The sequence below is a fragment of the Argopecten irradians genome, chromosome 13, assembly GCF_041381155.1.
Source record: "Argopecten irradians isolate NY chromosome 13, Ai_NY, whole genome shotgun sequence".
Taxonomy (NCBI): domain Eukaryota; kingdom Metazoa; phylum Mollusca; class Bivalvia; order Pectinida; family Pectinidae; genus Argopecten; species Argopecten irradians.
The window spans coordinates 38,152,831-38,224,919 of NC_091146.1; the positions used below are offsets into that span (position 1 = coordinate 38,152,831).

At 37.1% G+C, this 72,089-nt stretch overlaps 1 protein-coding gene across 1 annotated transcript; it reads left to right on the plus strand.

Moving 5' to 3' along the window:
- The first annotated feature begins 345 nt into the window (after nt 1-345).
- On the plus strand, nt 346-47,440 carry LOC138305671 (ras-related protein Rab-11A). The gene is made up of 6 exons (XM_069245963.1): nt 346-636; nt 18,684-18,795; nt 19,199-19,282; nt 27,410-27,603; nt 30,774-30,854; nt 44,087-47,440. Exons 1-6 carry the CDS (start codon nt 597-599, stop codon nt 44,224-44,226), a joined length of 651 nt encoding a protein of 216 aa, XP_069102064.1. The 5' UTR covers nt 346-596; the 3' UTR covers nt 44,227-47,440.
- Nucleotides 47,441-72,089: the final 24,649 nt, after the last annotated feature.

The following is a 72,089-nucleotide window of genomic DNA, read 5'->3' on the forward strand; positions in this document are numbered from 1 at the left end:
GTAATTTTGTGAGGACCAGTAACTTTCGCCAGTTTCGGCCAGGACCAGTAACTTTTAGGGTCAGCCGGTCCTTATAGGACCACCAGGAAAAAATCCGGAAAGCCGGAGAACACTGTGTGAACGTGTTTATAAGAGCCTGTATATGGCCTATGTCGATTTGTTTACCTAAAATTAACATGATGACTCCGAAGATCCATGTGGTTATTATACGTAATATTTAGTATATGTTTCTGGTTATATCAGATATTTAAATAGCTAAATATCTATATCCATATATTAGTCATTCGATCTTCGTTAGTGACTTGGCCGGGTACATGTCAACTTCCGGCTGCGCTAAGTTGACGTCATTATCTGCGCAGAACGTAAGGGGCGTCAAATCCGCCATATTGAATACTGTGACGGAAGAGGAGACGAAAGGGAGGTTTAATTCCAACAAAGATCAGCGCCATCATCCATATCTCCCTTTCACTGATACATCGGGTGATTTTTGACTTTGATTTAGAACAGCCAAAGGGCTGATTTGGTATATATATTCAGCCAAGGCGCTCAAACATTTCCAATATATATCGCTGCCGTCAACTTCCGGCAGAACAAAAATGGGTACCAAGGATGACGAATATGATTATCTTTTCAAAGGTAGGTAGTTTATTAGGGTTTGTGATTATTTTTTTCATATGCGCATATATTGTGCTATTATCACTCTTATTATCTTACGTGACAATATCCTTACAATGTCAAAAACATTTTATATTCAATGGTTTCGTGAAACGTCAAACGAGGAAGCTGTGTGACATTTTGACAGCTGAATATTTTTGGGTATTATAAGCATACATATACAGTTAACTTAATTTAAATAACGTTTTTAAATGTAATGCTGTTGCCTGTTTTAACTCAAGATGGTGATATTGATACAGTTAGTTTTACACGGTCATAAATTGAAGGTACTACAATAAATGCTCGTAACGGGAACTTTTCTGTATTATATTTTAGACCGATGTAGAAGATCGTTTCTGTTTCAAAGCATGGGGACAGTGTTGAACATGTCGTTATTTAGTTGTATGATCTACAGGAATAAACAGTAGTAACTAGTATACTTCGTAATCCATGAAATATATACTGAGTCACTGACACACCCCTTTGCAAGTAATATCAATATGATTTACACAGGTTTGTTACCACAATCTTAAGTTTATTTGTATAATTTCTTTAAATAATATGCAAAATTGTTTTGTGGAAACCTGCATACTAGTGTTTTCTGGTTAAGCCAACTTATTTCAATCAGATCAGGTTATGGAAACCGTAACTGGTAAAACTGATCTGGTTAACCAAACTGTAACCGATTCAAAGGATCAAAGAAAAAACATTTAAAGTGTCCTGCGCCTCTCTAAGCTTAAGACTTTCCATATTAACTGACATTTGGAAAGTTTGTATGCCAAAAGTTATTAAATAATTATAAATTTTACTATTAATTTTTCCTGTATACACGTTTAAACTTTTAAATAGCTCGGACGTCACCAATTGCAAGCTGTTCCAATCTGTACAGGTATTGCAGAAGCCGGTCACATGATACAACTGGGTTTCTTTTTTTACCCGAAAGTTTTTAAATATGACGTTGATCTGGCATCAGCATTAGGGAGTAGGACAACTGGTTTGCTGGTTAATTGTCAGTATGTGACCGGGTGGGTGTGTTGTCAACTTGTCAGTATAATGTGACTGGGTGGGTGTGTTGTCAGTATAATGTGACCGGGTGGGGTGTGTTGCTTGGTATATTTGGCGGCATGCTTCTGTGATATAGCACTATAAAAAGGACAAGAGTTCCACTATACAAGAAGACACAACATGAATATACCGCAGTCTTCCAAAACATGCACCTCATACTTCACACACGCAACACACCACACATGCTATGATCCATATTGGAGTCCGTCCTTACATGACCCTGCAGTGATTCAGATTGGGGCTAAATTTAGCAGACATAGCGAAAGTTGGGAAAAAATGGCCGGACATTCGGACCGGCAAGGACTGTGAGTATGCTGGGCCAAACAAGATTTTGTCGGACCGAACATTAATGTGAATTTTTGAAGTAAACATAACTTCCTGCTATTGGTATCCATGCTGCTGTTTTCATGATTATCTTATGCAGTTTACGTTTTTGCCAAGTTCAGCACCTGCTTGATACTTCAGAGACGCCATTTCTACCGACTTCTGTTACTAAATAATTGCCGGACGGTAGGTCCGGACCGGATTTTGGCAAATTTCGCAATATCTGACTTAGGCCATTTTGCTTCCAAAAAGTTTTTTTTAAATCCTTAATCATTCCAATAGAGATTGTCCTAACAAATTTTTGTAAAAATCACAAAATGTGAAGATTTTGAAACCAATCTGTAGCACTGTCTTGGGTGTTCATAGGACGTTAATTTAATCAAACAAACAATCAAACAAAGTTATAACTACCATCAAGTTTCTTAGATGGTTCATGATCATAACAAAGTTATAATTGCCATCAAGTTTCTCAGATGGTTCATAAAAAGGTTACAGTGATATTTAAGTAAACATCTGATGTTAAAACCACTGTACGACGTGCATGCATCCTGTTGGGTTGTACATGTCCTTCATGTATTTCCTGTATCCTTTATAGTTTACTAATGTACACACAAATCCACGAAGCTCTAATTTACACTGAGCTCTATAAATAATCAAACTTTTAAACTTCATAGGGCACAGAAATGAGAAAATATAATTTTTCAATGACAAATATTCATGATCCGTACATATGACTTTCCAATGACAAATATTTAGTAAGGGGTCAACATCAACGCTTGTCTGCTTGCCGTCTGCTTACCCAGACATACGTACCAGACTAAGTTGCTGACGGACAAGTGTAAATATAACACTTGTCGGATGGGGCAAGTAACAATTTGTCTCTTGTGTTATTATTTAAAATGTATAATAGTCAACATTAATTCAATACTCATGGAAATACAATACATTTGATACGATAAGTATTAGGATACAATAAACCTCGGAAAAGGAAAAGCGGACTGTGATGAAATGAAAACAGAAGAGAAAAAACCATTAGCGAAAGAAAGTATGAATGAAAATGTGAACGGAAATTTCAATTTGTATTTCAATGACAATAGTCGTTTAATTCCTGGACGACGGTTCTAGTTCAGTAGTTGAACACCTCGTTACAGCGCCGTTACAATAAGTGTTCCCGTTTACATTCATTCACTTGATAGACACGTTGGCTGGTAGCTGATCTAGTAGGCTGGTAACTGATTCAGTAGATTAGATTTTAGATGGCATGTAACGAAAGCACTGATTGGCTGAGGCATGGGCAGCCCGACTGATTGCCCCCCTAGGCCTACTGACAAGATCGCCGACAACATTACCCCTGCTCGATTCGTCAAGAGCGGGCGCCCGCCGGCGAGGCGGCTAAGTCACTCGATTCAAAGAAAAAGTGCGCCGGTTGTGCGACCGGCCGAATCAGCCGGTTTTGATTCACCGACTAACACCGGCGCAAGATGGCAGATTACTCATTCCGTTCAGACATAAAATCTCCAAATATTATGATTTTCTTGTTGTATTCATTAATGGACAGGAATTGAAACCTCTTTTGATACACACAGGTATGTAGATTTTAATTTATGAAGCGAATAAAATCGAAAAGAGAGGTGAAGTATAGACTAAGATATATGTACCCCAGGCATTTGGCTCTTATATATTTTTCTCTTTATAATGTGATATGCACAGTGTCACAGCATTTTATAGAACCAAATGCCTGCACATGTACATTCTGTTAGTCTGATTACAATAAAATTTGTTAAAGTCATACATATAAAAATTGAATGTTTTATTCCAAATATATGAAATTTTAATGACTTCTCTTGGACAGTTTATCAATAACAATAAAAAGATATTTTAAGGTTAATTCTGTGGTTTTACACTTTCGAAAGCAACACATTTAAAGTTTTAATGAATCGTTTTCGTCAAACAAAATGACATGTTATTCAGTGTAACATAAGGAAATAGATTTATATGTAGAGTATTTCACCTACATGTACATTGTAAATACATAATTCAGAAATAATGCTCAAACGTGAATATGATTGTACGGGCATTCTGTTAATTCCTACAATTAGAGCTGTTATTATATATCGTCATCGCGATATATCACGATTGTAGAGAAGAGACGACAATATCGTTAAAAAAACTTATATCTACGATATCGTCGTCAGCCGTAACCCACCATGTGTTAGTTGGAAAGGAAACAAAAACATAGCACTGTTGGACACGGACAGAATCTGATTGACTTGTAAACAAACATCTAATTAAAAGTATAACAAATAAATGTTTGTTTTGATGAATGTTTCACTTTATTTATTTACAAATTACACTCTATATTGTACTTTCATGATTGGTCCCCCAAACATGACTTATATTTCCATAAATTCCTTTTATATTTTACTTGGCAAAAATCGTGATATTATCGTGAATTTGACGATATCGCGATGCACATTTTCTCTACGATACCAGCTCTACCTACAATTATATGTCAAGACATGCGAAAAAGGAATTCTACTTGTGACATGTAGTAAGAAATAAATTACTAAAATAGTTTACATAAAGTTGCAACATTGCCACACCAGGGTAGCGACAAAAATACCCTGCCGAACTCACGTGACTGTGCGATAAAACAAACATATCGCTCTGTCGCATAAACGAGAAAATAAAATTTGTCGCACCGACAGTGTATTTTTGTTGCAGTGTCACTCCGCGCATTATCTCACTGTTGCTTCGCGTATTGTCTTGTGATGTGTAATTAAATTCCAAGCTATAATGCTAGAAAATTATCTCATATTATATGTATATAATCCTACAATACAAATTACAATGCACCACACATGGGAGGCTGAAGTTGGTTCCGAGTTCCGTTTAAGAACTTTGTTTTTTTTTCAGTTTAAAATTCAGTTTATGTAATTTGAACATATCGTATTTTTGCGCGTATAGTGCGCACTTTTTTTGATAAATTATCAAGTGAAAAGTTAGGGTGCGCATTATACGCAAGTACAGGCCCCGAGTCATGATCATCGACCGGCAGGTCCAAACTAAAGTGTGCAGTAGCCTAACATTTTGTACATGTTGAGAGTTATGATTAAATACTTGGATCTTTAAGTCAATATTCAATGCATATATTCAATATAAAATGAAAAGCTCACTTGAAATTTATATCTTTAATTTCTTGAAAGTCCGTTTTGGGAGCACATGTGTTCATGACCGGACACATGTTACGATCGTGAATCTTCAGTAAGGTATATATCTCCAAATCTAAATGGCTTAATAAATGTAGTCTGGAGCTTGAAACGATGTATAAGTATGTAATTGTTTCGTCACATTAAACTGATTACCTTATAAATATATTTCGCCAGCATGTGAAAACTTTTGAACTCGCAAATGTTTACGGAAGTGAGTGTAATGGCTTCATGCAGAGTCAGCAAATTAAATACGAAACTAAAACCTTCTTACATTTAAACTGACCAATCGGCACTATAAATGATGGTATGGCTGTCAAATACACTCATATTACCATCTTGTGAAATGGTTCTGTAAAATCTTATCTTGATTTCAATACTGATTGAAATAATTGAGAATACGGAAGTGTGCAGTCAGTACTCAAATATGGCGGCCAGCTGTGGTTGATTAGCCTAGCTCGGTTGGCTTTCCAGCTAATATCTTGGACATAATTAAATCTAAATGCCCATCAGATATACAATAGACTTGATTGATACCACTTGGAATTACACAAGGTATGATTAATTATTTTATTGTAAAAACATCGTTGTTGAGACCTCATTATAGTGTCACCGGGAATTTACAAGCTAACTAGGCCTGTCGCTAGTGCTGTGTAAACAAAATGTCCATCATCTTGTTGAACTCCTCTCGCCAGTTAATTTTAATAAACAGAAGGTTGTTTTAGGCACTGATAAACAATAGGAAGAGTTTGATTTTGTTCTATAAGAGTGTTTGGAGCCTATGCAAAACGTTTTGAATGAAGATGCAAAAATAAGATTTTTTTGTAGGCCTAGATTTTTTTTTTCAAAATAAAACTCAAAAACGTACCTGCGCACTATACGCGGGTGCGCACTATACACGCAAAAATACGGTATTACAAATGTTCTCTCTTGTGTTTTGTCATTTTTTTCTTCATTTTTTTGTAATTCCAAAGAACATCTATTTCCGTTTATGTAAAACGGAACTCGGAACCAGTTCCGAGTTCCGTTTAAGGAAATTATCTATCATTTTAGATAAAAGTTGTCAATGTGCTTTGTACATATTAGAAATATTGCCTGCTCACTTTTCTGTTTGATTAGTATTGGTAAATCTACTTTAATTTGGTTTTCGATCAACTCCCAGTTCCGAGTTCCGTTTAAGGAAATTTTCTATCATTTTAGATTAAATCATTCTATATGCCTAAGACATATGAGAAATGTTGCCTGTTGTCTTTTATCATGGGTTACTAGTGATTAATCCATTTTAACCCTTAGGCTGCTGCAATGGTTTGTATAGTAATGGCTCTCAGTGCTGTATTAATTTTGTTAAATCCAGGGAAATGATAACTTATTATGAATGAGTATATCTTGAAAACTATTTGCAATCTGTGAATAAAAGTTATATGAAAGTTGTTTGTTATTGCCTGTAGTTTGTATTGGTGCTGTTTATTCCCTAAATATACTTCTTGTTAAGCATACAGGTAACAATACAGGTGACTAAAGGTAAATATTTTCGGTTGTATCAAATAATAACAAGAAAACTCAATAAAAATAATGAAATAAAACCAATTTAATTGTGTAACCTTAGTATTAAGAAGCATATGACTTCATTTGGTTATTAAGTCTCTGAAAAAATCCAGGTAAAAACTTCTAAAACTAATTAACATTCACAAACAAAATCTTGATAATTGTTCAACATGCCGGTCATTAACGGTAAACTTCGGGTAGATAACACATATAAATTTGTTTGAACAACTTTATTTTCTATACTGTAATCATCCAAAAATGCTTTTTAAAAGCAACTAGCTTTCATCTATTCATGTTATGCATTAATTTCAACTCGCCTGTGAACGGAGCATTGTCAAAGTCAATCTCGTCGTCTGTCAACGCGGCAGCTGGCCGCGTGGGGGGCTGCCTCATGTTCTGTGTTGGTATCGGGCACAAACTTATTTATAGGAGAAATTAAAATAATGTTTCCTTCTATTGAATACCAATCTAAAGTATCTGACCCTTCAAATTTACTTTTAACTTCTGACACATCCCTAGCAAAGAACTGTTGTACATGTTCTTCATCACTTCGATCTACTGGAGTGGCCATTTTGATGAGTCAGTAAACCATTCGATTTCCTTCCACACCTGTGGTTATTTTTAGGGTAAAATCCCGAGAATATCGAATGTAATGACATTAGAACCAATGGGAAGTATTCTACTTTCGTTATCAGTCATAATTTTAGCAACAGGAGGGAGATTTGACGATCGGACCGCCGGTTGAAAACTCGGAGTCAAAAAACGTCTTTTTACGCGTGTAGCAGTGAGGGCCATTTAAACCATCGCGTAAATAGTCGCGTGTAGCAGTCTAAGGGTTAATTTAGTTTCCGATCAACTCCTATTTCCGAGTTCCGTTTAAGTAAAACGGAACTCAGTTCCGTTTAAGGAAATTCTCTATCATTTTAGATAAAATCTTTCTATATGCCTAAGACATATTAGAAATGTTGCCTGTTGGCTTTTTTTAATGGATTACTATTGGTAAATCGACTTTAATTTAGTTTTCGGTCAAGTCCCATTTCCGAGTTCCGTTTAAGTAAAACGGAACTCGGAACCTTCCGTTTAAGGAAATTCTCTATCATTTTTAGGGAAAATCATTCTATATGCCTAAGACATATTAGAAATGTTGCCTGTTGGCTTTTCTAATGGATTGATATTGGTAAATTCACTTCAATTTAGTTTTCGGTCAACTCCAATGTCCGAGTTCCGTTTACTTAAACGGAACTGGGAAATGGGAGTTGATCGGAAACTAAATTAAAGTGGATTAATCACTAGTAACCCATGATAAAAGAAAACAGGCAACATTTCTCATATGTCTTCGGCATATAGAATGATTTTATCTAAAATGATAGAAAATTTCCTTAAACGGAACTCGGAACTGGGAGTTGATCGAAAACCAAATTAAAGTAGATTTACCAATACTAATCCAATAGAAAAAATCAGCAGGCAACATTTCTAATATGTACAAAGCACATTGACAACTTTTATCTAAAATGATAGATAATTTCCTTAAACGGAACTCCAGTTCCGTTTTACATAAACGGAAATAGATGTTCTTTAGAATTACAAAAAAAAAATGAAAAAAAATGACAAAACACAAGAGAGAACATTTGTAATATGTTCAAATTACATCAACTGAATTTAAAAAAAAAAAAATTCTTAAACGGAACTCAGAACTCAGAACTCGGAATTCGGAACCAACTTCAGCCTCCCACCACACATTACATCAAATGTGAATTACAACAGGAACGCGCGGAGCGATTTTGTGAGGAGCGACAATGCGACATGGCTGAAATAGGCCACCACATATGTTTTCTATTTCATATGAAACTTCAACACAATAGATTAATGACGTATGATGCAATTTCTTATATTTGTTCTTTTAGAATAAAACAGCATACACGTGTATCAATTTAGTTTTCGGTCAACTCCAATGTCCGAGTTCCGTTTACTTAAACGGAACTGGGAAATGGGAGTTGATCGGAAACTAAATTAAAGTGGATTAATCACTAGTAACCCATGATAAAAGAAAACAGGCAACATTTCTCATATGTCTTCGGCATATAGAATGATTTTATCTAAAATGATAGAAAATTTCCTTAAACGGAACTCGGAACTGGGAGTTGATCGAAAACCAAATTAAAGTAGATTTACCAATACTAATCCAATAGAAAAAATCAGCAGGCAACATTTCTAATATGTACAAAGCACATTGACAACTTTTATCTAAAATGATAGATAATTTCCTTAAACGGAACTCCAGTTCCGTTTTACATAAACGGAAATAGATGTTCTTTAGAATTACAAAAAAAAAAATGAAAAAAAATGACAAAACACAAGAGAGAACATTTGTAATATGTTCAAATTACATCAACTGAATTTAAAAAAAAAAAAATTCTTAAACGGAACTCAGAACTCAGAACTCGGAATTCGGAACCAACTTCAGCCTCCCACCACACATTACATCAAATGTGAATTACAACAGGAACGCGCGGAGCGATTTTGTGAGGAGCGACAATGCGACATGGCTGAAATAGGCCACCACATATGTTTTCTATTTCATATGAAACTTCAACACAATAGATTAATGACGTATGATGCAATTTCTTATATTTGTTCTTTTAGAATAAAACAGCATACACGTGTATTTCATACAGAGTAGCATACACGATGAAAACAAAATGAAATTGGGAGGGGGGGGCAATATCGCTTTTTTCCAAATACACATTATATTATTATAACTTTACCATTACTATCTGAATGAAAATCACTCATTCATTACCAAACAGAGACAATTTAATCGCTTTTAATTTGTCAAATATAAAAGTTGTAAACGTACACGTAGAAGTATTTTCCTTACTCGTGCTAACGATTAGTTTAGCGTAATTAATGTTTACCATAACTTAATATTAACCAAATTAAAATATCATGCTATTTATTAGATCAACTAAAATTCAGTCTTTGATTGTGTTTGATGCAAAAATCAAAACGTTACTAAAGCTCTGAAGATTGATGGAATACGCCGGTTATGCTTGCTTTGCCAGATCGCCCGGTCACGTGACCGGCGTACGCTGGTAGCCGCTTTTGAGAACGAATCGAGCAGGGGTACTGATCATGAGAAGTAGGCAGAGCCAGCGGATCTTTGATGTTCATACCCAACTCTGTTGTACAATGTGTTTGATCATGTTGTGTACTATTTAATTTTTTACAATGTATACATTCAATCACTGTATTAAAAATTCGTTATTGTTTTGTTTCACTTATTAAGCGAATGTTTTGAGGATGTTTTGTTCATAGATTATTGGCCATTTCTCTCAACTTCAGGGAGTATTCATACTGCAGCTTATCTACCAACGTTCCAATGGATCAGCTTTTTCATCGTGTTTGTTATGGTGTTGGGTTTAGATCTATTATTATCCCCCGCCCAACGAAGTTGGCGGGGGATATACAAATGGGTTCCGTCCGTCCGTCTGTCCGTCCGTACGAATGGTTTCCAGAGCATAACTCTAAAACCAGCAGAGATATTTCCACGAAACTTCATACACACATTGGTCTTATGGTCTAGTAGTGCCTTTTGTTATTTTTAGGTTTTCATTTTTTGCAATTTTTCCGTAACCATGGAAACATTGCTGGAAATATCATATTTTTGTACCAGGTTCGTTTCCAGAGCATAACTCTAAAACCAGAAGACATATTTCCATGAAACTTAATAGACACATTGTTCTTATGGTCTAGTAGTGCCTTTTGCTATTTTTAGGTTTTCATTTTTTGCACTTTTTCCGTAACCATGGAAACTTTGCTGAAAATATCATATTTTTGTACCAGGTTCGTTTCCGCAGCGTAACTGGAAAACCGGTTGAGATATATGCACGGAACTCCATAGGCACATTAGTCTTATGGTCTAGTAGTGCCTTTTACTATTTTAAGGTTTTCACTTTTTGTACTTTTTTCTGTAACCATGGAAACATTGCTGAAAATGGCAGATTTTTGTGTAAGAATCGTTTCCGGAGCACAACTCTAAAACCAGCAGAGATATTTCCATAAAACTTCATTGACACATTGTTCTTATGGTCTAGTAGTGCCTTTTACTATTTTAAGTTTATCACTTTTTGTACTTTTTTCTGTAACCATGGAAACATTGCTGAAAATGGCAGATTTTTGTGTAAGAATCGTTTCCGGAGCACAACTCTAAAACCAGCAGAGATATTTCCATGAAACTTCATTGTTTTTTAGGTTTTCATTTTTTGCACTTTTTCCGTTACCATGGAAACATTGCTGAAAATATCATGGTAAATGGTAAATGTTACTTTGCAAAACTCCACCCATCTTTGTGTATATAGTCTAATATAAATGTCAAGGCTGTATACCTGATTCAACAATTGCAGCCCCGCTCTACTTGAATTATACTCCATCTTTCTTTAGCTCAACTTTTTCCTGTTTTTTTTTCATACACATAAGTCTCCACAATCAAACTTACTTCAGCTTTGATATCTCCATTGGCGGGGGATCTGAATGACTATGTCCTTGTATCCATTGTAATGTTACATGTAATGTCACAGCCGAATCTAGCTACTGTTGTACCTTCTGACTGACTTTTCCGCTGCAAGGTCTGTTTGGTGTGGAAAACAAATCGGGTACGGCTGACAAGAGATTACAGTATGTCTTATCAGAATATATTCCGATCAAACACGGTTTTGATATATACCTGGATGTAAGTAGGGGATGTTATTCTAGTTGTAGACGTCAAGTTTGAATTCATTGCCTTAATACTTATAATTTAATTTGATTCATATTTGTGCGACCCTCACAGGTACAAAATGTCGGTTGATTTTAGCCGAGAAATTGTCAACACTAGATTCAAATGCATCTATCTGACTAAATACTGGTGACAGAGTTAAAAAAAATTACGCTTACAGCTGGAATAGCATGGATCCCTACTAACATCCAGATATGTGCCAAAGCCGTGTTTTATCGGAATATATTTTGACAAAACACGATGGTTGGTCGTACATTGTACCCGATTTGGTTTCCCACACCTTGCGGTAAAGTTCTTTTCAGTACAATTTCTGACAGACTTTTCCCCTACAACAGTAGCTATTTCCATACGTACTTCACTGATTAGCGCTGATTCAGAGTCTATACATGAGGTAATTAAAATGTATTTGTGTAATCTTTTTACATTTTGAAGCGTATGCCGATCATTTTATGTATATATATATATACTGCCTACTGGTACAGTACACGTTTCTGATCTTGGTATTCGACGACAGACATTTCCGACTGTTTAGCTCCGCCCCTACATTGAAGCGGCATCCACTGAGAGCCGTGCTTACACAGGTTATTGATTGTCGTTGGCAAACTGACTATCTACCATGCAAACTGACTAGCTACCAATCAACAGGACCACCTACTAGACTGGCCGTCACACGTACGCTTATTGTAACGGCGCTGTAAGTTCAGTAGTTGGAACACCTCATTAAGTTCAGTAGTTGAACACCTCAAGCTCGTTAAGTTCAGTAGTTGGAACACCTCGTTAAGTTCAGTAGTTGAACACCTCAAGCTCGTTAAGTTCAGTAGTTGGAACACCTCGTTAAGTTCAGTAGTTGAACACCTCAAGCTCGTTAAGTTCAGTAGTTGAACACCTCAAGCTCGTTAAGTTCAGTAGTTGAACACCTCAAGCTCGTTAAGTTCAGTAGTTGAACACCTCAAGCTCGTTAAGTTCAGTAGTTGAACACCTCAAGCTCGTTAAGTTCAGTAGTTGGAACACCTTGTTAAGTTCAGTAGTTGGAACACCTCGTTAAGTTCAGTAGTTGGAACACCTCGTTAAGTTCAGTAGTTGGAACACCTCGTTAAGTTCAGTACAGTGACACCTGTCATATGTGACCTTCCAAGGGAGGCAGTAAAAAAGGTCACATATGACAGGTGGTCTCTTAATCCAGGTTCAATAAAAATGACACGTAAATGGAAGTTAAAATTTATTTATTGATATAAAATGCAAAACGGTACATAATCCACAGCACATCTTAAATTAAAAAATATACATGTATATATATAACTACATATAGAATTATGAATTTAAAAGCATTCAAATAAATTAAGACAATAAATACATTTAATAAGAAAACTGAAGCAAGTTATTAAAATGGAACTAAATATCCATTATGCATCATAGAGTTTGGTAATAAAATTTTAATCGGTTATTAAATGAATTAAGACACTGTTCAATAAATGATGTTACAAAATCTGAATAAAATATTTATTAGATATCAAATAAAAAGCAAAGTCTCAAAAATCTCCATAAAACACTGAAAACCTACACTGCACCTACACATCATTTCGAACAATAAAAAAGACACTTGCAACCACTCGACATGATGGTTGACACTATTTCCTCCTGTTTCACAACAGTATCTAGCATTGCTCTTAAATTCTGTATTTGCATCTTCCCCACTCCAAATGCCTCCAAGATTTTGTAAGCAGGCTTCCCTTCGTCTAATAACTTAACCCTTTAAGCGCTATATACTCTTACAAGGGGCCTCACTGTTGAATTAATTTGAAGAAATACAGAAATTATGAATACCTTTATTTAATGTTCAATAATATTTTTTCCATGCCATTTTCAATAATAGACATATATACAAATTTTGTTCAGTAGATGTTTAGGTTTACATAGATGGTAAATTTGTCTCTAAAAATTTGTCAGGTAAGGATTTACAGGTAAAAATTACAGGTAAACAAATACATTTTCTTCAAAATTCCATAAAGTAGGAGTATTTATAATGTAAATCACCTAACTATCATTCTTTACTCCTGTTCTTCAGCAAGGAATAGAATTAATTAGTGTTGGTGATTAATTGATTCATATTTCAGGTGTGAACAGGTAAATCATAGCTCTAGTTGACAGGTAAACATTGTCGTTGAATTATGAAATAAAACTAAGTATGTTGTAAATTCTGACTTTGTGATTATTATTTCACACATTTCTTGTGAGTTTACCTGTTCTGAAGGACTGATTCAGGAGGTAGATATTTCATCAGAGTCCTTGTCATTAGCAGGTAATAATACCTGGCGATAATATACAAAGGTATGAAGGTGTCGTTGTCACACAGGTGCAAGTTTGAGAGAATATTTTGGAAACGATCTTTAGACATTTTGTCTCCGAATAATGGAGTAAAAATAACGTTCTCAGTTGCCCAGTAAAAATCGGTTTTATGGACAATCCCATCGCTATAACAAGACCAAAAAATACTTTCATCTCCTCGAGTGACACCTGTTTCCACTCGAAGTTACGCGAGTGATTTCCTTGACGACCTTGATATTTTGCGGTCGGCATATAAATCTGTTGGACAACAATATTCAAAAAATCGTCATTTAGAAATAAGTGAAAAAAATCTATAGGTTCCTGATTTTCCATATTAATAATAAGTTTTGATTCCCTTGTAAACGGGACACAAAAAGGTGGCCCCGATGATTTCATCCAACCCTCCGCTTTGTCCGAGTTGTCTTCGTCGTCATTCTCGGGCGAGAAATCATCCATATCAATGTGAGCAATTACTGCTCCATTCCTAACAATATACTCGGGCCCAAAACCTTTAAATTCAGTTTAACTGTCACTATTTTCATTGAAGATATTTTCAATATTATCGTCTTCGTCACTGTCCCAGTCTGAGTCAAAAGCGGCCGCCATGATGGAATTTACGAATTGTTTACGTTCGCTGTCGGGGCCTGTTCAACATAGCATATCGTAGTACTCCCGCCGAGAGTATCAGTACACACACGCTGTTATGCTAGTTTGGGGCCTAAACAACCAATCAGAATCATTTTTGATGCTGTGAAACAGCAATCATAGGTACGCTAAGCAAGCCTGAGCACATCAAAACAACAATAATAATCCGCGATGAAAATTAAATGCTGTTTTGTTACTTTCACACCCTAATTGAAGGTATAAAATAATAAAACACACACATATAATAATTGTCACAACGATAATCGATGTGTACAATTACGCAATCGGTGATGTTTTCCAATGTTTACTTAGAACTATTTCGTTTTGATCTTGGTTCAGATCTTGTGTATTCCCGAAAATCACACACAACGCCTTCTTAATTTATTCATCCGCAGTAGATTTTCTTTATTTATCTGTCTAGGTGAATGGTACAAAATTGATGCTATAAATGATGATAAATTATGTTTGCTTTAATGATTTATACAAAAAATAAGATTTAAATGTGTTTGCAAAAGTCTTTTGTTTAGTTGACGTTGCGAACTATATCTTTAAATTACTACGCTCTCTTCCATCTAGAGATGTGAAATCTCGAGTTGCCTCACTTTAAACGTCATTGCTATTAGGCCTTTCATTGCAGGAATTAATTATTTATAGCTACCTTTTAAATATTTAACTAAGATCAATTCAAACAAATACATATAGAAATTATACATGTGGTGTCAATTGAAATTACTACGCTCTCTTCCATCTAGAGATGTGAAAGCTCGAGTTGCCTCCCTTTAAACCTCAATACTATATTATCGTAGTGAAAGTGCACTGCATAACACTTGCTGTTCTATTTGTTCAAGCCGTGTTTAAACAAAGATACACAACATATTTGCAACAATGTTCCATAACATCAAAGGATTGTTGTAAAAGGTAACCAAATTATGACTTTTTATTTGACAAAAGTATCTGGCCATGATTTATAAGTCAAAAGTCGGCAAAGCAAAGTGGTACACATGCAAGCAGCCATGTTAGTCTTTCTAACAAGGAAATCGCAATATATTTCTGTTGTTATTAAATGGATATTAATTAACTCATTTTCTTTTCTTTTAAAGAGACATTGATGAAATTGATAATTTCAGTAATTAGTATGTGTACTAGTATATAGATTACTTACATGTATTAAACGAAAATGGCACTCAGATTTTTACCAGATTTATTGGTTTAATAAATCTACTTATTTCAGAAATAAGAAATTTTAATATATAAAATAGATTTCAGTCATTTCAGGAAAAAAAAACCTATTTAACTTGTGGTGGTTGAATCAACTTTGTTTAACTCAAAAATTCAACATTGTACATTATATAAATACAATGTTCTACAACATGTTAACTAAATTTAATATAAATGATAAACCAATTCTTTTATTCCTTTTTGAGTCCTTCAGTCACAGCATCTATGAGTGGCCTTGGCACTTTGATTATTTATAAACACGTGGATGGGAAATACCTAAGAGCCGTGTGAAAAAGGTTGTCAACAGAACGACATTTGCGGTGACCAACATTACGAGACCGATACTAGCGGAACGACATTTGCAGTGACAAGCGCTTAAAGGGTTAATCGCTTCCACCTTTTGATGTAGCTCTAAAACCATCCAAGGCTTTGTGTTCTTAGTCATGTCTGTTCTGACCGGCAGTGTATGGTTTCCTTGCCAATGTAAACAGAGCCTAACTCGATTTGCGGTTTTCTTCCAGAATATAACTTCCGTTCACTCGATTGTAGCTCTTCTACTTCTGGAAGCTCTTCCGTATATAAACTGGAAGATCTTCTGAGAAGACTTCTCTTCTTAGAAGAGCGCAAATCGAGTTGAGCTCAGTACTCACCGAAATCACATTCTCGTGATACGATCAATGTTTTTAGCTCACCTGGCCCGAAGGGCCGGTGAGCGTCATGACGCGGCATCCATCGTCCGTCCGTCCGTCAACATTTCCTTTAAATCGCTACTAGTCATAGAGTTCTGCATGGATTGTAACCAAATTTGGCCACAAACATCCTTGGGGCAAGGGGAACAGAACTTATATAAATTTTGGTTCTGACCCCCCCCGGGGGCAGGAGGGGCGGGGCCCAATAGGGAAAATAAAGGTAAATCCTATAAAACGCTACTTGTCCTAGAGTTCTGCATGGATTGCAACCAAATTTGGCCACAAACATCCTTGGGGGAAGGGGGAAAGAACTGTATAAATTTTGGCTCTGACCCCCTGGGGGCAGGAGGGGCGGGGCCCAATAGGGGAAATAGAGGTTATCCTATAAATCGCTACTTGTCCTTGAGTTCTGCATGGATTGTAACCAAATTTGGCCACAAACATCCTTTGCGGAAGGGGAACAGAACTTGTATAAATTTAGGCTCTGGCCCCCTGGGGGCAGGAGGGGTGGGGCCCAATAGGGGAAATAGAGGTAAATTCTATAAATCACCACTTGTCCTAGAGTTCTGCATGGATTGTAACCAAATTTGGCCAAAAACATCCTTGGGGGAAGGGGAACAGAACTTGTATAAATTTAGGCTCTGGCCCCCTGGGGGCAGGAGGGGTGGGGCACAATAGGGGAAATAGAGGTAAATCCTATAAATCACCACTTGTCCTAGAGTTCTGCATGGATTGTAACCAAATTTGGCCAAAAACATCCTTGGGGGAAGGGGAACAGAATTTGTATAAATTTTGGTTCTGACCTCCTGGGGGCAGGAGGGGCGGGGCCCAATAGGGGAAATTGAGGTAAATCCTATAAATCGCTACTTGACCTAGAGTTCTGCATGGAATGTAACCAAATTTGGCCACAAACATCCTTGGCGGAAGGGGAGCAGAACTTGTATAAATTTTGGTTCTGACCCCCCGGGGGCAGGAGGGGCGGGGCCCAATAGGGGAAATAGAGGTTATCTTATAAATCGCTACTTATCCTAGAGTTCTGAATGGAATGTAACCAAATTTGACCAGAAACATCCTTCAGGGACGGGGAACAGAACTTGTATAAATTTAGGCTCTGATCCCCTGGGGGCAAGAGGGGTGGGGCCCAATAGGGGAAATAGAGGTAAATCCTATAAATCGCTTCTTGTCCTAGAGTTCTGCATGGATTGTAACCAAATTTGGCCAGAAATGCATCCTTGGGGGAAGGAGAACAGAAAATTGTATAAATTTTGGCTCTGACCCCCCGGGAGCAGGAGAGGCGGGGCCCAATAGGGGAAATAGAGGTAAATCCTATAAATCGCTAATAGTCATATAGTTCTGCTTGGATTTTAACCAAATTTGGCACAGAAACATCCTTGGGGTTAACAGAATTTGTATAAATTTTGGCTTGGACCCCCTGGAGCAGAAAGAGTGGGGCCCAATAGAGGAATTAGAGGTAAATATTCAAATTCCTTCAGAAAAGAAACAATGAACTTGTATTCAGAACATTCCTAGGCATTACAAACCAGGTGAGCGATCCAGGCCCTCTGGGCCTCTTGTTTTTAACTTCCTGTTTCGTTTTTTTATAACTTCCGCTTTCGTTTTAAACCTTGGAAGGTCGCTGAAAAAAGTCGCTTTCAATATTTCTGACACAGAAATGATGGTCATTAGTCGCGTCTGACAGGTAGTCGCTTAATTCAGGAAACTATCATAGTAAAAGACGTCGGGAGGGAAATATACGGTCACATGTGACAGGGGGCAGGTTTAACTGTAGTTGGAACATCTCGATAAGTTCGTCAGCCAGATTGACCAGGTTTACTTGATAATCATATAAAACATTGCATGTTTACAGTGTTTTTATTTGGCCGAATCTACAGCCGAACTTCGGCTGTTTCCCCAGCCAAAAAATGCCTTATTTTCCCATTTTGAAGTCAAATTTCCCAATGAAAACTGATCAAATTCAATGACATTTGTGTTGATAAATCATTCCTAAAATGTGTAAAGATAGACTAGTCTACATTACTTAAAACAAAACATTTGGGATCAGAAACAATTTTTATTTCACAAAATGAAAACAAAATCGAAATTAGCATAACTAGATCGCTAGGTGCACCTTCAGTTCAGAGACGTTTTACAGACATTCAAGCTAATAAAAACAATAGTTAACTGCTTTTAAGTAATACAACAATGTTTCCAGAGTTTTTGTCTTTGTCTTTTCAGTGGTACTTATTGGAGACTCTGGGGTAGGAAAAAGTAACCTGTTGTCCAGATTCACGAGGAATGAGTTCAACTTAGAAAGTAAAAGTACTATTGGTGTGGAGTTTGCTACAAGGTAAGGGAAGCTTGGGTTAAGTGGTACAGATTAAGAATTTCTAAGCACAATTTTTGTTTCTTAGTTTTAGCATGAAGGGTGCAGTGTCTGTCGTTCGTCGGCTAATATTGCACCAGAAACCTGTTAACAGTGAACCAGAGCTGAATGTTGTTGCAGCACGTGTTAAGTTGAAGGGCTTCCAAGTTTGTTCAAATAAATGACATTGACCTTCATTTAAGATCAATAGAGGTCAGATATTAAACACTTTCTTGTTGATGTACCTAAGAGGCCTAGAGATCTAATATTGGAGTAGTGGGCTCAAATCTTTTAACGACTTGTTGTCAGCTCTAAGCAGCTGATACTAATATAAGAGATGTTCAATAGTGATGTATTGGCAGTAAATTTTACTATTGGTGTCTTACAGGAGTATACAAGTGGACGGGAAAACTATCAAGGCACAGATCTGGGACACAGCTGGTCAGGAGAGATATCGAGCTATTACTAGTGCGTAAGTATATATCTGTATCTGGTCAGGAGAGATATCAAGCTATTACTAGTGCGTAAGTATCTGTTTCTGGTCAGGAGAGATATCGAGCTATTACTAGTGCGTAAGTATATATCTGTATCTGGTCAGGAGAGATATCAAGCTATTACTAGTGCGTAAGTATCTGTATCTGGTCAGGAGATATCAAGCTATAACTAGTGTGTAAGTATCTGTTTCTGGTCAGGAGAGATATCGAGCTATTACTAGTGCGTAAGTATATATCTGTATCTGGTCAGGAGAGATATTGAGCTATTACTAGTGCGTAAGTATCTGTATCTGGTCAGGAGGGATATCGAGCTATTACTAGTGCGTAAGTATCTGTATCTGGTCAGGAGATATCAAGCTATAACTAGTGCGTAAGTATCTGTTTCTGGTCAGGAGAGATATCAAGCTATTATTAGTGCGTAAGTATCTGTATCTGGTCAGGAGATATCAAGCTATAACTAGTGCATAAGTATCTGTATCTGGTCAGGAGATATCGAGCTATTACTAGTGCGTAAGTATCTGTATCTGGTCAGGAGAGATATCAAGCTATAACTAGTGCATAAGTATCAGTTTCTGGTCAGGAGATATCAAGCTATAACTAGTGCATAAGTATCTGTATCTGGTCAGGAGAGATATCGAGCTATTACTAGTGCGTAAGTATCTGTATCTGTTCAGGAGATATCAAGCTATAACTAGTGCGTAAGTATCTGTTTCTGGTCAGGAGAGATATCGAGCTATTACTAGTGCGTAAGTATCTGTATCTAGTCAGGAGAGATATCAAGCTATAACTAGTGCGTAAGTATCTGTTTCTGGTCAGGAGAGATATCGAGCTATTACTAGTGAGTAACTATCTGTTTCTGGTCAGGAGAGATATCGAGCTATTACTAAGTATCTCTGTAAAAACTGAGATATTACTCAGTCACAATTAAATTAATCAGAAACTGACAACCCATTTGATTCTTTTAGGCCAGCCCTAATAAATTGTTAATATTCCCTTTACCGGCCCGTACCTGACAGGTAGGTAGGTATGTATTTAAAATGATTAGTTTTCTTTTCAAAACTGAAGTTAAAAAGTATCAAATGTATTATAAGTATCAAATGTATTATAAGTATCAAATGTATGATAAGTATCAAATGTATTATAAGTATCAAATGTATGATAATTATCAAATGTATTATAAGTATCAAATGTATGATAAGTATCAAATGTATGATAAGTATCAAATGTATGATAAGTATCAAATGTATTATAAGTATCAAATGTATTATAAGTATCAAATGTATGATAAGTATCAAATGTATTATAAGAACAGAAACAAAACAGAACATACTACAGTAAAACTTTCTTAAGACAAATCTGCTTGATATAAATTTCTGCTTATTATGAAGTAAATTAAAATCCTGGGTTTGGCTCCTCTTTGAATATACTAATTCTTTGAGAAACGTATAACAAATTTGCTTAAATAACAAATTATCATTCGATACGGAGGGATTTTCGTGATTCCAACAAGCAAATTTTTGCTCTACAACAAATTTTTCAATAATTTTGTTCTAAAAATGCTGGATGTAGCCTTGTTTTATTGAGAAACATGGGGCCAAAAAGGGAATTGACAGAAAATCAAATACGATCAATTAATTGTTGATAATGAAAAATCTGCCAAAGAAGACATTGTTGCCGACTTAGGAATTTATGAGTTAGCTTAAAAGCTTTGTAATGACGTTGATTTGTGGTGAATCGGCCTATGACTTTGATTAACTTATAGAAAGTATCAGAAACTCTATAAGCTTTGTAATGACGTTGATTTGTGGTGAATCGGCCTATGACTTTGATTAACTTATAGAAAGTATCAGAAACTCTATAGTGGATTTCTGTTATAGCGAAGTATTTCTTCTGGCCCCATGGGATTTGTATTATAAATCTATATCCAATTCAAAGTATTTTGAAAGTAAACCAGACATCGCGAAAGTTGGAAAAAATGGCCGGACATTCGGACCGGCAAGGACTGTGAGTAAGCCGGACCGAACATAAATGTGAATTTTTGAAGTAAACATAACTTCCTGCTATTAGTATTAAGGCAGCTGTTTTCATGATTATCTTTAGCAGTTTACGTTTTGCCAGGTTTGGCATCAGCGTGATACTTCAGAGACACTATTTCTACCGACTTCCGGTACTCAATAATTGCCGGACGGTCGGTCCGGACAGAATTTTGAAATAGGCGGTCCGAGTCAAATTTTGCCGGACATGTCCGTCGGACCGGCAAATTTTAATATCAGAAATGATAAAATATTTTTAATATGGAAAATGCCAATAAAATATTTAGGGTAGGGGGTGTTTTGGGTGGATAGGTCGGAAGGGGAAACAAACAATATATTTCATTTTAAGCCTTATATTGTACCAAAATAGTGTTTACATTTCTATATATAAGGCAAAGAAGTAATTCTAATTAGGGCTGTCACCGGTACTAAATTGTGTCCCCGGGTACCCGAATTTTAGTACCCGACCTGTACCCGGGTACTCGACACAGATCTACTGCTTTTGTAACAAATTGAGTTACGTTATGTTTGCTGTTTGGGAAGATCGGTTGATCGACGGAGATTCGATGAAATCATATGCGAGTTCAGTAAAGATAGCTTCAGTCGTTAATTGTGTACAGAGGATTATTTGAATAAGTCATTTTCCAGAAGGACATATGCGGAGATGACATTTTGCACCTTCGTTTGACCTCACACATAGGTATGTGAACAGGCAAATTGATATCGTTTCGTTTACTTGATAAATACGTAAATTATTTACACTTAAAACGAACAACAAGTAATTATTTTCGAAGTCGTAAATCGATTTTAATTGTTTGATAACAAAAAATATTCCAATATTAGATTCTTGTTTACGTTAACGTTAGATCGACACGTGAATATTTGAGAAACAGCTAAACGATCGATTTCAAATGCAATAACTAAACAGGATTGAATTTGTGTCTACAAATCTGAACCTAAATAATAAACAAATTTATGTACATTTGCCTGGCAAAATGAACTTACGATCGCGATTAAACTTCAAAGTGACGATCAACTAGTAGTGTTGTTTTTACACATGTGTATGAATTCGAAAATGGGGGCAGGTGATGAAGCCATGTGTTCACTGGACCTAAAGGCGTTTTGAGAATTCTCCCTGTATTGTTGATCTATACGGCGAATAACATTTAAAAAATTAATGCATATTCAAGTAGCAATGAAACAACGTAGCAAGTATCTTTTGTATCCTACATACTGTACGAAAATTGCTCTATTCATTGCACGCCGACTTTGCATGCTTTTATGTCTCGTTCAACGAGACGCTTGATACGCACATGTCTGTCGTAGTCAACAAGACTCTGATTGAACGAGACTACTAATGAACGGCGATTGCTGTAAGGAAGCATGGTTTCTCCAACCGATCGCGAACTAAGGTACGTAACGTTAATAAATAAACATATTTGAAAGTGCAAATGCTTTAATTAGATGTTTGAGTCAGGGATTATACTAAAGTTATGATCAACCGCTGCTGATGTAAATCGTAACAGCGTCGAATACCTTTGCAGATTCATGCATAAAATAACAAGCCATACGATAACGTTAATCTGTCACCATGATGATTTCTAGTAAAAGCGAAGTATCTTGAAACATATATCAGCGAATTTCGCTAAAAATATATTGGAAAATTGAAAAATATTCGATTTTATTTTTAGAATTTCCCAAATATTTTATTCAAATAACCGGAGGTCATGTTAAAGTCTATGCAAATACACGGAGTTGAAAAACAAAGATAAAGAAGGAAAAAATCGGGACCGCAGAATTTTATGCAAATAACCGAAATATTCAAATAACCGTTATTCGATTATGTGGAGTCCTCTGTATTTCATTTCCATTGGACATTCATAATTGCTACCGTATTTCACCGCAAATAAGACCCCCCTCCCAGAGAAGAAATAAAGGTCAAAAGTGGTGGGGGGTCTTATTTGCGGACAACCCGCCTGATAACATCGATCTATGAGGTTGCCATCTTGGATTTTTTAATGTCCTGTCATTGTTGTAACAGTCGTATGACAGATGGGTAATAGCAAGATGTTCAAGTATTTATGATAATTTATGAAGACGTATGAGTAAAATTAAATCAAATGTTATGACAAATTAAAATATGAACAATACTAAGGCAGTTGTAACGTTAGTCTGAAAGGGAAACGCACATTTTTGCAAGAGTCACACGGACATTCACCAATGAATCAAAACGAAGAAACAGCATCATAAGCAATGTCATTTTAATCCAGAAGTTTTAATAATCGTGTAGTTATTTTAAAATATTCAAATTCGGTGATTGTTTACGATCACAACTACATCTCCGTCTTAGTAAACACGTGAATCAATCGCCGTGAATTGGAAGGACGATCGCCGTTCTGTCTCAGGCCTATTTAAAATTCACTGCAAACGTTTACATATCAAATTTGTTCAAATACAGAAGAATTTACCTACATTTGTCACAGCCAAATGAGCAAACGATCGTGATTTAACTTCAATGTGCCGACATGCACTGATGCAGTTGTTTGTAACATCGTACACACATGTGTAGGAAAATGTCGCCGGGTTGAAGCCATACTTTCACGAAACTTTGCGGCTAATCATATTATACTGACTGCGTAAACAAAACATGGCGGCCGAAAAGTAAAGCATGGTTTCTCCAACTGATCGTGAACTACAGGTACGTTACGTTCACAAATAAACATATTTGAAACTGTAAATGCCTTAAGTAGATGTTTTAGGTAATGATTGTATTGAGTTAGAATCCACGACTGCAGAAACGATCTGCATCAATGACGAATATCTTTGCCGATTCATGTAAAAAATGACAAGCCGTACGAACACTAAAACGTGTTGACCATGCCGATATGAAGTGTTCATGGAAACATATATCGGCGTATTTTATTGAAAATAACCTCCAATTAAATATGAGCACTGTCCACAATTCGTAGTTATTGATAATTAAATTAAATCACCCGTGAATTAACTTGAATTAAATGACAAAAATAACAAGCACACAAACAGTTGTTTACTACGTGATTTTTCTATGCCGATAAAACAAACATAAAGAAGTTCCGAAACAAAGTCATTTTGGTGATATTTTTAATTACTCCATTGCTCAAATCCATCATCCAGTTAACTAAAAAATAGGTGGGGGGTCTTATTTGCAGACATCTCCCCTAAGTCTGAAAATGTGTCAAAATAGGTGAGGGGGGGGGTCTTATTTGCGGGAGGAGTCTTATTTGCGGTGAAATACGGTAATGAGCTGCTGTAAAGTGTCAGTCTAACCAGCGTAAATTTGTGTATATACGGTACAATACAACCGAAAACCTTCCGGTCATGTGACATAGTCTTCATTCAGACGGTCTCTAGTGTTATCAGATATGACTATAGTGTGACCTATTTAAGTGCACATGTCCGTCAAGTAGATTGTTCTCGCATCAAAAGACGGTCATGAGAAATAAAAATTGGAACAATGTTGCATGTGAAAATGTTGTGAAAAGATAAAGTGTCATCCTGAGTGAAAACAAAACAAATTAGTTGGATTTTGTATTTAATATAAGTTCTAGCCTTGTTTACGTACATCCAGACGAATTTCTGCTATTTTGACGGGTACCGGGGTACACATTTTTTGACCTGGTTACATCCCCAACCCGACCCGTAACTGGGTACTCGAGTACTCGTAACAGCCCTAATTCTAACAAAAAAGATTGACAATATTAATTGTCCACACTGTTAGAATTACTTCTTTGCCCTATATTTACTTCTTTAAGTAATTCGTATCCCACAGACATATGTCTATAAGGATCCAGTGTTATATATGGAACACAACTGTTGATATTACTTCCTTGACCTATATATATGTATACTTTGACTGTTTGTGCCATGTGAGATGACCTACATCTGTTGACCTATATATATGTATACTTTGACTGTTAGTGCCATGTGAGATGACCTACATCTGTTGACCTATATATATGTATACTTTGACTGTTAGTACCATGTGAGATGACCTACATCTGTTGACCTATATATATGTATACTTTGACTGTTAGTGCCATGTGAGATGACCTACATCTGTTGACCTATATATATGTATACTTTGACTGTTAGTGCCATGTGAGATGACCTACATCTGTTGACCTATATATATATGTATACTTTGACTGTTAGTGCCATGTGAGATGACCTACATCTGTTGACCTATATATATATGTATACTTTGACTGTTAGTACCATGTGAGATGACCTACATCTGTTGACCTATATATATATGTATACTTTGACTGTTAGTGCCATGTGAGATGACCTACATCTGTTGACCTATATATATGTATACTTTGACTGTTAGTGCCATGTGAGATGACCTACATCTGTTGACCTATATATATGTATACTTTGACTGTTAGTGCCATGTGAGATGACCTACATCTGTTGACCTATATACATGTATACTTTGACTGTTTGTGCCATGTGAGATGACCTGCATCTGTTGACCTATATACAGTGGACCCTCGATAATCCGGACACCTTCGTTCCCAGCCTAAACCGTCCGGATTACGAGTTTTCCGGACTGCCGAATTCCGTGTTCTTAGTCAGTTAAATTGTCACGTACGAATTACTCCCCTTGACCTTGTAATCGATGATAGGCTTTTATGTAATATACGTGTATCATAATTAATACTTCGTTTGTTATGTTTTATTGGTATTTTTATATCATTACGTTAAAAATATTGAATAAACGTATTTCTTCTTCAAAATACGAAACCTAAAGCCATTGTTAATTGTGTACTATGTATACATATAGCTTCGTATCCCACTCTTGATCTATAGTACGGCAAATTGCCTAACAAAGGATCAATATCATCTACGTTCTTGGCATAAAAAACTATGATAACAAATAGTTGTGAACATTTTATGAACTCATATAATTGTTATTTTGTATAATGTGTGTTTTTAATGACCATTTCTACAAGTCTTTGCTTTCTGACTTACGTTCTGACGTTTGTAACAACCACGCGCCCGTTCACATCTAATTACTTCGTGCACAATGTCACACACGTGTAATTGGCATATGCCGTAGCCTTTATATCTGATACCATAGGCGATGAATTTGAATAGATTCACATACATTTAAAATTCTTATTAATTTTGTGAGTATTATCTCACTTTGTTGTATCCGATACTCATAGCGATATATTCTGCATGCGAAACAAGTAAGGTATCTACAGCATACGTACCCGTACCCAAGCTCAAACTGCATGTTTAAAAGCGTGTGGCTAAACATATATTGCGTATCTCAATAACAACACTGAAGTTTGATCTCCTATAGAAAACCAATGAACCGTTACATGACTGCATATACCCGTGTGAAAGGTGTTCAGGTAAACGCCCGTGGCTATGACCTGGCAGCCGTCGTTATGACAACACACTCAGTGTCAAGTGATTGTGTGTATTGTACACATGACTGTAGCTGGCCTTGGATTTTCTCGGCACGTGGCGACAACAAATTGTCCGGATTATTGCGGGAATTTATTAACGAAAATGACATTCCGTTCCCAAAATGGAGTTCCGGATTCGGAATACGAATTTCCGGACTAGTGAGTATAAATAACGTTACGGAAATCCGTTCCCTGACATTTCCGTTCGGATTGTGAGTTTTCCGGACTACCGGCGTCCGGATTATCGCGGGTCCACTGTATATGTATACTTTGACTGTTAGTGCCATGTGAGATGACCTACATCTGTTGACCTATATATACGTATACTTTGACTGTTAGTACCATTTGAGATGACCTACATCTGTTGACCTATATATATGTATACTTTGACTGTTAGTACCATGTGAGATGACCTACATCTGTTGACCTATATATATGTATACTTTGACTGTTAGTGCCATGTGAGATGACCTACATCTGTTTACCTATATATATGTATACTTTGACTGTTAGTGCCATGTGAGATGACCTACATCTGTTGACCTATATATATGTATACTTTGACTGTTAGTGCCATGTGAGATGGTCTGTTTCTATGATTGCTGTTTTACAGATACTATCGTGGAGCCGTTGGGGCGTTATTAGTTTATGATATAGCTAAACACTTGACATATGAGAATGTGGAACGATGGCTGAAAGAGCTTCGGGACCATGCTGATAACAACATTGTCATCATGTTGGTAGGCAACAAAAGTGACTTGCGTCATCTACGAGCTGTGCCTACTGACGAAGCTAAGGCCTTCGCAGGTAATAGTCCTAGGGAACGGTGATCATGTGGTCAATATCTTAATACAAGCTTTATACTTTATAGCTGAGAGGACGAGGCTTTACAGAGTCATCTCAGTTTTTCGTGTTGAGCACCAGAATAAAATGTATATTGTAAGATACTAACCATGTATTATGTTTATCCTGTAACCATTATGATGTTCAGTACGACAGCAAATTGCCAGTTATTTACGTGGTTTCACTCCAAGCAAGATGTTTCTTTGGGGAAAAGATTCATTCACTCAACCCAATAAGAGTGAACACCTTTTTACTATCATGGTACATATATAAGTGCCTTCACAAACAGTGCCAGTAATTCTGTTCAGTGTGCAATATCACTGAAACAATATGGAAATACTCATAAAACAATAATTACCCTAAGCCCTACTGCACATGCTACTTGTTCCCACTTGCCGAGAAGACAAATAAATTCTGTCTATTCTGATAGAACCGATTTGATAATATCAGTGAAATCTAGGATGGGTTTTATACTGGTCAAAATCCGTCAATATTTGCAAGAGTTACGGGACTTGATATCTTCACCTAGTTATTAACAATATTATCAACTGTAAATAACTATTTTTAGCTCACCTGGCCCGAAGGGCCGGTGAGCTTATGTCATGGCGCGGCGTCCGTCGTCCGTCCGTCGTCCGTCCGTCAACATTTCCTTTAAATTGCTACTAGTCATAGAGTTCTGCATGGATTGTAACCAAATTTGGCCACAAACATCCTTGGGGGAAGGGGAACAGAGTTTGTATAAATTTTGGCTCTGACCCCCCGGGGGCAGGACGGGCGGGGCGGGGCCCAATAGGGAAAATAAAGGTAAATCCTATAAAAAGCTACTTGTCCTAGAGTTCTGCATGGATTGTAACCAAATTTGGCCACAAACATCCTTGAGGGAAGGGGAACAGAACTTGTATAAATTTTGGCTCTGACCCCCCGGGGGCAGGAGGGGCGGGGCCCAATAGGGGAAATAGAGGTAAATCCTATAAATCGCTACTTGTCCTAGAGTTCTGCATGGATTGTAACCAAATTTGGCCACAAACATCCTTGGGGGAAGGAGGAAAGAACTTGTATAAATTTTGGCTCTGACCCCCTGGGGGCAGGAGGGGCGGGGCCCAATAGGGGAAATAGAGGTAAATCCTATAAAACGCTACTTGTCCTAGAGTTCTGCATGGATTGTAACCAAATTTGGCCACAAACATCCTTTAGGGAAGGGGAACAGAACTTGTATATATTTGGGCTCTGACCCCCCGGGGGCAAGAGGGGCGGGACCCAATAGGGGAAATAGAGGTAAATCCTATAAATCGCTACTTGTCCTAGAGTTCTGCATGGATTGTAACCAAATTTGGCCACAAACATCCTTGGGGGAAGGGGAACAGAACTTGTATAAATTTTGGCTCTGACCCCCCAGGGGAAGGAGGGGCGGGGCCCAATAGGGGAAATAGAGGTAAATCCTATAAATCGCTACTTGTCCTAGAGTTCTGCATGGATTGTAACCAAATTTGGCCACAAACATCCTTGGGGGAAGGGGGAAAGAACTTGTATAAATTTTGGCTCTGACCCCCTGGGGGCAGGAGGGGCGGGGCCCAATAGGGGAAATAGAGGTAAATCCTATAAAGCGCTACTTGTCCTAGAGTTCTGCATGGATTGTAACCAAATTTGGCCACAAACATCCTTTGGGGAAGAGGGAAAGAACTTCTATGAATTTTGGCTCTGACCCCCCGAAGGCAGGACGGGTGGGGCCCAATAGGGGAAATAGAGGTAAATCCTATAAATCGCTACTTGTCCTAGAGTTCTGCATGGATTGTAACCAAATTTGGCCACAAACATCCTTGGGGGAAAGGGGAAAGAACTTGTATAAATTTTGGCTCTGACCCCCTGGGGGCAGGAGGGGCGGGGCCCAATAGGGGAAATAGAGGTAAATCCTATAAAGCGCTACTTGTCCTAGAGTTCTGCATGGATTGTAACCAAATTTGGCCACAAATATCCTTGGGGGAAGGGGAATAGAACTTGTATAAATTTTGGCTCTGACCCCCCGGGGGCAGGAGGGGCGGGGCCCAATAGGGAAATAAGAGGTAAATATTCAAATTCTTCAGAAAAGAAACAATGAACCTGTATTCAGAACATGACTTGACATTACAAACCAGGTGAGCGATACAGGCCCTCTGGGCCTCTTGTTTGTGATGTTTTAAACTGCTGTGCAGGCGACACATCCACTTCCGTGGAATTCTTGTAAAACTTTGTTCCTTATAGAAAAGAATAACCCATCTTAAATTATAATGACCAATGTGAGCTTATGCCGTACTGCAGGGTATGGTGTCCTTCCGTCAACAATTTACAATAAATACAAAAAAAAAAAAAACAGGTGAGCGATAAGGTCCCTCTGGGCCTCTTGTACATTTTTAGCCCACCATCATCAGATGGTGGGCTATTCAAATCGCTTTTTGTCCGTGGTCCGTGGTCCGTCCGTCCTTCCTTCCATCCGTTGACATTTCTTGTTACCGCTTTTTCTCAGAAAGGGCTGAAGGGATCTTTCTCAAATTTTACATGTAGGTTCCCCTAGGGCCTTAGTTGTGCATATTGCATTTTGGGATCGATCGGTCAACAAGATGGCCGCCAGGCCGCCATCTTGGATTTTGATAGTTAAAGTTTGTTACCGCTATTTCTCAGAAAGTACTGAAGGGATCTCTCTCAAATTTCACATGTAGGTTCCCCTAGGGCCTTAGTTATGCATATTACATTTTGGGACCGATCCGTCAACAAGATGGCTGACAGGTCACCATTTTGAATTTTGATAATTGAAGTTTGTTACCGCGATTTCTCAGAAATTACTGAAGTGATCTGTCAAATTTTATATGTAGGTTCTCCTAGGACCTGCATATTGCATTTTGGGACCAATCGGTCAACAAGATGGCCAACAGGTAGCCATCTTGGATTTTGATAATTGAAGTTTGTTAGTGTTATATATCTCGGAAAGTACTGAAACGATCTTTCTCAAATTTCATATGTAGTAATATGTAGTTAAAGTTTGAAAAGCAGAGAAAAGATCCCTCTTTCTATTGTCAGACGTAGATCCCTCTGGGATCTCTTGTTTGTTTTTTTACAGCAAAGAAAAACCCATCTTAAATTACTGAATTTTTTCTTTACAGAAAAGAATAACCTGTCTTTCATAGAAACATCAGCCCTGGATTCTACTAATGTGGAAACAGCTTTTCAAAATATATTAACAGGTATGGAATCTGTATATGACATTGTAGGTTACAGTAATAGACCGGGGACATTGTAGGTTACAGTAATAGACCGGGGACATTGTAGGTTACAGTAATAGACAGGTGACATTGTAGGTTACAGTAATAGACAGGGGACATTGTAGGTTACAGTAATAGACAGGGGACATTGTAGGTTACACTAATCTACAGGGGACATTGTAGGTTACAGTAATAGACCGGGGACATTGTAGGTTACAGTAATAGACAGGGGACATTGTAGGTTACAGTAATAGACCGGGGACATTGTAGGTTACAGTAATAGACCGGGGACATTGTAGGTTACAGTAATAGACAAGTGACATTGTAGGTTACAGTAATAGACCGGGGACATTGTAGGTTACACTAATCTACAGGGGACATTGTAGGTTACACTAATCTACAGGGGACATTGTAGGTTACAGTAATAGACAGGGGACATTGTAGGTTACAGTAATAGACAGGGGACATTGTAGGTTACAGTAATAGACTGGGGACATTGTAGGTTACAGTAATAGACAGGGGACATTGTAGGTTACAGTAATAGACAGGGGACATTGTAGGTTACAGTAATAGACAGGGGACATTGTAGGTTACAGTAATAGACAGGGGACATTGTAGGTTACAGTAATAGACAGGGGACATTGTAGGTTACAGTAATAGACAGGGGACATTGTAGGTTACAGTAATAGACAGGTGACATTGTAGGTTACAGTAATAGACTGGGGACATTGTAGGTTACAGTAATAGACAGGTGACATTGTAGGTTACAGTAATAGACAGGGGACATTGTAGGTTACAGTAATAGACAGGTGACATTGTAGGTTACAGTAATAGACAGGGACATTGTAGGTTACAGTAATAGACAGGTGACATTGTAGGTTACAGTAATAGACAGGGGACATTGTAGGTTACAGTAATAGACAGGTGACATTGTAGGTTACAGTAATAGACAGGGGACATTGTAGGTTACAGTAATAGACAGGGGACATTGTAGGTTACAGTAATAGACAGGTGACATTGTAGGTTACAGTAATAGACAGGGGACATTGTAGGTTACAGTAATAGACAGGTGACATTGTGGGTGACAGTAATAGACAGGGGACATTGTAGGTTACAGTAATAGACAGGTGACATTGTAGGTTACAGTAATAGACAGGGGACATTGTAGGTTACAGTAATAGACAGGGGACATTGTAGGTTACAGTAATAGACAGGGGACATTGTAGGTTACAGTAATAGACAGGGGACATTGTAGGTTACAGTAATAGACAGGGGACATTGTAGGTTACAGTAATAGACAGGGGACATTGTAGGTTAAGTAATAGACGGGGACATTGTAGGTTACAGTAATAGACAGGGGACATTGTAGGTTACAGTAATAGACAGGGGACATTGTAGGTTACAGTAATAGACAGGGGACATTGTAGGTTACAGTAATAGACAGGGGACATTGTAGGTTACAGTAATAGACAGGGGACATTGTAGGTTACAGTAATAGACGGGACATTGTAGGTTACAGTAATAGACGGGGACATTGTAGGTTACAGTAATAGACAGGGGACATTGTAGGTTACAGTAATAGACAGGGGACATTGTAGGTTACAGTAATAGACAGGGGACATTGTAGGTTACAGTAATAGACAGGGGACATTGTAGGTTACAGTAATAGACAGGGGACATTGTAGGTTACAGTAATAGACAGGGGACATTGTAGGTTACAGTAATAGACAGGGGGACATTGTAGGTTACAGTAATAGACAGGGGACATTGTAGGTTACAGTAATAGACAGGGGACATTGTAGGTTACAGTAATAGACAGGGGACATTGTAGGTTACAGTAATAGACGGGGACATTGTAGGTTACAGTAATAGACAGGGGACATTGTAGGTTACAGTAATAGACAGGGGACATTGTAGGTTACAGTAATAGACAGGGGACATTGTAGGTTACAGTAATAGACAGGGGACATTGTAGGTTACAGTAATAGACAGGGGACATTGTAGGTTACAGTAATAGACAGGGGACATTGTAGGTTACAGTAATAGACAGGGGACATTGTAGGTTACAGTAATAGACAGGGGACATTGTAGGTTACAGTAATAGACAGGGGACATTGTAGGTTACAGTAATAGACAGGGGACATTGTAGGTTACAGTAATAGACAGGGGACATTGTAGGTTACAGTAATAGACAGGGGACATTGTAGGTTACAGTAATAGACAGGGGACATTGTAGGTTACAGTAATAGACAGGGGACATTGTAGGTTACAGTAATAGACAGGGGACATTGTAGGTTACAGTAATAGACAGGGGACATTGTAGGTTACAGTAATAGACAGGGGACATTGTAGGTTACAGTAATAGACAGGGGACATTGTAGGTTACAGTAATAGACAGGGGACATTGTAGGTTACAGTAATAGACAGGGGACATTGTAGGTTACAGTAATAGACAGGGGACATTGTAGGTTACAGTAATAGACAGGGGACATTGTAGGTTACAGTAATAGACAGGGACATTGTAGGTTACAGTAATAGACAGGGGACATTGTAGGTTACAGTAATAGACAGGGGACATTGTAGGTTACAGTAATAGACAGGGGACATTGTAGGTTACAGTAATAGACAGGGGACATTGTAGGTTACAGTAATAGACAGGGGACATTGTAGGTTACAGTAATAGACAGGGGACATTGTAGGTTACAGTAATAGACCGGGGACATTGTAGGTTACAGTAATAGACAGGGGACATTGTAGGTTACAGTAATAGACAGGGGACATTGTAGGTTACAGTAATAGACAGGGGACATTGTAGGTTACAGTAATAGACAGGGGACATTGTAGGTTACAGTAATAGACAGGGGACATTGTAGGTTACAGTAATAGACAGGGGACATTGTAGGTTACAGTAATAGACAGGGGACATTGTAGGTTACAGTAATAGACAGGGGACATTGTAGGTTACAGTAATAGACAGGGGACATTGTAGGTTACAGTAATAGACAGGGGACATTGTAGGTTACAGTAATAGACAGGGGACATTGTAGGTTACAGTAATAGACAGGGGACATTGTAGGTTACAGTAATAGACAGGGGACATTGTAGGTTACAGTAATAGACAGGTGACATTGTAGGTTACAGTAATAGACAGGGGACATTGTAGGTTACAGTAATAGACAGGGGACATTGTAGGTTACAGTAATAGACAGGGGACATTGTAGGTTACAGTAATAGACAGGGGACATTGTAGGTTACAGTAATAGACAGGGGACATTGTAGGTTACAGTAATAGACAGGGGACATTGTAGGTTACAGTAATAGACAGGGGACATTGTAGGTTACAGTAATAGACAGGGGACATTGTAGGTTACAGTAATAGACAGGGGACATTGTAGGTTACAGTAATAGACAGGGGACATTGTAGGTTACAGTAATAGACAGGGGACATTGTAGGTTACAGTAATAGACAGGGGACATTGTAGGTTACAGTAATAGACAGGGGACATTGTAGGTTACAGTAATAGACAGGGGACATTGTAGGTTACAGTAATAGACTGGGGACATTGTAGGTTACAGTAATAGACAGGGGACATTGTAGGTTACAGTAATAGACAGGGGACATTGTAGGTTACAGTAATAGACAGGGGACATTGTAGGTTACAGTAATAGACAGGGGACATTGTAGGTTACAGTAATAGACAGGGGACATTGTAGGTTACAGTAATAGACAGGGGACATTGTAGGTTACAGTAATAGACAGGGGACATTGTAGGTTACAGTAATAGACAGGGGACATTGTAGGTTACAGTAATAGACAGGGGACATTGTAGGTTACAGTAATAGACAGGGGACATTGTAGGTTACAGTAATAGACAGGGGGACATTGTAGGTTACAGTAATAGACAGGGGACATTGTAGGTTACAGTAATAGACAGGGGACATTGTAGGTTACAGTAATAGACAGGAGACATTGTAGGTTACAGTAATAGACAGGGGACATTGTAGGTTACAGTAATAGACAGGGGACATTGTAGGTTACAGTAATAGACAGGGGACATTGTAGGTTACAGTAATAGACAGGGGACATTGTAGGTTACAGTAATAGACAGGGGACATTGTAGGTTACAGTAATAGACAGGGGACATTGTAGGTTACAGTAATAGACAGGGGACATTGTAGGTTACAGTAATAGACAGGGGACATTGTAGGTTACAGTAATAGACAGGGGACATTGTAGGTTACAGTAATAGACAGGGGACATTGTAGGTTACAGTAATAGACCGGGGACATTGTAGGTTACAGTAATAGACAGGGGACATTGTAGGTTACAGTAATAGACAGGGGACATTGTAGGTTACAGTAATAGACAGGTGACATTGTGGGTTACAGTAATAGACAGGGGACATTGTAGGTTACAGTAATAGACAGGTGACATTGTAGGTTACAGTAATAGATAGGGGACATTTTAGGTTACAGTAATAGACAGGGGACATTGTAGGTTACAGTAATAGACAGGTGACATTGTAGGTTACAGTAATAGACCGGGGACATTGTAGGTTACAGTAATAGACAGGTGACATTGTAGGTTACAGTAATAGACAGGGGACATTGTAGGTTACAGTAATAGACAGGGGACATTGTAGGTTACAGTAATAGACAGGGGACATTGTAGGTTACAGTAATAGACGGGGACATTGTAGGTTACAGTAATAGACAGGGGACATTGTAGGTTACAGTAATAGACAGGGGACATTGTAGGTTACAGTAATAGACAGGGGACATTGTAGGTTACAGTAATAGACAGGGGACATTGTAGGTTACAGTAATAGACAGGGGACATTGTAGGTTACAGTAATAGACAGGGGACATTGTAGGTTACAGTAATAGACAGGGACATTGTAGGTTACAGTAATAGACAGGGGACATTGTAGGTTACAGTAATAGACAGGGGACATTGTAGGTTACAGTAATAGACAGGGGACATTGTAGGTTACAGTAATAGACAGGGGACATTGTAGGTTACAGTAATAGACAGGGGACATTGTAGGTTACAGTAATAGACAGGGGACATTGTAGGTTACAGTAATAGACAGGGGACATTGTAGGTTACAGTAATAGACAGGGGACATTGTAGGTTACAGTAATAGACAGGGGACATTGTAGGTTACAGTAATAGACAGGGGACATTGTAGGTTACAGTAATAGACAGGGGACATTGTAGGTTACAGTAATAGACAGGGGACATTGTAGGTTACAGTAATAGACAGGGGACATTGTAGGTTACAGTAATAGACAGGGGACATTGTAGGTTACAGTAATAGACAGGGGACATTGTAGGTTACAGTAATAGACAGGGGACATTGTAGGTTACAGTAATAGACAGGGGACATTGTAGGTTACACTAATCTACAGGGGACATTGTAGGTTACAGTAATAGACCGGGGACATTGTAGGTTACAGTAATAGACCGGGGACATTGTAGGTTACAGTAATAGACAGGTGACATTGTAGGTTACAGTAATAGACAGGGGACATTGTAGGTTACAGTAATAGACCGGGGACATTGTAGGTTACAGTAATAGACAGGGGGACATTGTAGGTTACAGTAATAGACAGGGGACATTGTAGGGTTACAGTAATAGACAGGGGACATTGTAGGTTACAGTAATAGACAGGGGACATTGTAGGTTACAGTAATAGACAGGGACATTGTAGGTTACAGTAATAGACAGGGGACATTGTAGGTTACAGTAATAGACAGGGGACATTGTAGGTTACAGTAATAGACAGGTGACATTGTAGGTTACAGTAATAGATAGGGGACATTGTAGGTTACAGTAATAGACAGGGGACATTGTAGGTTACAGTAATAGACAGGGGACATTGTAGGTTACAGTAATAGACAGGGGACATTGTAGGTTACAGTAATAGACAGGGGACATTGTAGGTTACAGTAATAGACAGGGGACATTGTAGGTTACAGTAATAGACAGGGGACATTGTAGGTTACAGTAATAGACCGGGGACATTGTAGGTTACAGTAATAGACAGGGGACATTGTAGGTTACAGTAATAGACAGGGGACATTGTAGGTTACAGTAATAGACAGGGGACATTGTAGGTTACAGTAATAGACAGGGGACATTGTAGGTTACAGTAATAGACAGGGGACATTGTAGGTTACAGTAATAGACAGGGGACATTGTAGGTTACAGTAATAGACAGGGGACATTGTAGGTTACAGTAATAGACAGGGGACATTGTAGGTTACAGTAATAGACAGGGGACATTGTAGGTTACAGTAATAGACAGGTGACATTGTAGGTTACAGTAATAGACAGGGGACATTGTAGGTTACAGTAATAGACAGGGGACATTGTAGGTTACAGTAATAGACAGGGGACATTGTAGGTTACAGTAATAGACAGGGGACATTGTAGGTTACAGTAATAGACAGGGGACATTGTAGGTTACAGTAATAGACAGGGGACATTGTAGGTTACAGTAATAGACAGGGGACATTGTAGGTTACAGTAATAGACAGGGGACATTGTAGGTTACAGTAATAGACAGGGGACATTGTAGGTTACAGTAATAGACAGGGGACATTGTAGGTTACAGTAATAGACAGGGGACATTGTAGGTTACAGTAATAGACAGGGGACATTGTAGGTTACAGTAATAGACAGGGGACATTGTAGGTTACAGTAATAGACAGGGGACATTGTAGGTTACAGTAATAGACAGGGGACATTGTAGGTTACAGTAATAGACAGGGGACATTGTAGGTTACAGTAATAGACAGGGGACATTGTAGGTTACAGTAATAGACAGGGACATTGTAGGTTACAGTAATAGACAGGGGACATTGTAGGTTACAGTAATAGACAGGGGACAATTGTAGGTTACAGTAATAGACAGGGGACATTGTAGGTTACAGTAATAGACAGGGGACATTGTAGGTTACAGTAATAGACAGGGGACATTGTAGGTTACAGTAATAGACAGGGGACATTGTAGGTTACAGTAATAGACAGGGGACATTGTAGGTTACAGTAATAGACAGGGGACATTGTAGGTTACAGTAATAGACAGGGGACATTGTAGGTTACAGTAATAGACAGGGGACATTGTAGGTTACAGTAATAGACAGGGGACATTGTAGGTTACAGTAATAGACAGGGGACATTGTAGGTTACAGTAATAGACAGGGGACATTGTAGGTTACAGTAATAGACAGGGGACATTGTAGGTTACAGTAATAGACAGGGGACATTGTAGGTTACAGTAATAGACAGGGGACATTGTAGGTTACAGTAATAGACAGGGGACATTGTAGGTTACAGTAATAGACAGGGGACATTGTAGGTTACAGTAATAGACAGGGGACATTGTAGGTTACAGTAATAGACAGGGGACATTGTAGGTTACAGTAATAGACAGGGGACATTGTAGGTTACAGTAATAGACAGGGGACATTGTAGGTTACAGTAATAGACAGGGGACATTGTAGGTTACAGTAATAGACAGGGGACATTGTAGGTTACAGTAATAGACAGGGGACATTGTAGGTTACAGTAATAGACAGGGGACATTGTAGGTTACAGTAATAGACAGGGGACATTGTAGGTTACAGTAATAGACAGGGGACATTGTAGGTTACAGTAATAGACAGGGGACATTGTAGGTTACAGTAATAGACAGGGGACATTGTAGGTTACAGTAATAGACAGGGGACATTGTAGGTTACAGTAATAGACAGGGTGACATTGTAGGTTACAGTAATAGACAGGGGACATTGTAGGTTACAGTAATAGACAGGGGACATTGTAGGTTACAGTAATAGACAGGGGACATTGTAGGTTACAGTAATAGACAGGGGACATTGTAGGTTACAGTAATAGACAGGGGACATTGTAGGTTACAGTAATAGACAGGGGACATTGTAGGTTACAGTAATAGACAGGGGACATTGTAGGTTACAGTAATAGAGGGGGACATTGTAGGGTTACAGTAATAGACAGGGGACATTGTAGGTTACAGTAATAGACAGGGGACATTGTAGGTTACAGTAATAGACAGGGGACATTGTAGGTTACAGTAATAGACAGGGGACATTGTAGGTTACAGTAATAGACAGGGGACATTGTAGGTTACAGTAATAGACAGGGGACATTGTAGGTTACAGTAATAGACAGGGGACATTGTAGGTTACAGTAATAGACAGGGGACATTGTAGGTTACAGTAATAGACAGGGGACATTGTAGGTTACAGTAATAGACAGGGGACATTGTAGGTTACAGTAATAGACAGGGGACATTGTAGGTTACAGTAATAGACAGGGGACATTGTAGGTTACAGTAATAGACAGGGGACATTGTAGGTTACAGTAATAGACAGGGGACATTGTAGGTTACAGTAATAGACCGGGGACATTGTAGGTTACAGTAATAGACAGGGGACATTGTAGGTTACAGTAATAGACAGGGGACATTGTAGGTTACAGTAATAGACAGGGGACATTGTAGGTTACAGTAATAGACAGGGGACATTGTAGGTTACAGTAATAGACAGGGGACATTGTAGGTTACAGTAATAGACAGGGGACATTGTAGGTTACAGTAATAGACAGGGGACATTGTAGGTTACAGTAATAGACAGGGGACATTGTAGGTTACAGTAATAGACAGGGGACATTGTAGGTTACAGTAATAGACAGGGGACATTGTAGGTTACAGTAATAGACAGGGGACATTGTAGGTTACAGTAATAGACAGGGGACATTGTAGGTTACAGTAATAGACAGGGGACATTGTAGGTTACAGTAATAGACAGGGGACATTGTAGTTACAGTAATAGACGGGACATTGTAGGTTACAGTAATAGACAGGGACATTGTAGGTTACAGTAATAGACAGGGGACATTGTAGGTTACAGTAATAGACAGGGGACATTGTAGGTTACAGTAATAGACAGGGGACATTGTAGGTTACAGTAATAGACAGGGGACATTGTAGGTTACAGTAATAGACAGGGGACATTGTAGGTTACAGTAATAGACAGGGGACATTGTAGGTTACAGTAATAGACAGGGGACATTGTAGGTTACAGTAATAGACAGGGGACATTGTAGGTTACAGTAATAGACGGGGACATTGTAGGTTACAGTAATAGACAGGGGACATTGTAGGTTACAGTAATAGACAGGGGACATTGTAGGTTACAGTAATAGACAGGGGACATTGTAGGTTACAGTAATAGACAGGGGACATTGTAGGTTACAGTAATAGACAGGGGACATTGTAGGTTACAGTAATAGACAGGGGACATTGTAGGTTACAGTAATAGACAGGGGACATTGTAGGTTACAGTAATAGACAGGGGACATTGTAGGTTACAGTAATAGACAGGGGACATTGTAGGTTACAGTAATAGACAGGGGACATTGTAGGTTACAGTAATAGACAGGGGACATTGTAGGTTACAGTAATAGACAGGGGACATTGTAGGTTACAGTAATAGACAGGGGACATTGTAGGTTACAGTAATAGACAGGGGACATTGTAGGTTACAGTAATAGACAGGGGACATTGTAGGTTACAGTAATAGACAGGGGACATTGTAGGTTACAGTAATAGACAGGGGACATTGTAGGTTACAGTAATAGACAGGGGACATTGTAGGTTACAGTAATAGACAGGGACATTGTAGGTTACAGTAATAGACAGGGGACATTGTAGGTTACAGTAATAGACAGGGGACATTGTAGGTTACAGTAATAGACAGGGGACATTGTAGGTTACAGTAATAGACAGGGGACATTGTAGGTTACAGTAATAGACAGGGACATTGTAGGTTACAGTAATAGACAGGTGACATTGTAGGTTACAGTAATAGACTGGGGACATTGTAGGTTACAGTAATAGACAGGGGACATTGTAGGTTACAGTAATAGACAGGTGACATTGTAGGTTACAGTAATAGACAGGGGACATTGTAGGTTACAGTAATAGACAGGGGACATTGTAGGTTACAGTAATAGACTGGGGACATTGTAGGTTACAGTAATAGACAGGGGACATTGTAGGTTACAGTAATAGACAGGGGACATTGTAGGTTACAGTAATAGACAGGGGACATTGTAGGTTACAGTAATAGACAGGGGACATTGTAGGTTACAGTAATAGACTGGGGACATTGTAGGTTACAGTAATAGACAGGGGACATTGTAGGTTACAGTAATAGACAGGGGACATTGTAGGTTACAGTAATAGACAGGGGACATTGTAGGTTACAGTAATAGACAGGGGACATTGTAGGTTACAGTAATAGACAGGGGACATTGTAGGTTACAGTAATAGACGGGGACATTGTAGGTTACAGTAATAGACTTGGGACATTGTAGGTTACAGTAATAGACAGGGGACATTGTAGGTTACAGTAATAGACAGGGGACATTGTAGGTTACAGTAATAGACAGGGGACATTGTAGGTTACAGTAATAGACAGGTGACATTGTGGGTTACAGTAATAGACAGGGGACATTGTAGGTTACAGTAATAGACAGGTGACATTGTAGGTTACAGTAATAGATAGGGGACATTTTAGGTTACAGTAATAGACAGGGGACATTGTAGGTTACAGTAATAGACAGGTGACATTGTAGGTTACAGTAATAGACCGGGGACATTGTAGGTTACAGTAATAGACAGGTGACATTGTAGGTTACAGTAATAGACAGGGGACATTGTAGGTTACAGTAATAGACCGGGGACATTGTAGGTTACAGTAATAGACAGGTGACATTGTAGGTTACAGTAATAGACAGGGGACATTGTAGGTTACAGTAATAGACAGGTGACATTGTAGGTTACAGTAATAGACTGGGGACATTGTAGGTTACAGTAATAGTCAGGGGACATTGTAGGTTACAGTAATAGACAGGGGACATTGTAGGTTACAGTAATAGACAGGGGACATTGTAGGTTACAGTAATAGACTGGGGACATTGTGGGTTACAGTAATAGACCGGGGACATTGTAGGTTACAGTAATAGACCGGGGACATTGTAGGTTACAGTAATAGACCGGGGACATTGTAGGTTACAGTAATAGACAGGGGACATTGTAGGTTACAGTAATAGACAGGGGACATTGTGGGTTACAGTAATAGACAGGGGCCATTGTAGGTTACAGTAATAGACAGGGGACATTGTGGGTTACAGTAATAGACCGGGGACATTGTGGGTTACAGTAATAGACCGGGGACATTGTAGGTTACAGTAATAGACCGGGGACATTGTGGGTTACAGTAATAGACCGGGGACATTGTAGGTTACAGTAATAGACCGGGGACATTGTAGGTTACAGTAATAGACAGGGGCCATTGTAGGTTACAGTAATAGACAGGGGACATTGTGGGTTACAGTAATAGACAGGGGCCATTGTAGGTTACAGTAATAGACAGGGGACATTGTGGGTTACAGTAATAGACCGGGGACATTGTAGGTTACAGTAATAGACAGGGGACATTGTAGGTTACAGTAATAGACAGGGGACATTGTAGGTTACAGTAATAGACAGGGGACATTGTGGGTTACAGTAATAGACAGGGGACATTGTAGGTTAAGAGCCCTAGAGACGTGATATTGGATCTGTAACATGCTGACATGAAGGGCTACCAATTTGCAAGTTTAAAGAATGACCTAGCCTTGACCTTTGTTCAGGGACCTTCGTTCAAGGTCATGGATGGGTTCAAAAATGCAGTCAGATGACCGTTAAGGCCCATAGGGCCTCTTGTTTATGTAGTCTTTTTGAACTAACTAGGTTATATCTGGCAACAAGCCCTTCCCTAGTTATTGCAATTTGGTCCGCTGGTAACTATGTCCAGAAAAAGTATTGATGTATGAATAACAGTTTGGACATTGGATAAAATTTAGATATTCGCTCAACAGATGTCAGTCTTTCTTATTTACTCTTAAAGGTATATTAGTCCCTGTTTAAACTAATGTTGAGGGCTGTAACGAGTAAATGTTTGTATTTACATTACACATCAACAATAATGCCTAATGTTAGCCCCATACACAATCTTAGTTATGCTAAGTACACCTAAGAAGTGATATATAGGCATACAATATATCACTAGTTCAAACAAGGGCAATTACCTTTAGTTGTTCCATTGATAAATTTAACTTTTAAATTAAAACATGATTATAGTTATTAACATTGAATATATATAGTAAACTTGAAACATTGAAAATTAATGAAATAATCTTCATATTAGATAGATAAGGTTAAAACTATGAATTCATTATAAACTTGGTTTACTGTACTACGTTAGAATCATGAATTTGATGTAAGCATGTTAGTTATAAACATGGTTAGAATCATGAATTTGATGTAAGCGTGATAGTTATAAACATGGTTAGAATCATGAATTTGATGTAAGCGTGATAGTTATAAACATGGTTAGAATCATGAATTTGATGTAAGCGTGATAGTTATAAACATGGTTAGAATCATGAATTTGATGTAAGCGTGATAGTTATAAACATGGTTAGAATCATGAATTTGATGTAAGCGTGATAGTTATAAACATGGTTAGAATCATGAATTTGATGTAAGCGTGATAGTTATAAACATGGTTAGAATCATGAATTTGATGTAAGCGTGTTAGTTATAAACATGGTTAGAATCATGAATTTGATGTAAGCATGTTAGTTATAAACATGGTTAGAATCATGAATTTGATGTAAGCGTGATAGTTATAAACATGGTTAGAATCATGAATTTGATGTAAGCGTGATAGTTATAAACATGGTTAGAATCATGAATTTGATGTAAGCGTGATAGTTATAAACATGGTTAGAATCATGAATTTGATGTAAGCATGTTAGTTATAAACATGGTTAGAATCATGAATTTGATGTAAGCGTGATAGTTATAAACATGGTTAGAATCATGAATTTGATGTAAGCGTGATAGTTATAAACATGGTTAGAATCATGAATTTGATGTAAGCGTGTTAGTTATAAACATGAAATTATAAACCGAAATCATGAATTTGATGTAAGTGTGATAGTTATAAACATGGTTAGAATCATGAATTTGATGTTAGCGTGATAGTTATAAACATGGTTTATTGCCTAATTTAGTCATTAGTGGCAGAGATAAAAACTTAATCCTATATTAATGATACATTTCTTGTTTTACAGAGATTTACAAAATTGTATCGATGAAACAGATCCGTGACAGTAACGACGACGATAACTCTCCGAGTAGTAATGTACAAACAATACAAGTGGCTCCTACAGACAATTCTATGCCACGCCCACAAAAGTGTTGTAACGTCTGAGACAAAGGAAGAGGGGCCACAGTGTCTTTCCAGTACAGCAAACACTAAGGAAATGTGATATCAATCGGACAAAAATGAAATACAGGTGACATCCATTTTGGCAACTAAATTCATGATGAAGGTGATGGTGGGAAGGAACACATTAATGGTAGTTCCTCAGATAAAAACTACATAATTATTCCATGCGTGAAAGGATTTTCTCTGTAAAGGGAAATATTTATTACTACAAGAGTGTTGTAGTCAGACGACTGAATGCGAACTAGCTGGGCAGTGTGAAAGGATGTGTGAAGAACTTCTGTGATCTGTCGTGTAGGACGTCTATATTATAGGTTTTCCTGTTGCACCGATATCCCATATTTCAGTACATTCTTTATGTCTGATTAACGATCTACAGGTTCAGAGCTTTGTGTACACCTCTAGAGTGTACCTTTGGTCCTACAGGTTCACAGCTTTGTGTATGCCTCTAGAGTATACCTCTAGATCTGGTCCTACAGGTTCAGAGCTTTGTGTACACCTCTAGAGTGTACCTCTGGTCCTACAGGTTCAGAGCTTTGTGTACACCTCTAGAGTGTACCTCTGGTCCTACAGGTTCACAGCTTTGTGTACACCTCTAGAGTGTACCTCTGGTCCTACAGGTTCACAGCTTTGTGTACACCTCTAGAGTGTACCTCTGGTCCTACAGGTTCAGAGCTTTGTGTACACCTCTAGAGTGTACCTCTGGTCCTACAGGTTCAGAGCTTTGTGTACATTTCTAGAGTGTACCTCTAGATCTGGTCCTACAGGTTCAGAGTTTTGTGTACATTTCTAGAGTGTACCTCTAGATCTGGTCCTACAGGTTCAGAGCTTTGTGTACACCTCTAGAGTGTACCTGTGGTCCAACAGGTTCAGAGCTTTGTGTACACCTCTAGAGTGTACCTCTGGTCCTACAGGTTCAGAGCTTTGTGTACACCTCTAGAGTGTACCTCTGGTCCTACAGGTTCACAGCTTTGTGTACACCTCTAGAGTGTACCTCTGGTCCTACAGGTTCACAGCTTTGTGTACACCTCTAGAGTGTACCTCTGGTCCTACAGGTTCAGAGCTTTGTATAGAGTGTATTGTACTTGATTGAATGCGAGATTCCAGTGAATGTGTTAAGTTGGTAAATAATTGAAGGTAAAAATTCTGTGTGTTATACATTGTGGCCGATATCTGTCAGTTTATAAATCTGATAATTTTCCTTGTGTATAAACTACCAGCTACATTTCACAAGTTGCATTGTTTGTAGAAGTATGTAAAACCTATCTTTCTGCTCTGGGATGATTTATTGATGAGTGTTTCATGTAATGAGTGTGATGTTTGGGACCACAATATAAAATCATGTTTGTCTGTGAGCAGATATTTAATCAGATTTTTAGCTCATCTGGCCCGAAGGGCCGGTGAGCTGATGTCATGGCGCGGCGTCCGTCGTCCGTCGTCCGTCCGTCGTCCGTCTGTCCGTCAACATTTCCTTTAAATCGCTACTAGTCATAGAGTTTTGCATGGATTGTAACCAAATTTGGCCACAAGCATCCTTGGGGGAGGGGTAAAAGAACTTGTATAAATTTTGGCTCTGACCCCCCGGGGGCAGGAGGGGTGGGGCCCAATAGGGGAAATAAAGGAAATCCTATAAATCGCTACTTGTCCTAGAGTTCTGCATGGATTGTAACCAAATTTGGCCACAAACATCCTTGGGGGAGGGGGAACAGAACTTGTATGAATTTTGGCTCTGACTCCCCGGGGGTAGGAGGGGCAGGGTCCAATAGGGGAAATAGAGGTAAATCCTTTAAATCGCTACTAGTCAGAGTTCTGCATGGAATGTAACCAAATTTGGCCAGAAATATCCTTGGGAGAATATGAACTGAGTTTGTATAAATTTTGGCTCTGGTCCCGGGGGGGCAGAAGGGCGGGGCCCAATAGGGGAATTATAAGTAAATCCTAAAAATCGGTACTTGTCCTAGAGTTCTGCATGGATTGTAACCAAATTTGGCCATAAACATCCTTGGGGGTAGGAGAACAGAACTTGTATAAATTTTGGCTCTGACCCTCCGGGGGCAGGAGAGGGGGGGCGCCCAATAGGGGAAATAAAGGTAAATCCTTTAAATCGCTACTAGTCATAGAGTTCTGCATGGAATGTAACCAAATTTGGCCATAAATAATCCTTTTTGGAAGGGAAACAGAACTTGTATAAATTTTGGCTCTGGCCCCCCGGGGGCAGAACAAGTGGGGCCCAATAGGGGAAATAAAGGTAAATCCTATAAATCGCTACTTGTCCTAGAGTTTTGCTTGGATTGTGACCAAATTTGGCCATTAACATCCTTGGGGGAAGGGGAACAGAACTTGTATAAATTTTGGCTCTGACCCCCTGGGGAAGGAGGGGTGGGGCCCAATAGGGGATTTAGAGGTTAATATTAAAATTCCTTCAGAAAAGAAACAATGAACCTGTATTCAGAACATTACTTGGCATTACAAACCAGGTGAGCGATACAGGCCCTCTGGGCCTCTTGTTATTTATTTCTTACCTGTGAGTATTGGAAGTAAAGTGCTGTACCTTGCCTCCGTATACTACATCTCTCTATCGCTAATTCCCATTTCTGTTAATTGGTATTTATTGGGTCATACTCGATGCTCCAGGGGCTACTATCACTGATGTTATATCTATGCCTGGACTTTCTCATGAGTAAAACTTGGGGCAGTTCAGTAGACATATACTGACCAATCAGAGGCCTGCAGAGACTTCCTCTGGAGATTACAGAGATAGCGATGCTCAACTTCAAAGCAACAGTCAACCACAGTGGACCGTTACACAATTCCTTTGATGTACATCAAATGATCACATTACCTGTGTTCCGGTGCCTACAGTTTTACTATGACATTATAACATTGATGATAGTAACCCTGGAGTATTGAGGGTGTTATTGGCTGGGCCCTTTTATATGGATATTTTAGAAACCTGCCCTGTAACTTGTGGATATTTTGGTAACTGGGAGCAGTCTCGGATTCATGCCCTGTACCAGTAGTGTTGCTGGAGAGAGCCAGTGATTGCACTTGTGAAATGTGGTTGGACACCATTAGATATGGCTACATGCTTTTCTCAAAGAGACTTTATTGATATGTATAGCTATGAACTATGTTGATAAAGAAGATGTCATGATTGTATGCTTGTATGTAATTTGTACAAATGTATATCTTATCACTAGCAGGCTCTTTGTTTTTATGTATTCAGTTGAAACTCTCACGGGACTGTCAAAATTAGTTTTGACTCCTCCAAAAGAATCGTCAAATTAGCTTGACTTTATATCCATTTCACGACCGTCGTTTTGAATATAGATTGTATTGCCATTAGTGTTGGGAATGGGTTGTAAAATCACAATCAATGATGATTTAGGACAACCTACTAATTATTGATTTTTTAATCGGATATCATTTACTGAAAAGCCTCCCAATATTTATATATAATAAGCCTTTTAATTTCCTGGATTTTTTTTAGATGATGAACCAACATTATAAATTGAAGTTTTTTTTTTCTTTAATTCAAATTTAAATTATTGTGTATCTAACATGTCTAATGCATTTTGAAATGTGGTTTTGCACCAATATATATCATAATAAAGGTTCAGAACAGTATAAAATAGCTATTTTAATAATCGATTATTACCTTTCATAATCAATGCTCTTTAGGAAAATCATAATTGACCAATCATCAATTAAAAATAGAGAATCGGTTCAACACTAATTGCCATATTCGACGCAATAAGCGTCTGCGGCCAGGGCACTTAAAAATTGACGCAAATTAGGGGAGCAAATTTGGACTAGACTTTCATAAAATTAGTGCACAAAGTATGCCATAGATAATTTGCAAAAGAAATTATAGAAACCTACACAGTTTTCATATTTTTTGTCTGCGTTTAGTGTCCTCGTCCCTATACAGAGGATTCCGCTTATTTGCATAGGTCATTTTCCAGAAGAAAATATGCAAATAACCGGAGTATTCGAATAGGCGGAGATGACATTTTGCACCTCCGTTTGACCCCACACATATGTGTGAATAGGCAAATAGGTTTCGTTTCGTTTACTTGATAAATATGTTAATTATTTACACTTAAAACGAACAACAAGTAATTATTTTCGAAGTTGTAAATCGATTTTAATTGTTTAATAACAAAAAAATTTCCAATATTAGATTCTTGTTTACGTTAGATCGACACGTGAATATTTGAGAAACAGCTAATATCAAATGCTATTAGATTCTACAAAACAGGATTGGATTTGTGTCTACAATTCTGAACCTAAATAATAAACAAATTTACGTACATTTGCCTAAAAAAATGAACTTACGATCGTGATTAAAGATGCTCCACCGCCGACAGAGCATAAATGATATTCATCATTTGAACAATAATTGGTGTTTAATCGTGTATATGTATGTCTAATTAACACAAAACATAATATAAAATAATTTGTTTTGCTTTTGGTGCACGCGCAATCAGTAATTCATTCCATATAGGATATAGTGCCAGGGAATTTTTTCGGGATGCAATTAATTATTTTTTATATTTTAAACTTTAAGTAAAATTAGAAGCTCAAACTTTTCAATGGTGGTAATGGTGTGAAGTAAGTAACTTTTGTAACTGAAGAAAAATACCAAATCGTCTGCTCCTGTTTTTGATAGTGAACAAATACCATTTGTCAACGGTGGAGCATCTTTAAACTTCAAAGTGCCGATCAACTAGTAGTGTTGTTTTTACACATATGAATTCGAAAATGGCGGCAGGTGATGAAGCCATGCGTTCACTCGACCTAAATGTGTTTTGAGAATTCTCCCTGTTTGTTGATCTATACGGCGAATAGCTTAATAACATTTCAGAAATTAATGCATATTCAAGTAGCAATGAAACAACGTAGCAAGTATCTTTTTTATCCTAAGCTTACATACTGTACGAAACTTGCGGTAGTCATTGCACGCCGACTTTGCATGCTTTTATGTCTCGTTCAACGAGACGCTTGATACGCACATGTCTGTCGTAGTCAACAAGGCTCTGGTTGAACGAGACTACTGATCATGCATGGCGAATGTTATAAGGAAGCATGGTTTCTCCAACCGATCGCGAACTAAGGTACGTTACGTTAATAAATAAACATATTTGAAAGTGCAAATGCTTTAATTAGATGTTTGAGCCAGTGAATATACTAAAGTTATGATCAACCGCTGCTGATGTAAATCGTAACAGCGTCGAATACCTTTGCAGATTCATGCATAAAATAACAAGCCATACTTGAACGTTAATCTGTTACCATGATGATTTCTAGTAAAATTGAAACATATATCGGCGAATTTCGCTAAAAATACATTGCAAAATTGAAAAATATTCGATTATATTTTTAGAATTTCCCAAATATTTTATTCAAATAACCGGAGGTCATGTAAAAGTCTATGCAAATACACGGAGTTGAAAAACAAAGATAAAGAAGGAAAAAATCGGGACCGCAGAATTTTATGCAAATAACCGAAATATTCGAATAACCGTTATTCGATTATGTGGAGTCCTCTGTATATATATATAAGCGCCCTCCTCCTTTTTGAGGCTGCCTCAAATTAAATGCAGGCTCAAATTAATTTATTTGCTTACTTTGAAATAATTTTGTGAAATGTTAGTCCAAATTTGTTCCCATTCATTTTTTCTGGTAAACTTGACAAACAAAAAACAAATTTATTATTGACAATAGCAATGTAAAACACGATATTACTGTGATTTATTATTGACAGTAGCAATGTAAAACACGATATTACTGTGATTTATTATTGACAGTAGCAATGTAAAACACGATATTACTGTGATTTATTATTGACAGTAGCAATGTAAAACACAATATTACTGTGATTTATTATTGACAGTAGCAATGTAAAACCCAATATTACTGTGATTTATTACTGACAGTAGCAATGTAAAACACAATATTACTGTGATTTATTACTGACAGTAGCAATGTAAAACACGATATTACTGTGATTTATTACTGACAGTAGCAATGTAAAACACGATATTACTGTGATTTATTACTGACAGTAGCAATGTAAAACACAATATTACTGTGATTTATTACTGACAGTAGCAATGTAAAACACAATATTACTGTGATTTATACTGACAGTAGCAATGTAAAACACGATATTACTGTGATTTTTATTTTGACAGTAGCAATGTAAAACACAATATTACTGTGATTTATTATTTTGATGACAGTAGCAATGTAAAACACAATATTACTGTGATTTATTATTGACAGTAGCAATGTAAAACACGATATTACTGTGATTTATTACTGACAGTAGCAATGTAAAACACGATATTACTGTGACTTATTACTGACAGTAGCAATGTAAAAACTGTGAAAACACGATATTACTGTGATTTATTATGACAGTAGCAATGTAAAACACGATATTACTGTGATTTTTATTGACAGTAGCAATGTAAAAACACGATATTACTTGACTTATTATGACAGTAGCAATGTAAAACACGATATTACTGTGATTTATTACTGACAGTAGCAATGTAAAACACGATATTACTGTGATTTATTATTGACAGTAGCAATGTAAAACACGATATTACTGTGATTTATTATTGACAGTAGCAATGTAAAACACGATATTACTGTGATTTATTATTGACAGTAGCAATGTAAAACACGATATTACTGTGATTTTAGCCTCTGTTCGTACGATATCACCATCATTAATGTAACATACCTATCAACTTCCAAGAATTGCAATGTGGTAGAAAGCGCATGAGCGAATTTTTCAACAATTCAAACTTGAGGCGCTACACGTTGCTTATCATTAAGGCTTTTCACTATTTGTGAGAAGACCTATTGTTTTTGGTGAAGTTTCTTATTCTTATTATTATTCTTCTTCCTGTTTTTGTGAACGCTCTATCGGTCAAACGGTAAGACATGGGATAAAAATGATTTCAGTATGTTTAAAGTATGTATCTGAAGGGGATCCTTGAACAAAATTAAGTAGGTCAAAAAATCCAAAATGGCCGCCATGACGTAAAACCTAAAAACACAAAAACTGCTATAACTCAAAAAGTATGAAAGCTATTTCAAATCTGAAGGTATTTTATTGTAGGAAATGGACATATCTAACTTTTACCCAATACATGTTTCCACAAAATATGTCTTGTTAAAAAGCTCGCTATTAGGTCAAAGTTTACCAAAAGTGACTATTTTTAGATTTTTTTTTATTATTCATTTTTTTTCCAACTTTTTTCAATACATCGATTCAGGATGTCATTTTGAAGATTTTGATGTCTTCAAACTTAAAATTGGTCCACTAGTTAATTTTTAGCTCACCTGGCCCTAAGGGCCGGTGAGCTTATGTCATGGCGCGGCGTCCTTCGTCCGTCCATCCGTCAACATTTCCTTTAAATCGCTACTTGTCATAGAGTTCTGCATGGATTGTAACCAAATTTGGCCACAAACATCCTTGAGGGAGGGGAAACAGAACTTGTATAAATTTTGGCTCTGTCCCCCCCGGGGCAGGAGGGGCCGGGGGCCCAATAGGGGAAATAGAGGTAAATCCTATAAATCGCTACTTGTCCTAGAGTTCTGCATGGATTGTAACCAAATTTGACCACAAACATCCTTGGGGGAGGGGGAACAGAACTTGTATAAATTTTGGCTCTGGTCCCCCAGGGGCAGGAGGGGCGGGGCCCAATAGGGGTAATAGAGGTAAATCCTTTAAATCGCTACTTGTCCTAGAGTTCTGCATGGATTGTAACCAAAATTAGCCACAAACATCCTTGGGGGAAGGGGAACAGAACTTGTATAAATTTTGGCTCTGATCCCCCGGGGGCAGGAGGGGCGGAGCCCCTCAGGGGAAATAGAGGTAAATCCTTTAAATCGCTACAAGTCATAGAGTTCTGAATGGAATGTAACCAAATTTGGCCACAAACATCCTTGGGGGAAGGGGAACAGAACTTGTATAAATTTTGGCTCTGACCCCCGGGGGGCAGGAGGGGTGGGGTCCAATAGGGGTAATAGAGGTAAATCCTTTAAATCGCTACTTGTCATAGAGTTCTACATGAATTGTAACCAAATTTGGCCACAAACATCCCTGGGGGAAGGGGAACAGAAATTGTATAAATTTTGACTCTGGTCCCCTTGGGGCAGGAGGGGCGGGGCCCAATAGGGGAAATAGAGGTAAATCCTTTAAATCGCTACTTGTCCTAGAGTTCTGCATGGATTGTAACCAAAATTAGCCACAAACATCCTTGGGGGAAGGGGAACAGAACTTTTATAAATTTTGGCTCTGGTCCCCTGGGGGCAGGAGGGGCGGGGCCCAATAGGGGAAATAGAGATAAATCCTTTAAATCGCTACTAGTCATAGAGTTCTGAATGGAATGTAACTAAATTTGGCCACAAACATCCTTGGGGGAAGGGGAACAGAACTTGTATAAATTTTGGCTCTGATCCCCCGGGTCAGGAGGGGCGGGGCCCAATAGGGGAAATAGAGGTAAATCCTTTAAATCGCTACTTGTCGTAGAGTTCTTAATGGAATGTAACTAAATTTGGCCACAAACATCCTTGGGGGAAGGGGAACAGAACTTGTATAAATTTTGACTCTGACCCCCCCCGGGGCAGGAGGGGCGGGGCCCAATAGGGGTAATAAAGGTAAATCTTTTAAATCGCTTCTCGTCATAGAGCTCTGAATGGAATGTAACCAAATTTGGCCACAAACATCCTTTGGGGAAGGGGAACAGAATTTGTTTAAATTTTGGCTCTGGTCCCCCGGGGGCAGGAGAGGCGGGGCCCAATAGGGGAAATAGAGGTAAATCCTTTATATCGCTACTAATCATAGAGTTCTGAATGGAATGTAACCAAATTTGGCCACAAGCATCCTTTGGGGAAGGGGAACAGAACTTGTATAAATTTTGACTCTGGCCCCCCGAAGGCAGGACGGGTGGGGCCCAATAGGGGTAATAGAGGTAAATCCTATAAATCACTTCTTGTCCTAGAGTTTTGCTTGGATTGTGACCAAATTTGGCCATAAACATCCTTGGTGGAAGGGGAACAGAACTTGTATAAATTTTGGCTCTGAACCCCTCGGGGCGGGAGGGGTGGGGCCCAATAGGGGATTTAGAGGTTAATATTAAAATTCCTTCAGAAAAGAAACAATGAACCTGTATTCAGAACATTACTTGGCATTACAAACCAGGTGAGCGATACAGGCCCTCTGGGCCTCTTGTTTATGACGTAATTAATATTTAACTAAGACTTTTTTTGCAAATTTCGACAATTATAAAATTTTAAACATCTCCTCTGATTCCACTAGTCCAATCAAGCCTAAACTCACACAAAATCTTCCACTTATTACCGTGTCTTATTCTTGTTAATATGGTGTTGATTCAAATTCAAATATGGCTGCAATGACGTCAATTCCGGTTTAACCTAGACAGCCATAACTCGTTAACCACTGAGCCAATTCCTTTCATTTTTAGCTCACCTGGCCCGAAGGGCTGGTGAGCTTATGTCATGGCGCGGCGTCCGTCGTCCGTCCGTCCGTCCGTCGTCCGTCCGTCAACATTTCCTTTAAATCGCTACTAGTCATAGAGTTCTGGATGGATTGTAACCAAATTTGGCCACAAACATCCTTGGGGGAAGGGGAACAGAACTTGTATAAATTTTGGCTCTGACCCCCTTGGGGCAGGAGGGGCGGGGCCCAATAGGGGTAATAGAGGTAAATCCTATAAATCGCTACTTGTCCTAGAGTTCTGCATGGATTGTAACCAAATTTGGCCAGAAACATCCTTGGGGGAAGGGGAACAGAACTTGTATAAATTTTGGCTCTGACCCCCTTGGGGCAGGAGGGGCGGGGCCCAATAGGGGTAATAGAGGTAAATCCTATAAATCGCTACTTGTCCTAGAGTTCTGCATGGATTGTAACCAAATTTGGCCACAAACATCCTTGGGAGAAGGGAAACAGAAATTGTATAAATTTTGACTCTGGTCCCCTTGGGGCAGGAGGGGCGGGGCCCAATAGGGGAAATAGAGGTAAATCCTTTAAATCGCTACTAGTCATAGAGTTCTGAATGGAATGTAACCAAATTTGGCCACAAACATCCTTGGGGTAAGGGGAACAGAACTTTTATAAATTTTGGCTCTGGTCCCCTTGGGGCAGGAGGGGCGGGGCCCAATAGGGGAAATAGAGATAAATCCTTTAAATCGCTACTAGTCATAGAGTTCTGAATGGAATGTAACTAAATTTGGCCACAAACATCCTTGGGGGAAGGGGAACAGAACTTGTATAAATTTTGGCTCTGATCCCCCGGGTCAGGAGGGGCGGGGCCCAATAGGGGAAATAGAGGTAAATCCTTTAAATCACTACTTGTCGTAGAGTTCTGAATGGAATGTAACTAAATTTGGCCAGAAACATCCTTTGGGGAATGGGAACAGAACTTGTATAAATTTTGGCATTGACCCCCCCCGGGGGCAGGAGGGGCGGGGCCCAATAGGGGTAATAGAGGTAAATCCTATAAATCGCTACTTGTCCTAGAGTTCTGCATGGATTGTAACCAAATTTGGCCACAAACATCCTTGGGAGAAGGGGAACAGAAATTGTATAAATTTTGACTCTGGTCCCCTTGGGGCAGGAGGGGCGGGGCCCAATAGGGGAAATAGAGGTAAATCCTTTAAATCGCTACTAGTCATAGAGTTCTGAATGGAATGTAACCAAATTTGGCCACAAACATCCTTGGGGTAAGGGGAACAGAACTTTTATAAATTTTGGCTCTGGTCCCCTGGGGGCAGGAGGGGCGGGGCCCAATAGGGGAAATAGAGATAAATCCTTTAAATCGCTACTAGTCATAGAGTTCTGAATGGAATGTAACTAAATTTGGCCACAAACATCCTTGGGGGAAGGGGAACAGAACTTGTATAAATTTTGGCTCTGATCCCCTGGGTCAGGAGGGGCGGGGCCCAATAGGGGAAATAGAGGTAAATCCTTTAAATCGCTACTTGTCGTAGAGTTCTAAATGGAATGTAACTAAATTTGGCCACAAACATCCTTGGGGGAAGGGGAACAGAACTTGTATAAATTTTGACTCTGACCCCCCCGGGGGCAGGAGGGGCGGGGCCCAATAGGGGTAATAAAGGTAAATCCTTTAAATCGCTTCTCGTCATAGAGCTCTGAATGGAATGTAACCAAATTTGGCCACAAACATCCTTTGGGGAAGGGGAACAGAATTTGTTTAAATTTTGGCTCTGGTCCCCCGGGGGCAGGAGAGGCGGGGCCCAATAGGGGAAATAGAGGTAAATCCTTTATATCGCTACTAATCATAGAGTTCTGAATGGAATGTAACCAAATTTGGCCACAAGCATCCTTTGGGGAAGGGGAACAGAACTTGTATAAATTTTGACTCTGGCCCCCCGAAGGCAGGACGGGTGGGGCCCAATAGGGGTAATAGAGGTAAATCCTATAAATCACTTCTTGTCCTAGAGTTTTGCTTGGATTGTGACCAAATTTGGCCATAAACATCCTTGGTGGAAGGGGAACAGAACTTGTATAAATTTTGGCTCTGACCCCCTTGGGGCAGGAGGGGCGGGGCCCAATAGGGGTAATAGAGGTAAATCCTATAAATCGCTACTTGTCCTAGAGTTCTGCATGGATTGTAACCAAATTTGGCCAGAAACATCCTTGGGGGAAGGGGAACAGAACTTGTATAAATTTTGGCTCTGACCCCCTGGGGGCAGGAGGAGCGGGGCTCAATAGGGGTAATAGAGGTAAATCCTATAAATCGCTACTTGTCCTAGAGTTCTGCATGGATTGTAACCAAATTTGGCCACAAACATCCTTGGGGGAAGAGGAACAGAACTTGTATAAATTTTGGCTCTGACCCCCTGGGGGCAGGAGGGGCTGGGCCCAATAGGGGTAATAGAGGTAAATCGTATAAATTGCTACTTGTCCTAGAGTTTTGCATGGATTGTAACCAAATTTGGCCACAAACATCCTTGGGAGAAGGGAAACAGAAATTGTATAAATTTTGACTCTGGTCCCCTTGGGGCAGGAGGGGCGGGGCCCAATAGGGGAAATAGAGGTAAATCCTTTAAATCGCTACTAGTCATAGAGTTCTGAATGGAATGTAACCAAATTTGGCCACAAACATCCTTGGGGTAAGGGGAACAGAACTTTTATAAATTTTGGCTCTGGTCCCCTTGGGGCAGGAGGGGCGGGGCCCAATAGGGGAAATAGAGATAAATCCTTTAAATCGCTACTAGTCATAGAGTTCTGAATGGAATGTAACTAAATTTGGCCACAAACATCCTTGGGGGAAGGGGAACAGAACTTGTATAAATTTTGGCTCTGATCCCCCGGGTCAGGAGGGGCGGGGCCCAATAGGGGAAATAGAGGTAAATCCTTTAAATCACTACTTGTCGTAGAGTTCTGAATGGAATGTAACTAAATTTGGCCAGAAACATCCTTTGGGGAATGGGAACAGAACTTGTATAAATTTTGGCATTGACCCCCCCGGGGGCAAGAGGGGCGGGGCCCAATAGGGGTAATAGAGGTAAATCCTATAAATCGCTACTTGTCCTAGAGTTCTGCATGGATTGTAACCAAATTTTGGCCACAAACATCCTTGGAGAAGGGAACAGAAATTGACAGAAATTGTATAAAGCAGCCATCTTCGACATTCCAGTCCCCTGGGGGCAGGAGGGGCGGTTAGGGGAAATAGCTATCACCGACGTCATATCCACCCCTGGACTATCTCAGTAAAACTGAAGGCAGCTCAGGAGAAAAAGTCTGACCAAATCACAGGCCTACAAAGACTTCCTTTGAAGACCACAGAGAGATCGACTCCCAACATCAAAGCCACACAGTCGACCACAATGTACCATTATACGGCTCTTTTAAGTATTAAAGGAACAATTCAGTGAGGCTAATTCTGTTACATAACTACGAAGCAAAATATGACATAAATGTATTGTCCTACATTCCTTATGAAACATATAGACAAGAAATATTGACAAATCTCACAACATTTTTAAGTTGAATTCCAAATTGATGATTAATACGATTAAGCAGGTACAACATGTAGGCTGTACCCATACCCGAGCCAAAGTCACGCACTTTAAACAAATGCAACACATATATAACCACTGAGGAATTGATAAAATTATTTTTAGACAAGAACATAGTAAGAGCGATTTGAGTAGTCCCTCAATAGTAATTCCTTTACTACACTGGCACTAGGGCCAGGGTTCAACATACAAGATTCCGACCACTATGTGTAATGGCGGGACAGTAAGCGAGTTTGAACATTTCACTACAGTGGGCTTTTCTGGCATATCACAGTAAAACCAACTAATCTAATTTCTATTTCTATTAAAACTGGTTTGTTTCCGATATACAGTGTATGTGCAAATTTTAATGTACTCTTAGACTGAATTGTCCCTTTAAATTGCCTTCTTGTGGGATTTATGGTCCTATAATTCTCCCAGGATTGCAGACAAATTGAATAACGAGTGTTAGTGCGTTATGATTAATTAATTAAATAAGGGTTAAGAAAGAATAATTTATAACTGGCTAAGTTTAAGACTATAAATCTAGATTGATCAGTTTGCTGTCAATTAGTAACTTGACCTAGGAACACTTAATTATAATCAAAGTGCCAAGGCCACTCATAGATGCTGTGAGTGTGATTGAAGGATCCAAACCAAATAATAAAGAAATTGGTTTTTCATTTAAATATTGAACTTAGTATACTTTAAGTGTGCAGTGTTGAATTTCGGAGTTTAACAAAATATATTTACATATAGAGAATACATGGTTAGTATCTTACAATACAAGGTTTATTTTGGTGCGAGACTTAGGAAAGCCGAGATGACGAGGCTTTGCCGAGTCATCCCGGCTTTCCGTGTCGAGCACCAAAATAAACCTTGTATTGTAAGATACTAACCGTGTATTCTGTTTATCCTGCAACCATTTTGGCATTCAAAACGAAAGCAAATTGACAGTTATTTACTTGGTTTCGCTCGAAGCGAGACGCTTCCTTGATGCGGAGGTAAAGATTTATTCAGTAAACCGAATGAGAGTGTACTCCTTTTTACTGCCGTGGGAAATCAATATTATAAGCGCATTCACAAACAATATCCGTAATATTATTCAGTGTGATATATCACTGAAACAAAATGAAAATACTCAAAAAAACAATAAATACCCATTAAAGAATTACTTTACAATACATACCTTTGCCATGAGCCAAGAAAAAGACGCCACCGCCATACGAGATTTTCGATAGTGTAAAAATGACGTCATCCCGGCGAAGGTGACGTCACGATTTAGCGGGACTGAATGACGTTTCATTCACCGGAAGGTTCAAGTTCTGGATCAAGTTAGAAAAAGTTCCGTAAGATATGGAACAAATTCACGTGATCGTATTGACGGATAAAACAATTCGTATTGACGGATAAAGCACAAGTTTATCCGGCAGTAGTTATCGGTCAGTATGTGGGACAGTTGCGGGATAAAATACCGTAATTATTTTATTGAATTTAAAGTTTTTCAAGATTAATAAGTTGAATAACTCATTTTCCTGAAATAACTGTAATAAATTTTATATCTAAAGTATTTCTGAAATAACAATTTCGACACCAATGAAACCATTCAGAATCTGAGTATCATTTTTTATAATTCTTTTTTAATTACTAAATTATCAATTTCATCAATGTCTCTTCAAAGACAAAAAATAATAAGTAAACATATCCGTATCTTAATATCCACTTAACATTGAAGAATACTTTCGGAAAAATATAACATTAGAAATATTACCATTTCCGGACATGTTTTGGTTTCCTTTTTAGAAAACTTACATGGGTTGCTTTGACGACTTTTGACTAATAAATCATGGCCAGATACTTTTGCCGATAAAAGGTACATTATTTCATTACGTATATCACTCGGATTTCTTTTAAATTCACAAGATCGCTAGCCGTTAACATCAAGAAAACCTCATGTAATGTACCGGACTTTAGCAAGTCTTAGTAAGCCTAACAGTAACTGGTTGCCGAGATATTATCGTGCAGAACATTATAGGCCTATATACCGTGAGGTGTGCTTTGCCGACTTTTGACTCGTGATGAAACATGGCCATATACTTTTGCCAAGTAAAAGGTACATTATTTGGTTAGGCTACTTATAACACTCATGATTCTTTTGAATTCATAAGAACGCTAACATTAAAAACACTTCATACAATACATCGGACTTAAGCAAGTCTTCATAAGGCTACTGTACATTACACGGCAATATAAGTTTATTTGTCACTTTAAAATGCTCGTACATATATAGATCTATATTATCATTATATTTTTTTTTGTAAGTTTATGTTGATGAGTTTTGTTATTTTACCCTTTCAATATAAAGCAGTTGTCGATAAACAAAAGACACAACTCCCAGTGACAGACACATACTCAAAACTATTAACTTTTACTGCGCAATACAGTGTATCATCGGATATAGTTCGTCAATGCAACCAACACAAAAAACTTTATAAGCGTTATAAGAACTTTCTTTTGTAGTTGATTACAGTAATCGATCAGTAGCATGTTGGCGAGGTGATTGTGATCGTGGTTGCAAAATACTCTTTAGGTCAATTTCCACAATATGACTGGCTAAGAACTTGCTCGCAGATACTAGCGCTCCTAACCGCAGTGTATTCAACAATTTTGATTTTACCGGGAATTTTAAATAGATAATTTTGAATATGAAAGTTGCTTAAATAAGAGTATCTGTAATGTTGAAATAGGAATAGTATATTACTGCTTTCATATCCTTACCATATACATTTTTCACTTGAATTGTTTACAATGTCCCGAAAATGTTGTTTACAATGAATGAAGACGTTTCATCCCGAAAATGCTTCGCTTCGCCTCACGCGTTTAGTCCCTACTAGTGACAATTATCCCGCAACGGAAAAAATGAAATAAAAATTTCACCTCAAACATCAAAATTGTTACAATAATGATTTTTACTGAAAAAGCTTGCTTTTCCAGTATTGCTACGGCCCGGATGACCCACTAATTTAAATGCGATTGACCTCTCATTTGCATGCGATATTTTCTCTTTTCCTCTTTCTAGAACAAATATGCTGCCATAGTGCAGTTTAATTGTAATAAACAACTTCTATGGCATTTCATTAAATAGAATAGTTTCAAATATGTCAACAAAAACTACAGCATGAACGTTTATAATTGAAAAATAGTGAGGATAATTTGCATCAGTGGTAGCGATCGGTGGCCTAATTTTCGCCAGTCATTTGCATATATTTAATGTAAACATCCGGTTTGGGTAACACTAAATAAAGGAATTGTCAGGATTTTGGTATGTAAGTATCTAATTGTAATTTGGTGTATACATTCATAATCTATTATATAATGAAATTTTTTTAATTCATCGTGACGTAAGAAAGATACAAAAGTTGTTTCTTTTTACATGTATTATATTGATTGTCATTTTGGAGAACAGGTACGTTCGTATTGTTATCATGTCATTACTATGGCCCACTGAATTTAACCAAGTCTCACTCAAACAGACGCTTGTTAACTACGTACGCATTAAGCGTCTGGGTGATCTATGCAGAAGCTAACAAATACGATAAATTCTGAGTTACGCTGGCTCCTTATCATTTCGCACGGATTGTCAACTAACGCATCCTTTCATTAACGAGGGAATATTTAATACATGGATACAGATACAATGAAATATCGTGACACTCAGCAATAGTGTAAACGGCCGAATTTAAACAAAGACGTCATCAGTGATCACGCAAACCGGACCTGTGATGTAAACTTGCAAGTCAAGAGATATTTTCCATTTACATATGTAATTATCAAGCGTAATAAATGCATTCTCATATCTGAAAAAACACCGAAGAATATTTTAACACTGCATGTTGCAAGCCACCTTGCTAGTAAACTACAGAATTCTTTTCGTATTTGGAGACAGAAGCAGTGAAAACCGTAAGTTTCATTTCGTTTTGCTTCTTTGCCTATCATGCCTGTGGGTCGGTATATTATTATATGAACTATTTGACAGACATCGGCGCATGAAGTGAACTTATAACATCATGAGTATGTTTGAATTCCTGCTAACATCCATATAATCGACGTTTTATTTTATTACAATGGAACGAACAAAAATGAATATCACTTTAAATTTGAAGTAGTTTGTTGTTATATTAGCAGTTGACAAGATTCATTTTTGGCGAGGATCACCTCGCCATTGTGATCGTGGTTGCAAAATTCTCTTTCAGTCAATTTCCTCAATATGATTGGCTTAGAACTTGCTCGCAGATACTAGCGCTCCTAACGGCAGTGTATTCAACAACTTTGATTTTACCGGGAATTTTAAATAGCAAATTTTGAATATGAAAGTTACTGAAATAAGCGTATCTGTAATGTTGAAATAGGAGAAGTAGATAACTGCTTTCATATCCTTACCATATACACTATCCAAATGATCTTAGGTTGGAAAATTTTCACTTGAATTGTTTACAATGTATCTAGACTTTCCGTCCCGAAAATGTTGTTAACAATGCATGAAGACGTTTCGTCCCGAAAATGCTTCGCTTCGCCCCACGCGTTTTGGCCCTACTAGTGACAATTATCCCGCAACGGAAAAAATGAAATCAATGTTTCACCTCAAACATCAAAATTTTTACAATAATGATTTTTGTAATTTGAATCATATTAGTTCGGGAGCAAATAAATCTCAGGACGAAATGGAGATTTGTTTATCACGGCTGCGTTATGCCACATGTACGTGTAAATCCACAATGGAAGAAAGACAACTCTAAGAAAATTTAGGATAAACTTTGTAAACTGATCAAATAGCGCGTGAGAGACGATGAACATTTTCTAAATGTCCAAGCTGGCGTAATCTTCCAACTTACGGCAGTTAACAAGGTATGAATATTTACCACATCCATAACTATCGATAATTATATATATATACATATTAAAGCACGTATAGAGGTTGTCACTAAAAACATTTTAGCCACTTTCATCACATGTAGGCCTACAGGAGCTTGACGTTCTAATAATATATATAACGTATTCAGTAAACTACGTAATTAACGAAGTATTTTTGGTCCGAATGACAAAAATCATACATAAAATGTTCGTATAACTCGAAGTGAGATTTTTTTGGACTACTTCATTTGTAGATCGATGAAAATGCCGATTTCTTTTTCATGATTCTTCCGTAGAACGGCACTTAAAAAGCTGTTTCAATCTACAACAAACGTGGAGAAAACGGTTAAATGTTTAGCAATTATCCTGAGTTATATTTTATCAACAATCATCAAAGATTAGTAATTAAAACTTACATAAACATACTCCCGATTCTCACTTGCATTGTGTGATCACTCGAGCGGAACTAATCTCTACCACCTGGCACAGTCTTACAAAGGGGTGTTCTCTTAACGCCAACATATTTATCAACAACAGGTAGGTGTTGTTTTAGGAAACAATAGGAAGGCAATTATATACTGTTTCATATAAGCTGTCTTTATTTTCACCTGTAAAGTCACTTGAGATTTACCTGTATTTCAATCAGTATCATAGGTAACATTGGTGGGTTTTGGATAAAAATTCCTTCAATATATTCCGTATTATATACAACGTAAATTATTAATCAAAGATAATCAGTGAATTAATATGGAGCTACATGTGGATTATTAAGAACGATGCATTTTGAGTTCCAGGTGAAATATTTTTTTTACAAATCATATCTCAATTTTATCAGAAAAACAGGTTTCTTGATCAGTGTATATTCTAATGTAACAGTATTCTGTTTTGACATAGGAGTTCCAGTAGGGCTACATTCTTAGCCAACTTTCATTTCTTGTGACCGTGCATAGTTGCGCATGATTTCTCTTATCGCATAGACGTACACCGTGAAGTATTTGGTTAGAAAATGAGTGGAAAAAACAATATCACAAAAGTTTAAATTAATATTGTCGGAAATTTTGACCTGTTGATTATAGTTTAAGTTGGTAATCTATTGAAGCCGACACAAACACACATTATGATGTTTTATAAACATTGGTAATAATATACCATTGGGGTTTAATGCTCTATATGTATTTTTGATACAAAATATTTTTAGAAGTCACTTAATAATGTAAAAATACTAAATGAAATGAGATTGAAGACTGTTACTTAGGGTCTTAACCATATTCATTTTAATACACATTATAGATGTTAATGTTGCAATACTGGCAAAATTATTTCAAGTCCATATGTTGAAGGTCTTGTAATTCTCAAAATGTTGCAAACTTTTAGTGCTCAGAATACCAAATTAACAGTTTTCTATTTTTTTCTGTTTAAAGATTATAGTACATATACCAATTTGTATCTAGTAACAATGTTTGACCGAAATTCAACCATAGGAAAGAAATTTATATGTTATTTCTAACATGCACAAAAATATATAATTTTACTGCGCTGTTAACGGACAACAGTTTAATTATTGGGTGCTCTTTTGCTATAATGATATACAAATGTACATGTACATTTACATTATAATGTAACATCACGCTGATCTAGAAATACCACCTTAGGATAAGAAAGCAGGAAAAATTATATAATTATGATAAATGATGCATCCTAATGCAACTTTCAAAAATATATTGTATGTTCTGTTAACTTAAAAAGGTCAGTCAAGTACAAGTAAAATTTGGAAATCATATTTGACATAAATTCACTTACTCTTTGGTAGGTTATTAACGCAGATGTTACATGTACATGTACTATATATGTATATAAGGTCACTTAACAGACATATATGGAAGACCTTGTGGAAATATATCACTTTTCAACAGGCAAAAGGCTTATATTATTTCAAACTTTTAATCAAATTAGTGTTACACTAAGTTGAAACTGGATAATTCCTTTTTGGATTTTTTCTTTGATATCACTGAATGGTAAAGTTACTTCCATGTGAAATAAGTTTCAAAGAATTTTGCTTGATTTTAGTATCAATCTATTGAAAATCTAATGAGATTTATACCAGAGATTTTAGATATATCAAGGAAATCTTTAAAATTCTTGAAATAAAATCATTGTGAATTTAATTTAATTTCATTCATAGATTCTATTGTCATATTTTCATAGATATTAACAGAAACATATATTATGTATATATGTATCTGATGTTAAAGATGCTCCACCGCCAACAGAGCATAAATCATATTCATCACTTGAACAATAATTGGTGTTTAATCGTGTATATATATGCCTAATTCACACAAAAAATAACATAATTTTTTTTTTTTGCCTTCAGTGCATGCGCAATCATTATTTCATTCTATATAAGATATAGTGCCACGGAATTTTTTCGGGATGCAATTAATTATTTTTCATATTTTTAACTTGAAGTAAAATTAGAAGCTCAAACTTTTCAATGGTGGTAATGGTGTAAAGTAAGTAACTTTTGTGACTGAAGAAAAATATTAAATCGTCTGCTCCTGTTTTGGATAGTGAAAAAATACCATTTGTCAGCGGTGGAGCATCTTTAAATATGAACACTTATTGAAATGAAAATTAATCAATATACACTTAGATAAGTATCAACACAGGTAACTTTTACAGGTAAATTTACCTGTGGCATTGGGTCTGCCTTTAGGAAAAAGACTATAACCACTGTCACAACAAACTACCCTACAGCTAAATCCAAAATGTTGGCGTTCAGAGATACACCCCTTACAAATGCAATCACACAAAAGCCTACACGATCACTGTTTTTAGTGCGATTACATCTTTGAGTATGAACAATACTAGTTCTTTGAACTTTTTACTCGGCAAAATAAACTTATCACCGTGCCCATGCACACATGCATATGCATATACTTATACTTCTGTGTGCACATTATCAGATACATTATATGACAACTGCTGTATTACAATCAATTTATGAAGGACAAAACTCCAAAGAACAGGAGGACTAAATAACAACAGAAAATAAATTTCAATAATATTTACTCTAAACTGGTATTGTTATTTATAAAAAAAATGTTTAATTATATGATATTAGCCTTTTCGGTAATTACTCTGTTAATACATTTATTGTTTTCTTATGTTTTACAGAATGTCTACATGCAAGTATCATTTCAATTGGAACCAGTCCAGGAGAAAAAATGTGTGAACAAAATGAAATAAATCATTTTCAACTGTGGTAGCTTAATACTGTAATAGTTTTTGATATGAAAATAATTACTATCATCATATTCAAATTCCATATATATAATACATTTAATGTTGTAAACATTTTTGATCCAAATAATTACCATCATCATCTTCATTCCAATATACAATACACATTAGTGTTGTGATTTGTGAATTTTACTTTAATATGCATATACTTGGTATTTGTTTATTTTTATGACATCTACATGCTTGAAATAAAAAGAATAAATAAAACATTAAATTTATAACACAATATGACATTAGTTGTTAATATTTTTAGAAAACATATTAAGATTATTGTTAATAATACACTAATCATCATCTTCGGCATACTTTATTCAAAATAAATTAGATATTAATTTGCATAACACAGGTTGTCTTATGTTTTCCCTCCTTGACTATCAATCTTCTCTGATCACTCTGAAAATGGTGATTTTACCTTTTTCGGTCGCCACATGAACTGCCTTAAATCAATTATATCCAATGCAATGAGACAACTGCATTTATTATAACGCTGTAAGGCAATTCTGCAAGATCAGCTTACATTTTTAATTTACATTGAACATATACATGCACAGTATGGTACCTTATTTATATCTCCTTTCCTATTTTCAATCTACATTGATGACTTGGAATCTTATCTGGCGGAAAAAAGAATGTTAATTGTCTGACAACTATTGACAAATTATTTACAGATAATATTGAAATGTATCCCAAACTTTTATCATTTTATATGGCGATGACACTGTTCTACAACAAATGTTAAACGGATTTGAATAATATTGCATTACATTATTGCATTACATGGAAATTATAATCTAATATATCAGAAAGATAAAAGTTGAAATATTCTCAAAACGTAAATTGGCCCAACAACACCAGTTTACGTTATGGGATATAGAATTATTTTGATAAGAAGGGTATACATATCTATGTATATTTTTTAACATTAATGGTAGCGTTTTTAAAGAAAAGGAAAAAACTGCTGAACAAACAATTAAATCAGTGTCTACTATTTTTTAAGAAACAAAGGAATGTATCCCTTCCTGTTGATTTTAAACTGAAAATATTTTAGTCACTTGTAATGCCAGTTTTATTATACTCATCAGAAGTATGGGGATTTGAAAATACAAATATTGTAGAAAAAATCATTTGTAATTTCCTCAAGTTAAAAAAGTGTATAAAACAATTCATGGTTTATGGCGAGCTAACAAGATACCCAATTGATATTGGAATAAAATGTAGAATGATTACTTTTTGGCATAATGTATACTTAACATGAAAATAGACCAGACGTTTTTAGCTCGCCTATTCGAAGAATAGGGGGAGCTAATGTTGTCACCCCGGCGTCGGCGTCGGCGTCAGCGTTGGCGTCCCATTTCACGTTAAAGTTTTTGAGCAAGCTTCTGTTTCGTCAATTGTTTAAGCTTAAGTCATCATAAATGTTTATGATTTTATTTTCCTAATGTGTATGGATGCTGAACGTGATAATACAACCAATTTTGGGCCCTTTAGGTTTTTTTTTGAGTCTGTTAATTTGTCATATTTCACGTTAAAGTATTTGAGCAAGTTTCTATTTTGTCTATTGTTTAAGCTTAAGTCATCATAAATGTTTATGATTTTATTTTCCTAATGTGTATGGATGCTGAACGTGATAATGCAACCAATTTGGGGCCCTTTAGGGTTTTTTAGTCTGTTAATTTGTCATATTTGATGTTTAAATAGTAAATACTTGAACAACAACTTCTTCTGAATAGGCGAGCTTTGCTGTTCTCCGACAGCTCTTGTTTAAATGGCTGTAAGATGTTTAAGATATTTTATCAGATCTAGTTTAAATCATGTTTGGATATATCAATCAACTTGCTGTTTTACAAAAGACTAATTACAAAAAACTTGTTAAAAATAGACCAATTGACCAGTAGACCAGAAATGGTATGACTATATTGATAAGTCTTCTTGAGGACTGACATATTCTATATTTAAGACATTTTGGCATAGAAAAATATGCCTCTTGTCTGTCTCTGCTGCAAAACAATACTTGTTAACTGATACTTTGGTCCCAGGAACTTAATGAGAATAGCAATTCAGAATGGATATTTTGATTGACATCAAATTAACAAGGAAAAGGTTAAAGATGCTATAAAGTCATTTGGCATATAACACCATAGGAAATATTAGAATGGGCTCCTAAGAGTTTAGTATATGTTTCTTATTTAACACCTTTGTGTCCAAGGAATCCTAAAAAATCCAAACTGGAAGGAACACTAGCAAACTTTATTTCTTATTGTCCAAAAAAATGTTGACTTTAGAAATATATCCTCCAATCATTGAGACCGAGCCATTTAGTACTTTCAGTACTTTGATTGGTATTATTTTCTAATGCGATGACATCAAATTTAATATTAATGCTTAGAGTCAATTTACCAGATTGTCAATATGTCTATAAACATCACAAAGCATGTGTTTATTTGTAGGCAAAACAATGCATGATACACATGTGAATACAGAATTTCTTTAGATAAATAGAAGAATTGTAATGCTAGATTTATTTAAGACACTTAATATCTGGGATTTCGAAATTGGCGGTATGAACTTAAAACATCGATTAAACAGTCACTACATATATAACTTCATGAATTCAGAGAACTTATAAATAACACTTCATGAATTCAGAGAATTTATAAATAACACTTCATGAATTCAGAGAATTTATAAATAACACTTCATGAATTCAGAGAATTTATAAATAACACTTCATGAATTCAGAGAATTTATAAATAACACTTCATGAATTCAGAGAATTTATAAATAACACTTCATGAATTCAGAGAATTTATAAATAACACTTACCAAAATAAACAATAACCTGTGCACTGTAATATATCATACATGGTAAATTTACACTTGCTCAATATTACAGTATTTGGTTTAAAGTAAGTTTTGCTAACAGTAAAAAAAATTGTATTTTATCAATGTGTATCGGGTATAGGAGACAAATTAATTATGATGCTAATATATTTAAAGATGCTCCACCGCTGACAAATGGTATGTTTTCACTATCAAAAACGGCAGCAGACGATTTAGTATTTTTCTTCAGTTACAAAAGTTACTTACTTTACACCATTACTGCCGTTGAAAAGATAAAGCTTCTAATTTCACTTCAAGATAAAAATTAAAAAAAATAATTAATTGCATCCCGAAAAAAGTCCGTAGCACTATATCCTATATGGAATGAAGTACTGATTGCGCTTGACCCAAAGGCAAAATAAATTATTTTATATTATTTTTTGTGTTAATTAGACTTATGCATACACGATTAAACACTATTCTATTGTTCAAATGATGAATATCATTTATACTCTGTCGGCGGTGGAGCATCTTTAACCCAAAGTACTTGTATACATGAGTCCAATTTCTTCCTTTTGTCATTATTAGATGATTTCTCTAACTTTTTTATAACAAATTAAGAATATTGATATATATGTTAAATTTTATAATTACAAGACTCATTGGCTAGTCATCTGAAGCAGATTCACAAATTGTTGAAGACTGGAGATTATCAGGATTACTTTGGAAGCAGTGAAATGATTCTAAGGATGACTACCAGGCATATATTAAACTAGCTGCGACAACATACATATAGCTCTGGACAACAGGTATATGGGTTGGCGCTACTCATTCGCATTGTTTCATAATGCCAATTAAAACACCAAAATACAAAAAAGTAAATCCAGTATATTTGCAACTTTTGCAAAGAGTTGTCACCATTTGACATACTGCTGATTGTTATCAATCTGTGGAGAGATAGAAGGTGTTTAAACGTTTAACTTCACAGACTGACTCATGTGTTAGTCTTTCTGTTTTGTTGTAAAATTCAAACAAACAAAAAAGAGTTTTCTTAGCTTAAATGAAACACACTATATATGTTCTGACAGACGGTCATTATCAGAACTACAATTCTGTCCCATTGACTGTAATGTTGCAAAACATCAAGTGATGACAATTAGCGAATGTCGAGTAACTTTGCATTTAGATATATATAGAAATATCCTACATTTATAATATAAACTGATAATTTATTTACCCATCATCACGCCTGAATTATCATTACTACAATGTATATTTCAATGATTCACATCTGTGACACGGCCATTAGTACATTGTATATGGAATGACATTCATTTATTTGCTACAACAGAAACATATTAAACAGTTTTACATCTGTACTTGTTGACTTTGTGCAGTGTGTTCACCAAAATGACACAAATTTTAACACTTCTGATGACATAGCCCACTGGTTTTTCCCATTAGTTGATGCCTCTATCAAATGTTTTTACAACTGTTTCTGATCTTGTTACCAATACATGTATAAACAGTTGTAAGTAATGTGACATTAACAACAAGTTGCCAATAATGTGTGATTACATGTACGTTAATTTCATATTCTTAACATAATTAAATGGGAAAAAACCTTTAAAACATAACAAACAAAGTATTTATTTTAGTACATAAACATGAAAACCCATCATTGATTTACAAGGTCAAGGGGAGTAACTTGTACATGACAATTTCAAAATTGACTAGGGTACACAAAATTTGGCAGTCCGGAAAATTTGTAATCTGGACGGTTTAGGCTGGGAACGAAGGTGTCCAGATTATCGAGGGTCCACTGTACATGTCAATGTATACAAATAACACACTGATTTTGAGAATGGTTGTTTTAATATGCTGTTAAGAATTCTCAGTGTCCATTTTATGCAGTATATAGAGACAGTATCATACTGAATCTGACTTTGATATGACTTTTCTTCAATATTGCAGCAAAGTATCAAGAACTGCTCATTACTTACTAATATGCCTGAATACATTGTGTGTATCACAGAAGAGAACTAGAAAAAATAATGTATTGTGATGTTATTTCATGTTTGTATTAAAGTATTTTTGAATAAACATAATTCAAAACAATTCAGTTTTGATTTTGATGCAGTAACCAATTCTTTAAATGAACATTTGACCCTTAGTTTTTGTCATTTCATTTCTTTTCTTGATAATTATCTAATTAATTGCCTTTTGCCGTTTCCTCCTGTAATAGATCTGTACCACATAGTTCATCGAAAAAAATACTTGTATATTATATGCATTGCACATAGTTCCTTATAAATGAGGTCTGTAAACAACATTTGCAGCATAAGCCATGAACTTTGTAAAAATGCCATCAAGGGATATCCATGTGTCAGATTATACTTTCTTCTTAATGGAGTGTTAATGTTTCCATTGTTGTCATTTTACTGCAGATTGTTATTAGCTGTAGGTCTCCATGGCCTTGTCCTCGAGATCAATTATCAAATAATCATAACTACAAAATTTTTCTTTATTTTGTTATTCAGACAATTATATTCAAACATTAGAGAAAAGGTCATGACACTGACTGTAAATGTTTGTTGACACTGTTGAATTCAAGATAGGTTCAAAGTTCAAATCTAAAAGAAATTTTCTAGCATTTTCTTAAAATCTTCTCATAATTTTTAGATTCATCTTTTGATAAGAGGAGGAATGGTTGTCTGCAATCTTAACAATTTATCCAAAATTAATAAAATGAACACTTGGAATATAAATAACCCAACTAGATAATGACATGAGACTTGCAAGAAAATACACACCCTAAAATGTTACTAATGACAAATTTGCCTTCCTTGAGCTAAATTTTTGTTACATCTATGCTTTTTCAGTTCAGTACTTACAGTACTTTGATTGTACTTTGAATCATATTAGTTCGGGAGCAAATAAGTTTCAGGACGAAATGGAGATTTGTTTATCACGGCTGCGTTATGCCACAGAAAGACAACTCTAACACAATTTAGGATAAACTTTGTCTACTGATCAAATAGCGCGTGCCAGACGATGAACATTTTCTAAATGTACAAAGTGGCTTAATCTTCCAACATACGGCAGTTAATAAGGTATGAATATTTACCACATCCATAATTATCGAAAATTTTATAAGCACATGTATACATTATCAGATTATATATACATATTGAAGCACGTTTAGAGGTTGTCACTAAACCATACTTTAAAAAAAACATTTTAGCCTCTTTAATAACATGTAGGCCTTCAGGAGCTTGACGTTCTGATAATATATATAGCATATCCAGTAAACTACGTAATTAACGAAGTAAATTTTTGGTCCGAATTATACTTTGTTCGTATAAGTCGTAGTGAGATTTTTTTGGACTACTACATTTGTAGATCGATGAAATGCCAATTTCTTTTTCATAATTCTACCGTAGAACGGCACTTAAAAAGCTGTTTCAATCTACAACTGTTAAATGTTTAGAAATTATCCTGAGTTGTATTTTATCAACAATCATCAGAGATTAGCAATTAAAACTTATATAAACATACTCCCGACTCTCACTTGCATTGTGTGACCACTCGAGCGGAACTAATCTCTACCACCTGGCACAGTCTTACAAATGCAGTCACACTAAAGCCTACACGATCACTGTTTTTAGTGCGATTACATCTTTGGGTATGAACAATGTTAGTTCTTTGAACTTTTTACTCGGCAAAATAGACTTTACGCCTTTCAT

Excerpts from the sequence above, each read along its gene's own strand:
- LOC138305671 (XM_069245963.1), top strand. The coding sequence starts at position 597 with ATGGGTACCAAGGATGACGAATATGATTATCTTTTCAAAG. Across the intron at positions 637-18,683 it reads ATATGATTATCTTTTCAAAG|TGGTACTTATTGGAGACTCT; the intron begins GTAGGTAGTTTA and ends TTGTCTTTTCAG. Across the intron at positions 30,855-44,086 it reads TTTTCAAAATATATTAACAG|AGATTTACAAAATTGTATCG; the intron begins GTATGGAATCTG and ends CTTGTTTTACAG.